This window comes from Pygocentrus nattereri, chromosome 18 (assembly GCF_015220715.1).
Source record: "Pygocentrus nattereri isolate fPygNat1 chromosome 18, fPygNat1.pri, whole genome shotgun sequence".
NCBI lineage: Eukaryota > Metazoa > Chordata > Actinopteri > Characiformes > Serrasalmidae > Pygocentrus > Pygocentrus nattereri.
This window is the reverse complement of record NC_051228.1, coordinates 12,079,863-12,151,951: the sequence shown is the minus strand read 5'-3', so window position 1 is coordinate 12,151,951 and position 72,089 is coordinate 12,079,863. Positions and strand designations below refer to the sequence as shown.

General features: G+C 40.3%; 6 protein-coding genes across 6 annotated transcripts; all 6 read left to right on the top strand.

Annotated features, from left to right (window-relative positions):
- The first annotated feature begins 10,833 nt into the window (after positions 1-10,833).
- On the top strand, positions 10,834-11,829 carry LOC108439221 (olfactory receptor 1571-like). Its single transcript, XM_017717490.2, has one exon. The coding sequence runs from the start codon at positions 10,837-10,839 to the stop codon at positions 11,827-11,829; it is 993 nt and encodes a 330-aa protein (XP_017572979.1). The 5' UTR covers positions 10,834-10,836.
- An 18,561-nt stretch (positions 11,830-30,390) lies between these two features.
- Positions 30,391-31,386, top strand: LOC108439222 (olfactory receptor 1F1-like). The gene has a single exon (XM_017717491.2). The coding sequence runs from the start codon at positions 30,394-30,396 to the stop codon at positions 31,384-31,386; it is 993 nt and encodes a 330-aa protein (XP_017572980.2). The 5' UTR covers positions 30,391-30,393.
- A 10,099-nt stretch (positions 31,387-41,485) lies between these two features.
- Positions 41,486-47,799, top strand: LOC108439223 (olfactory receptor 1571-like). Its single transcript, XM_017717492.2, has 2 exons — positions 41,486-41,492; positions 46,805-47,799. Exons 1-2 carry the CDS (start codon positions 41,486-41,488, stop codon positions 47,797-47,799), a joined length of 1,002 nt encoding a protein of 333 aa, XP_017572981.2.
- Positions 47,800-54,887: 7,088 nt separating this feature from the next.
- On the top strand, positions 54,888-55,883 carry LOC108439224 (olfactory receptor 1571-like). Its single transcript, XM_017717493.1, has one exon. The coding sequence runs from the start codon at positions 54,891-54,893 to the stop codon at positions 55,881-55,883; it is 993 nt and encodes a 330-aa protein (XP_017572982.1). The 5' UTR covers positions 54,888-54,890.
- A 4,307-nt stretch (positions 55,884-60,190) lies between these two features.
- LOC108439225 (olfactory receptor 1-like) lies at positions 60,191-61,192 on the top strand. Its single transcript, XM_017717494.1, has one exon. The coding sequence runs from the start codon at positions 60,191-60,193 to the stop codon at positions 61,190-61,192; it is 1,002 nt and encodes a 333-aa protein (XP_017572983.1).
- Positions 61,193-67,678: 6,486 nt separating this feature from the next.
- Positions 67,679-68,671, top strand: LOC108439226 (olfactory receptor 1-like). Its single transcript, XM_017717495.2, has one exon. The coding sequence runs from the start codon at positions 67,679-67,681 to the stop codon at positions 68,669-68,671; it is 993 nt and encodes a 330-aa protein (XP_017572984.2).
- The last annotated feature ends 3,418 nt before the right edge of the window (positions 68,672-72,089 follow it).

Genomic DNA, 72,089 nt, shown 5'->3' with positions numbered 1-72,089 from the left:
CATTTCTATAGATATTCATCTATATTATACAATAATATATTTATACAATACTACATCCTCATATATATATATATATATATATATATATATATATATATATATACATATATATATATATATGAGGATGTAGTATTGTATAAATTACAATACTAATACAAGTTAATAATCTTCATCTTCATATAATAAAGATTTGGCATTAAATGGCATCTATCCCTTTAAGAATCGGAGAACATGAGATAATCTGTGTTTATAGACATGCAAAGTGCCATTATAAAACAGTGGCCAACATAAAATATGATATACAAAAAAAAGTTATAAATAAAAATTGACATACATAATTAGCTTTAGTACATAATAGGCCTGGTGTGTATAGTGTGTATACATGGACAAAAGTTTTGGGACATACCCTTTTAATCATTGAATTCAGTTTCACGGCCACAGGTGTATAACATCAAGCACCTGTCCCTACAGTCTGTCTTTACATTTATCAAAAAGAATGGGTTGTTCTAAAACCTCACTGAATTTGAGTGTGGTACTGTAATAGAATGCCCCAACACTCTGCTGACTCAATAACTTCTGAGTTACAAACTTTTTCTGGCATTAACATCAGCACATGATGTTATGGAATAGGTTTTCTTCGGCGAAGCAGCTCCATGCAAGCCTTACATCACCAAGCACAATGCCAATTGTCAGATGGAGGGGTATAAATGAGGCTGGGTTTAGCAAATGCCAGGAGAACATTACCTGTCTGATTCCATTGTGCCAACTATAAATTTTGGTGGAGGATGCCATGGAGATGTTTTTCAGGTTGGCCTAGGCACCTTTAGTTCCAGCTAATGGAAATCTTAATGTCTGAACATGCCAAGACATTCTGGACAATTGTATGCTTCCAACATGAGGACACCTTTGGGAAGAAATAGAATGGAAATTGCAAGCCAGACCATCTCGTCCAATATCAGTGTCTGACCTCACAAATGCTGTTCTGGATGAATGTGCAAAAATTCTCATGGATACACTGCAAAATCTTGTAGAAAGTTTCCCAGACAAGTGGAAGCTGTTATAGCTGCATAGAGGGGACCAACTCCATAATAATGTCTATGGACTTAGAATGTCTTAAAAACTCCTTCTGTAGGTGTAATGTGTAAGTGTCCTAATACTTCTGTCCATGTACAACCCCAATTTCAATGAAGTTGGGACGTTGTGTAAAACATAAATAAAAACAGAATACGATTATTTGCAAATCCTTTCCAAACTATATTCAATTGAATACACTACAAAGACAAGATATTTAATGTTCAAACAGATAAACTTTGTTGTTTTTTGCAAATATTCACACATTTTGAAATTGATGCCTGCAACATGTTCCAAAGAAGTTGGGACAGGGGCAACAAAAGACTGGGAAAGTTGAGGAATGCTCAAAAAACAACTGTTTGGAACATTCCACAGGTGAACAGATTAATTGTAAACAGGTGAGTGTCATGATTGGGTATAAAGGGAGCGTCCCTGAAAGGCTCAGTCATTCACAAGCAAGGATGGGGCAAGATTCACCAGTTTGTGAACAATTGCGTGAGCAAAAAGTCCACCAGTTTAAGAACAATGTTTTTCAATGTGCAATTGCAAGGAATTTAGGGATTTCATCATCTACAGTCCATAATATCATCAAAAGATTCAGAGGCAGAAAACCAACATTGAATGCCTGTGACCTTCAATCCCTCAGGTGGCACTGCATTAAAAAGTGACATCATTCTGTAACGGATATTACCACATGGGCTCAGGAACACTTCAGAAAACCATTGTCAGTGAACACAGTTCATCGCTCCATCTACAAGTGCAAGTTACAACTCTGCCATGCAAAGCGAAAGCCATATATCAACAACACCCTCTGGGCCTGAGCTCATCTGAGATGGACTGACGCAAAGTGGAAAAGTGTCCTGTGGTCTGACGAGTCCACATTTCAAATTGTTTTGGAAATCATGGATGTCATGTCCTATGGGCCAAAGAGGAAAAGGACTGTCCGGATTGTTATCAGCGCAAAGTTCAAAAGCCAGCATCTCTGATGGTATGGGGGTGTGTTAGTGCCCATGGCATGGGTAACATGCACATCTGTGAAGGCACCATTAATGCTGAAAGGTACATACAGGTTTTGGAGCAACATATGCTCCCATCCAAGCAACGTCTTTTTCAGGGATGTCCCTGCGTATTTCAGCAAGACAATGCCAAGCCACATTCTGCACGTGTTACAACAGCATGACTTCGTAGTAAAAGAGTGTGGGTACTAGACCGGCCTTCCTGCAGTCCAGACCTGTGTCCCATTGAAAATGTGTGGCGCATTATGAAGCACAAAATACGACAACAGAGGTCCCGGACTGTTGAGCAATTGAAGTTGTACATCAAGCAAGAATGAGAAAGAATTCCACCTACAAAGCTTCAACAATTAGTGCCCTCATTTCCCAAACACTTATTGAGTGTTGTTTAAAGGAAAGGTGATGTAACACAGTGGTAAACATGCACCTGTCCCAACTTCTTTGGAACCTGTTGCAGACATCAAATTCAAAATGAGTGAATATTTGCAAAAAACAATAAAGTTTATCCGTTTGAACATTAAATATCTTGTCGTTGTAGTGTAGTCAATTAAATATAAGTTGAAAAGGATTTGCAAATCATCATATTCTGTTTTTATTTATGTTTTACACAATGTCCCAACTTCATTGGAATTGGGGTTGTAGTGTAGCACCAATTTAAAGGCGCTGCTCTTCCTATGCAAGGGCTGAATCTCAAACTCCCTGCTCCCTAGTACACAAAGTAGAAATTGAAATATTGGCTACTGCAACCCAACAGTGCATAATATAGATTTGGCCACATTTACACTTGACAAATACTGCACTTTATGGCTGCAGAAACTAGAATTTCAAAACTTGCATAGCACAATATTTAGGATGTATAGTGCTATTTGAGAATCCACCTGGGTTTGATGCTACTTCTGACTGAAACAGAGGAAGTGCTTGAAGTGTGTAAGCCATTTAAGTGACATTCTTTAGACTTTTATATTGCAGATTTACAATAAATCATATTGTAAGTATTTTTATACAAGCCTGTGATATAAATAGAGTCATTTAGTCACTTGGCTTCCTGACCAGCCAAGATCTTGTTAAGAAATAGGTTGTCAGCCCTCTCAGTTCGGACGAAAACAGTCATAGGTGTGCATATACATGTTGTGTATTTTACAACTGCTTTGAACGTAGCTCAGCCAGTTAGATTTTATGACTGGAACTATCTGCCTTGTAAAAATAAATAAATAATGCTTGTAGCTGCACAGCGAGCTTCCCGCTAACATGTGAAACAAATGTCAGAGGGTAAAAGAGAGCAAGTGTGAAAATGGTAAATATTGAATGAGCTGAATTAAATTTTTATTATGAATAAATGTTTTCTGTGTGATGATTTGAAGACTTTGAGAAGAATTTAACAAGCTAATAGAAAGCCATTTTGGTAACTCTGGATGCATTCTATGACTGGGCTTGTTAGGTTTAGTTAGGTAGCTAGCATTAGCTATGTTTTAACATAGTTAAATTTTAACATATTTTCATCATCATCATTTATATAGCACCTTTCCCAAGCTCAAGGACACTTTACAATCAATACATAATCAACAATACAGAACACACACACACACACACACAAACATTTGTGAAACAATGGGTCGCTCTAAGGAGATCAGTGAATTCCAGTATGGTACTGTGATGCCACCTGTGCAACAAGTCCAGTCATGAAATTTCCTCTGTACTAAATATTCCACAGTCAACTGTCAGTGGTATTATAACAAAGTAGAAGCGATTTAGAGTGACAGCAACTCAGCCACTGGTAGGCCATGTAAAATCACAGAGCGAGGTCAATGGATGCTGAGGTGCATAGTGGGCAGAGGTTCCCAACTTTCTGCAGAGTAAATCGCTACAGACCTCTAAACTTCATGTGGCCTCCAGATTAGCTCAAGAACAGTGTGTAGAGAGCTTCATGGAATGGGTGTCCATGGCCGAGCAGCTGCATCCAAGCTTTACATCACCAAGGGCAATGCAAGGTGTCGAATGCAGTGGTCTACAGCGCTGCCACTGGACTCTAGAGCAGTTCTCTGGAGTGATGAATCATGCTTCTCAGTCTGGCAATCCAATGGACGAGTGTGGATTTGGTGGTTGCCAGGAGAACGGCACTTGTCTGACTGCATTGTGGTGTCCAATCAACTCACTGCTGCTTTAGAGAAATCCAATATGTACGACAATTTCGAGTATGGGTTTCGTAAGTAGCACTCTACGGAGACCGCTCTCCTGAGGGTCTCTAATTATTTTTTAATGTCGGCTGATGCAGGTGATTGCTCAGTGTTAGTTTTACTCAACCTTAGCTCTGTGTTTAATACTGTTGACCATCAATAGGTTTCGCAACTGGGTGGGCATAGCTGGCCCAGCACTAGATTGGTTTAAATCGTATCTCACTGAGAGAAGCTATACTGTAACTATTGCAGATTTTGTATCTGAGTCAACTCCATTATCCTGTGGGGTTCAGTCTTGGGGCCATTGTTGTTTTCTTTGTATATGTTGCCTTTGGGACATATTATTGGACATATATGGGACTTGATTGTTGCTCCATAAAAGGTTAGCCCAATTAAACAAAATCTTGGGCTTCTTTCCCCTGTTGTCTACTCCAGCCTGCATAATCTGGGTGTAATTTTTGATCAGTCATTGTTGTTTGACACACATCTTAAACAACTGACAAGATCTTGTTTTTTCCACTTAAGGAATATTAGTAAATTGAGGTCTGTAGTTTCAAGGGCGGAGCTAGAGATGCTTATACATGCATTTATCTCATCTAGCATTGATTACTGTAATGTTCTTTTCTCTTCACTTAGTATGTCTGCTCATGACCGATTGCAGGTGATTTAGAATGCTGCAGCAAGGTTACTGACTAAGTCAGAAAGATCTCATATTACCCCTCTGTTAGTTTTGTTACACTCGCTTCCTGTTGAGTATAGGATTCAGTTTAAAATCCTTACACTTACAGAAAATTGCATGGTCATGCTCTTATATATGTCTCGTGACTCGTGACATATAAGACTCGTGGAGATCAAGCATTTGAGGTCATCACTCCTAAATTGTGGAATACACTGCCCCCTTTTTTAAGGTCAATTGATTCTGTGGAGTCTTTTGAAAACCAGCTAAAGACCTACCTTTTTAAGCAGGCATTTGGATAATGGTCAAGACAGCTAAGGCATTGCCATTCCTGTTTTTGTTTTAAATCTTTTGTACTGTGTCATGTTGTGTATTTTTTGTAAAACACTCTGTGGCTTTTGTCTGTGAAAAGGGCTGTATGAATAAATTTGACTTACTTTACTTAATATGTGGTGCCAAGTGTAAAGTTTGGTGGAGGAGTGATTATCCTGTGGGGTTGGTTTTCAGGAGTTGGACTCGGCCCCTTAGTTGCAGTGAATGGAACTTTTAATGCTTCAGCAGAGATTTTGGAAAATTTCATGCTCCCAACTCTGTGGGAACAGTTGGGGGTGGCCCCTTAATGATCCAACATGACTGCACAATAGTGCACAAAGCAAGGTCCATAAAGACATGGATGAGCAATGAGAGATTGACCTGCACAGTATCCTGACCTCAACCCGATGGAACACCTTTGGGATGAATTAGAGCCAGGCCTTCTTGTCCAACATCAGTGTCTTACTTCACAAATGGGCTTCTGTCAAAAATAAACACACTTTAAACCTTGTGGAAAGTCTTCCCAGAAAAGTTGAAGCTGTTATAGCTGCAAAGGGGAGCCAACATCATATTAAACCCTATGGATTAAGAAGAGGATGTCACTCAATTTCATATGTGTGTCAAAGCAGACGAGCGAATACTTTTGGCAATATAGTGTATATTTGTAAGTTATATAGCAATATCTAATCTGTTTTCTGTGTTGAGATAAACATAAGTTGTTGGTTTAGTAAAAAGTTTATATAGTGTTACATTATCACTGTTATTATTTAATAGAACAGTTATTAGGATTAAGTTGTTCTTGGTTCTTTTAACACAAATCATGTACTTGCACATACATTACATCTGTATAGTCAAAATCAGGTCTGCATACAGAATATGACAATATTAGAATAGGTTTGCCTATTGTATTTTACCGTATATCCCCACACTCAAGATGCACATCACTGACTGTCTGATGCACTCTGTTATGTTCTAATGTAAGGCACTTTGATTTCATTATTGAAGTTGTTACTGCAAAATAAAGCAGCATGTGGACTTTTGTGTATGTGTCTGCCAATATGGAAAAACACGTAACATAACAAAAATTGCACAGTATGCACAGCCTCAATGTTGGTATGCCATCCCAGCAATGGGCTAAAAATGTGGGCCAAAGATTTAAGGGGTTGATGTGGGCTGCCAGCATGGAGCTCTAACATGGGGCCCTGCATGTCCCATATAAAGACTTAGTGTGGATTTTCCTTATATGGGGGTTTAGTGTGGGCCTCACAAAGTGGAGCCCTAGTGAGTCATGAAACTGGGGGAACATGCAAGCCCCCATGTGGCAATGGTGGCAGTCCACATCAGGGCATAAATCGGGCTGCCTTTACTGGGACCCCAATTTGTTGTGAAACCAGTGACATGTGCGGGACTGTATGTTAGGGCTCATAATGACAAGATGGCGCCACGTACGGCTGCCCTGGCGTTTGGGTGCTCTTTGTTTTGTTTGTTTTTGTGCATTATTCGTGTGTCTTCGTGCTCCTACAGCCGCGAGGAGCTACTAAACATCAGAACAACAACCCCTACAGACATTTCATCAGTTTTTCTAGTGCCTGCTGCATTATTAGTGCACTTTATAAACAAAAAAGTGAGACACCGCCGAAGAGGGAAGCAAGCTGGTTTACTCGTGCGCCTTCGCACACGGGGGACGCGCACGCCCCTACCTGGGATTTTCCTCTCCAACGTCCGCTCACTCTCCAATAAAATGGACGAGATAGCGCTGCTGATGAGAAGAAACAGCGACTTTTCCTCCTCTAGTGTGTTGTGCTTCACCGAGACGTGGTTGAACACACAGACCCCGGACTGTGCGCTCCATCTTGAGGGATTCCAGCTCCTCCACGCGGACAGACAACGGGAACTTGCCGGAGGTAAAACGAAAGGTGGAGGAGTCTGTTTCTACATCAACAACGCCTGGTGCTCCGATGTGACAGTGATTTCCCAACACTGCTCTCCTTCTCTGGAATACATTTTCATTAACTGTAAACCGTTCTACGCCCCACGTGAGTTTTCTTCATTTATTCTGGTCGCTATTTACATTCCACCAAGTGCCGATGTGCATGAAGCTGAGCGTGCTCTGGCGGACCAGATTATGGACGTGGAGCGGTCTTTACCGGACTACCTTGTTATAATCCTCGGAGATTTTAACAAAGGGACACTTAGTCATGAACTACCGAAATACAAACAGTTTGTCACATGCCTGACCAGAGAGGGGAACACGTTGGATCACTGTTACACTACAGTGAGTGGTGCTTACCGTGCTGTGCCCCGTGTGGCTTTAGGACTCTCAGATCATGTCATGGTTCACCTGATCCCTGCGTACAGACAGAGACTAAAGCTCTCTAAACCTGTCGTGAGGACATATAAAAAGTGGACCAGTGAAGCTGTGGAGGAGCTACGCACGTGTTTGGACACCACAGACTGGGACATGTCCAAGGCTTCTACAGACAGTTTAGATGAATACACAGATACCGTGACGTCATATATACATTTCTGTGAAGACAGCATCATCCCATCACGCTCCAGAATCACTTTCAATAATGATAAACCCTGGTTCACACCAAAACTCAGACAGCTTCGCCAGCAGAAAGAGGTTGCTTTCAGAGAGGGAGACAGAGTCAGCTACAGAGGTGCAAAGTATGAATTTAGCAGGGAGGTGTTAGTACTTATCCAAGTACAATGCTCGTCTGAAGCAGCGGTTCTATGCTAACGACTCTGCCACTGTATGGAGGGGGCTGAAAGAGATCACCAACTATAGGCCCAGAGCACCTCATTGTTCAGAAGATTTCAAACTGGCTAACGACCTTAATGACTTCTATTCACGTTTTGAAGTCATTGACTCACACCCCCCATCCTCCACCCCTCACACCACAATACACTCAACCACTTTGGATTGCCCATCTGCCCCCTCTGCCCTCTCAGTCCAGGAGTAGGATATGAACAGGCTGTTTAAGAGGCTAAATCCACACAAGGCTTCAGGCCCTGACTCCGTGTCCTCTGCCACCTTGAGACACTGTGCTGATGAGCTGGCCCCAGTCGTCACGGGAATCTTCAACTCAAAAGTCCTCCATCATCGTCCCTGTCCCCAAGAAACCACGCGCCACAGGACTTAATGACTACAGGCCTGTGGCCCTGACGTCCGTAGTCATGAAGACCTTTGAACGTCTGGTTTTATCCCACCTCAAGTCCATCACCAACCCCCTTCTGGACCCCCTGCAGTTTGCCTACAGAGCCAACAGGTCTGTAGATGATGCCATAAACCTGGCCATCCACTTCATCCTGCAGCATCTGAACTCTCCAAGAACCTATGCTAGGATCCTGTTTGTGGAGCTCTCTCTGCTCCATATGCCCGACTCCACCTGCAGGTGGATCACAGACTTCCTCACGGACCGCAGTCAGCGAGTACGGCTGGGGAAGATTGTCTCGGACACGCGGACTTTAAGCACAGGATCTCCTCAGGGCTGTGTACTTTCCCCCCTGCTCTTCTCCCTGTACACCAACTGCTGCACCTCCATCCATGACTCTGTCAAACTGATTAAGTTTGCGGACGACACCACCCTCATTGGACTTATCTCAGACGGTGATGAGTCTGCCTACAGGAAAGAGGTGGACTGGCTGGTGACCTGGTGCAGCAACAGCAACTTGGTGCTCAATGCCCAGAAGACAGTGGAGATGTCTGTGGACTTCAGGAAAGCCACAAGCCCCCTGCCCCCCCTTATCCTTACCGACACCCCCATCACCACTGTGGACTGTTACCGGTTCCTTGGCACCACCATCACCCAGGACCTAAAGTGGGAGCTGAACATCAGCTCCCTCATCAAGAAGGCTCAGCTGAGGATCTACTTTCTGCGGCAGCTGAGGAAAGCCAAACTGCCGGCCCAGCTGATGGTACAGTTCTACACGGCCATCGTCGAGTCCATCCTCAGCTCCTCCATCACAGTGTGGTATACTGGGGCCACTGCCAGGGACAGACAAAGGCTGCAGTGCATTGTGTGCTCCGCTGAGAAGGTGATAGGCTGCAGCCTCCCATCTCTCCAAGACCTGTACATCTCCAGGACTGTGGGGAGAGCGGATCGTATCATAGCAGACCCTTCTCACCCCGCACACGGACTATTTGATCCACTCCCCTCGGGCAGGAGGCTTCGGTCCATTCGGACCAGAACCTCCCGCCACAGGAACAGTTTCTTCCCCTCTGCCATTGGACTCAAGAACAATATATAATCACTTCACTTACCTCTTTATAACCCTGCCTTGGTCACTTTACTTGAATTGCACTACTCCACCTGCACTGCTGTATATAGTACTGTTGTACATGCCTTTTGTATTTTTATTTTTATTCATTCTATCTATATATTTGCATAGAGTATTTATTTATGTGGACTTAATTTTGCATGCCTATTACTACTTGTTTTTATGTTGCACCTTCATGCCGAAGCAAATTTCTAGTCTGTGAATCCTGTTCATTGACAATGGCAATAAAACTTCTTCTGATTCTGATTCTGATATGGTGTAGGCTCGTGTATGGCTTAGTGTAGGCTGTCAGCATGGGGCCATGACATAGGCAGCTTGCAGCCACCCCGATTTTTAGCGAACCACTAATTTTAAGTGAGTGTTTTTGCAGAAAGGTATGAATGATTCTATGAGGTAAAATGAGCTAAGAACTACATACTGTTTTTATCAGTCTGAGTAATCATTAGACCTTCTCTATAGTTCGAGAAATCACTAAAAGTTCACCACTTTATCTGTCACCAAAAATATGATTGGTGATGTCATATAACTTATATAACTTCTTACATGAATTTATACTCAAAATTTAACAAATCAAGCATCTGATTTTGGGGGATATTGCCAGGTTTACTTTGTCACACTGTGTATGATTTATGATAACATTTGATCTCACTCTTTGCCAAATGATTGACATGAGCTTTGAGTCAACACCTATTTTGTGTGTCAAGATAAAGGCAACAATAATTTTACCATTACACTTCTACTAAACACTGGCAGATTAAACTGCATGAATAACATTGCAGGCATTCTGTCCTAATTTATTTTTTGTTATACACGTTTAATTTCCTATAGATTCCTTTTCTGCTTTTCAAAAATGTTCTGCATTAATGTATTCCAGTTGAGTATCCAACCTTATCCATAGAGATTAGTTTTTTTTTTTTTTTTTTTGGAGCTGTGGTTTTGAGGATGACGTAAACATAGTCAGTTATAAATGTATCTATCCTATCTGCTCTAAAAGGTTTTCGCCTGCTACAGAAGGTATTGTACCAAACAACTGTGGATCAGATTTTAGCACCTGTACTGTTGTTTAATATGTGATGATTAATTTTACAAAAATGTTATTTGCTATTGATTAATGTTATAAATTCTCTTAAGTACTTTTTATTTGCATTTATGTTTTGATTTGTTGTATTAAAAAATTTTGAAAGTTATATGATTATTATCTATAATTATTCTTTCTTACATTCAAATTGAGTTTATTTTTTGATCATTTGTATTGTGATAAACTGTTTGAAGTTTCTATTATTATTCTTTCTTACATTCCACAGACATGACATCTGTGGTGTCCCTTGAAAATGCAACACTCCTTCACCCCCCTCTATTTTATATCAATGGATTGTACAACATGCCGTATGCAAAGTATTACTATATGTTTTTATGCTTTATATATACTGTGACTATTTTAGGGAATTTTCTTATAATGGGTACGATATATCTGGCACATGCTCTACACACAGCAAAGTATATAGCTGTTTTCAACTTGGCCTTGTCTGATCTGTGTGGAAGCTCTTCTATTATTCCTAAATATGCAGACATGTTTCTGCTTGATAACCAGTATATATCTTACAAAGACTGTCTGACAAGCATGTTTTTTGTTTTTCTTTTTATGACCATGCAGTCATATACTCTGCTTGCTTTGGCCTTTGACAGAGTAATTGCTATATGTTTTCCTCTGAGGTATCATACTATTGTCACCAAAACCACAATGACTCTGATCATTGGTGCTATGTGGCTTTTCTCTGTATCTCTAATTACCATGCTTGTGGCTCTGATTACCAGACTGTCTTTCTGTAGGTCTATCACAATTGACAGCTATTTCTGTGATCATGGTCCCACCTACAGACTAGCCTGTAATGATACTCTTCCTAACATCATAATGGCCTATGTCTACGCTGCTGTAGTGCTTTTCATTCCATTGATGCTAATAGCTGTTTCATATGTTTGTATTGGTGTTGCTCTGTGTAAGATCTCACATGGTGCTGAGCGAATCAAAGCTATGAAAACCTGTACTTCCCACCTCACATTAGTGGCCATGTTTTATCTGCCAATCTTCAGTGTTTATATTACTGCTCGTGCAACATACATACATCCAAATGCTAGAATAATCAACTCTATCCTAACACAAACAATTCCACCCATGTTAAACCCCATCATATATACTCTGAAGACAGAGGAGGTATTGCAGTCTATTAAAGTACTCTACAAACGAGTCAAGGTGAACTTTGCCGTGGAAGAACCTGTGAAAAGCATTGCAACAAATTAAAATAATATAATAAATGTAGTCATTGAGAATTGTTTATTGTTTTCGTTTCTTTTTTGTTTTTGAGTTAAAAGGTTGAAATTCCTCCCTTCAGGCTTCCACTATTTTTTATTTTTAAAAAACACCTATGATTGTAGTTCAACATAAGTTAACAATGCAAACTAACAATTTTATATAAAGTAAGAACATTTATTTAGTTAGCATTCAGGTATATATTCTTCTAAGCCACTTCTCCTTCCGGGTCGCAGGGAGGTGGGGTGGGGTGGGGGTGTTGTTGGAGCCAATCCCAGCAGTCACTGGACAGATCACCAGACCATCATAGGGCAGACAGACAAACATACACAATCATTCACACACAGGGGCAATTTACCATGTCCAATTGGCCTGACCGCATGTCTTTGGACTGTGGAGGAAACCCATGCAGACACGGGGAGAGCATGCAATCTCGGCAAGAAACACACATTAAAAAAAAAGAAAGAACATCTCTCTTTTTTTCAGTTTAATATTTACTTCCACATTCTCTTTGAAAGACACCTTTTCAATCTTTTTAGGAAATTTCAAAGGAGATGGGCACGGTACGGAATGTGAGATTGTGTAGCAATAGCGAAGCAATGGCTTCAGCAAAGGTGTGAATGTTAAGTCCTTTATTATTGATGTAGTATGTAAATATTTTTAAAGTATCAAAATGAAGTGTCAGTGTCCAGTCCATATAGTTCACATATTAAAATAAAGCTGCATAAACAGCCCATTTTGATTTCATTATAATTGTAATGTCATGAAAACCAATGCATTTACATGTGTCTGCATTCAGTCTGCAGCATGTAAACGTTATACATACTAAAGTTAAAAGCAGTGTTTCAGCCCAGACTGCTTTTGAATGAGGTACAATACAGGGAAGCCCAGCAGTATAGATCATTTATGCATCGTCACTGTCCAAAGAAAAACAAGTCTCCAAGATAGTAATTTTACAGAAGAGGGCAAAAGCTTCCTTTACTTCCTTTACTTTAAGTTAATGGAAAGAAATTTTATTCTAAGCAATCATCGTGAAAAATTACAAACAATGTAAAGAACAACTGCTCAGCTCAAATGATGCAAAAAAGCGACAATATAAACCATATGGACAAAAGTATTGGGACAACTGTATATTCAAATCAAATCAAATGTATTTCTATAGTGCTTTTTACAACGGATGTTGTCACAAAGCAGCTTCACAGAATTCCAGAAAAGACAACTCAACTCAACTCAAATTTATTTGTAAAGCACTTTAAAAACAACAGAGGCTGCAACAAAGTGCTGAACACTGCAGGTATAAAACAGACATATAGAACAGTAAACCAATAAAACCATACCAATAAAATAATATAAGCTATAAACAGTGAGAAAGTAAATATAAATAAAACCATACACAAATAAGATGCAGGAATAAAATTATGTTAAATGAAAGGCCAAGGAATAAAAGTGGGTTTTGAGGCTGGTTTTAAAAGTGGACAAAGAAGAGGCCTGTCTAATAAAAACTGGCAGTTCATTCCATAATTTCCATAATGCTATTGAAAAGGCTTGATCCCCTCTGTGCTTAAGCCTAGACCTCGGTACCTCCAGGAGTAAAATGGAACCCAGTGGGAGCAGATAGAGAGAGAACAGTAGAGGTCATAAAACAGAGCCCTGTGGAACCCCATATGACAGGGGAACAGAGGAGGATTTTGAATTTGCCAGCTTCACACACAGGGTTCTATCTGACAAATATGACCTAAACCATTCCAAAGCCACCCCGCAAATGCCCACCAAATTCTGCAATCTGGATATTAAAATGTTGTGATCCACTGTGTCAAATGCTGCAGTGAGATCTAACAACAGAAGCATCACATGATCACCAGAGTCATTGGACAGGAGGATATCATTAAAAACCCTAATAAGTGCTGATTCTGTGCTATGACGGGTTTTAAAACCAGACTGAAAAACCTCCAGGATATTTTGTTCATCTAAATAGGATTTCAGCTGGGCATAGACCACTTTTTCCAATATTTTTTGAGATAAAAGGCAGCTTGGAAATGGGCCTGTAATTAGCCAGAACTATGGGATCAAGACCAGGCTTTTTAAGCAGGGGATGCACTACTGCATGTTTAAAACTTTTGGGAACAACACCAAGTGAGGAGGCACAGCATCATATGGTGATCCTGAAGCTTTATCTGGCCCACCACATCTTGCAGATTTGACAGAGTCACCAGCTCAAAGATTTCAAAAACAGCCAGGCTTGAGGCAGTATCAGATGGGTCAAAGGCAGGAGCTGTTATAAGAGCTCTGGCAGTGACAACCTTATCTATGAAAAAGTGCAAAAAGTGGTTACACGTTTCAGGGGAATCTTCCAAGCAGGGTGGCTGAGGGGCCCTTAGAACAGAGTCAATGGTCTTAAACAGTACATGTGGGTTATGCTGATATGTGAATATAATTTTGGCCAGATATTCCCTTTTAGCTTCTTTAATAATATTTTGATAAAAACAACAGCAATCTTTTAAAATTTGAAATGAAACCTGCAGTTTGTCCTGACAAAAATTTAACATGAATGTAAATACCCCCAGGTGAGCAAGCCAGGGGCGACAGTGGCAAGGAAAAACTCCCTCAGAGCTGAGGAAGAAATCTTGGGAGGATCCATCCCTCCTCTGGTCAAATTATAAATGATTATACTACTAATATTAATAATAGTAGAGTAGTATTAGTAGCAGTAAAAGCTAGGAGTCTATGAAAACTTCAGTGTAGGATGGGCAGCTAATCCAAGGCAGGTGGTGGTAGCTGGGTCATGGGCAGCTGGTCTGAAGCGAGTAGCAGGAGAGCTCGACAGTCAGTTGTCCTTCAGTGTCCGGCCGGACATATTACAGGAGCTACAGAACAATTTATGACATCCCATTCTAAGTCCATTGGAATTCATTTGGCATTGGTATCCCCTTTGCTGCTATCACAGCTTCCACTCTTCTAGGAAGCTTTCTACAAAATTTTTCGAGAGTGGGAATTTTTGCTCATTCATCCAGAAGAGCATGTGTGATGACAGACACTGATGTTTGAATGAGAGGGCCTGGCTGGCATTCTTCATTTTAGTTCAACGCAAAGGTGCTGGATGGGTTTGAGGCTCTATGCAGGCCAGTCAAATTCTTCCACACCAAACTCACCCAACTATGCCTTTATGGACCTTGCTTTGTGCACTGGGGCACATCAAGCATGCATATTTAACTATGTTTTATTGTGGGTTTTCAGATTTGTCATGCAAGTGAATCACATGAAAAGCAAATGTATATTAATTGACTCCAGGGGGATGCTAAACTATGACTTAATCATAAAATTAGCCTTGTTGATGGCACAGATCTATACAATACTCAAACATTAGAGTATAGTAATTATCTGGATATGCTTCATTATCTATTTATTTTAAAAATTAATCACATTGTTTTAATTCAGTGTATTGACCATATATCCCCAATCCTGTCATCATTACACTGGCTACCTGTTAAATTACTTAAATTAAAGATCCTTCTCTTAACGTAAAAGTAATTAACTGGCCTGGCCTGGCCGTGCAGTATCTTAGTGAATGAAATCAGTCATGTAAATCCACATGTACGACCCACTCACAAAATAATGGCTTGCTGACAGTTAATAGAATTAGAAAAAACATAGCAGGGGATCGAGCAATTTCCTACGTGGCCACAAAATTGTGGAATCTTCTCCCGCCCTCTGTTCAGGACTCACACATTCTCTACATTTAAACTCCAAACTCATCAGTTTGCACAAGCATTTTGCTAATACACTATTAACTCACTAATAAATTTATATAAAAGGGCCTGTCTTGTTAATCAATCTCTCTCTCTCTCTCTCTCTCTCTCTCTCTCACTATCCCTCTGTTTATTTGAGCCCCTGAGTGACTCCTGCCACAGTTGCCACATGGGAGCCTCTGTAGCTGAGGTTATTATTTTTATTATTTTTTTATTCGCTTTTTTTAATTTATTTTTTTCTGCTGTAATAATTTTGGGATTTGTAATGTGAACTTCACTAAAACTTCATTTCAGTTTTCTAATTAATGTCTTTGTGTAATGAAAAGTTAGTAGTTAAGTAATGAGACATTTCCTCTTACAGTTTTAGTTCCTCCTGCACGTTGTAGCTGGGGCCTCAATTACTGTGACACCCAGAGTAAGCACATGCGGCAGTTTTACCCGGGTTGTTAGAAGCATAGTGGATGCTTGTATGGGTAAGACGTGCTGAATAGCTCTCCTCCTAAATGTCTAACTAAACATATAAAAGCCATGAATTTCACTTAAAACTGCACATAGAACGTAAAGCTAGAGACCCAGAATGTGTTTAATGGTGTGATAAATTTATGATGAATTTGAACGGGACTTGTTTAACTCACGTTTGACTATCTACAGGGAGTGCGAGAGAGCTATTCTGGCTGCCTGAGCTTACTACTGCCCCATGCTACTTTTGTACAGGTATGTTCATGCCTTATGTGTTTGTAAAGTGGATTTAAATGAAATATGAGATCTGTCGGGATCTAAAATGTTGGTTAAGATACTATACGATCACAAGGCGTTTTTTTTTACTGTATTTATGCCGTTCCTTTTGTCCATGTTTCCCAAGCGCCATCTGGTGGCACTGTTGTGTACAGCATTTATGCCTAAATTAAGCAGCAGAGTTCAGTAGCTTAAGTGATTCTCTACAATACTTGAAGCATTGTAACTTGAAATCAATTATAGACTGTTTAAATTTTAGTTAATCTTCAGTTGTTGTATATGTTTACATTTTAATTTTTACGCATGTTTTGTGAACATGAGAGAAGCATAGTGGATGCTTGTATGGGGAGTGCGAGAGAGCTATTCTGGCTGCCTGAGCTTACTACTGCCCCCCCTCTACTTTTGTACAGAAATAAACCTTCAGATCTCCACTTCCTGGGTGTGCGTTCCTGGTCTCAACCACTGTTTCAAGTCTGCTACACCTCCACAGCTGCTAGAGTCACCAGAGCTCCATCTTTGTGGGCTGATCTGTACCGTTTTGACCACCATGGAGTTTAATGTTGTACAAAGTTTTGCAAACCTCACCTGCATGAACAGACCCTCCTGATGATGCTGCTGCTGCTGCACAAACTCAAACTATCTAATTAACCATTGCTCCACCCGTTTTTCCTGTTTTGTTTGCTAATATTTTATACTAATGCTGTTTGCTATTCGGTGTCGACCAGAGGAGGATGGGTTCCCCTTTTGAGACTTGGTTCATCTTGTTTATTAAATAGTGATGATGTGAAGGTGATGAAGGAAGTTCTCCGCTGAGAACATCTTACTTGCATATAACAAGGTTTATTACAAAGAAAAACAGCATCAAGATCAAACATGCAGGACTGCTTGAGAGAAGAGTCTCGCCAATTGTTCCTCTGAGTTCTTGCTTAAAACTCTCTGCTATACATAGGTCGGTCGTTTACCACAAAAGGGAACTTCTGGACTATGTAAGATAATTTTATCTGTTTGGAATTCAGAGAAACAGGATGGAAGGGGCCCCTTCCTCAAACATATACATATCAAACATATAGTGACATAACATATATGTAGCCCCAGAAAGGAAAATACTATATGTGGAGGCCAGATACTTCATATTTCTCCCTTTCGAGACTACACAGAGTCTCAAAAAATAAAAGAATAACACAGACATATTTGCAGTTATAACAAAATAACAGTTCCTCCTACATGTGCTTCCTCCAGCATAACCTTATCAATACAGCAATTTTATGAAGTGCAAGAGTGAAAAACTGTCAGGCAGCTATCTTTCCTGAAATGTCCATCAAACAATCTAGACAGGAAAAATTCTCTCACGGCCCCTCTGCCTTAAGCGACCACATATAGTACTCCAGACCAAATTAAAAAGGAGGAACAATTTATATGGGAACATGACTTGAACATGAACATGAAGAAAAAAAACATCTGAGGTCCCAATGTACTTACCCCATAACAGAAAACATCATTCTCCAAACAATTAAAACAGAAAGTAGAGAAAAGAAGAAAGTGTTATAGTTTTAAGTACTACTCATGCTGTAAAAACTCAAAAACTAAGTCATACTATTATGTCTTACTAGGATTATCACTACGCTATAAACGTCCTCTATCAATATCACAAATTGCAATATGATAAAACAAAATCCAATACTATGCAAATGTATATATGAGAAGACATAAGAATGTATCACACTGTAGCTCCTCAGCAACGTCGACTCTCAATATAGTGTTGATGATATTGAATCCAGGCATTTTATCACAGTGTCCTTGTTCAGAGTCCTCCAGTCCATTCTTATTGTCCATGTTTGAGTGTCTGAATCCCTTCAGCACATTGGGGTCCCTGAACATTCAACCACCCTTACAGTGGTCTTCTCTCACTATTGTTTTAAAAGGAAAGAAAAGAAACCACCAACCAGTATCTTTTGCAAAAACAACACATGCAAATTAAGTGTAGATTAACGCTTTATAATTAAATGTGAAATTCACCGTTCATACTTTCACATTATTTCAAGTCATACATCACTTTTTCCATTTCCCCCCTTTAATTATAATACTCTATAGTAAGAGATTACTAAATAACCAAATAATTACAGAGATAAATGTATATAATAAAACTATAATAAGATATAAGAAATGGATATTTCTGCACCAGTTCACCTTCTATCCAATTTAGACCTATGTACTGGTATAAGAGGTCAAAATTAATGAAGTTTTAAAGCTGTTTAACTCTGTGAATTTGTTCTAGAACACTATTAGCATTTTCTGATCTGCAATACCTGAAATAGCCAATAGGGGAGCAGTAAGGGGATCAACCAACTCTCTTCCTCTTAGAATAGAATAGAATAGAATAGAATTCAACTTTATTGTCATTGCGTATGTCACAGGTACAAAGCAACGAAATGCAGTTTGCATCCATCCAGAAGTGCTTAGCAGCAATATAAATATATATCTTACAATGTACAGTAATTATAGTATATACAGGTTAAAAAAAATATGAGGGGGTATGAACATGAAGGAGGTTATACAGGTTATAAACAAGAATGTACAGGTTATAAATATGAGGGATATAAGTACTATGAACAGGTTATAAATATGAGGGGGTATAAAGTACTATGAACAGGTTATAAATATGAAGGGGGATAAGTATGTACTTATGAACAGGTAGAGTATTTACACAGTATATACAGTAATGGGCAGTATATACAGCAGATGTAAGTGCCGGTAAGTGGTGTTGAGTGGTGTGTAAGTCTGTGTGTACAGTCCATTGTTATTTAGATGTCAGGAGGCAGAGTTCAGGAGTGTGACAGCTGTTGGGAAGAAGCTATTCCGGTACCTGGTGGTCTTAGTCCGGAGGCTCCTGTAGCGCCTCCCAGAGGGCAGGGGGGTGAAGAGTCTGTGTGCTGGGTGACTGGGATCTTTGATGATTTTCCCAGCCCTCTTCAGACACCGCTTCCTGTAGATGTCCTCTATGGCAGGAAGTGGTGCACCGATGATGCGCTGGGCAGTTTTCACCACTCTTTGCAGCGCCTTCCGGTCTGAGGCAGAGCAGCACCCGTACCATACTGTGATGCAGTTGGTCAGGATGCTCTCAATGGTGCAGCGATAGAAGTTCACCAGGATGTCTGAGGACAGGTGATTCATCCTCAGCCTCCTCAGAAAGAAGAGGCGCTGGTGAGCCTTCTTTACCAGCTTGGAGCAGCTGGTCGTCCAGGTGAGATCCTTGGAGATGTGGACACCAAGGAACTTGAAGCTGTTCACACGCTCCACTGCCGTCCCCTTGATGTGGATGGGTGGATGTGGGTCAGCATTCCTTCTGAAGTCCACAATGAGCTCCTTAGTTTTCTCAGCGTTGAGCAGAAGGTTGTTAGTGTCGCACCACTCAGCCAGACGATCCACCTCCTCCCTATAGGCTGTCTCATCGTTGTTTTTGATGAGGCCAAGCACCGTGATGTCATCCGCAAACTTAATGATGGTATTGGAACCATCGACAGGCTTGCAGTCATGGGTGAAGAGGGAGTAGAGGAAGGGACTCATCACACAGCCTTGTGGTACACCGGTGTTTATGGTGATGGTGGATGAGCAGTGGTTGTCCCACCGGACATGTTGGGGTCGGTTGGTCAGGAAGTCCAGTAACCAGTTGCACATGAGGGAACTAATACCCAAGTCTGTGAGTTTTGTGATGAGTTTTGAGGGGATGACTGTGTTGAATGCTGAACTGAAGTCTACGAACAGCATCCTGATGGAGGTATTTTTATTGTCCAGGTGTGAGAGGACAGAGTGCAATGCTATGGAGACGGCATCTTCTGTGCTCCTGTTCTGGCGGTATGCAAATTGGTGGGCGTCCAGGGAGGGGGGGAGACAGGATTTGAGCTGTGCTAGGACCAACCGCTCAAAGCACTTTGTGATGATGGGGGTGAGGGCTACCGGGCGGTAGTCATTCAGTCGTGATGGTTTGGAGTTTTTGGGTATCGGAACGATGGAGGTGGTTTTGAAGCAGCTTGGTACCACAGCACGGGCCAAGGACAGGTTGAATATGTCCGTCAGCACTCCTGCCAGCTCACCAGAACATGTTCTGAGAACACGTCCAGGGATGCCATCAGGACCCGCAGCCTTGTGGGCTTTAATCCTGCCCAGCGCCACTCCTACGTCGGTGGGAGAAAGAGTCAGTGGTTGGTGGTCTGCAGACACATCTGCAGACACATCTGCCTTCACTAATTAAATGCATTTGTGCGTAGAGAGCTTGTGTTGGCGAACCTTCTGCTCACACAACCTCTTTTTAAAGTGAGAATACTGTTTAAAAGTTGTTTTAAGTTCATTTATTTATTCAATCTAGTTTTGTATTTGATGTTGCATTTCATAAAGCAATTAGTCCTTTTTTTAAACAGTTGTTTAAAAATAATTAATGGTGCTCTATGTACATAGCAGCCATTTTATCTGAAAGAACAAGATGAAGCTGTGCTCTGTTCATGTTGTAAGCACTGGTGGTGTGAGTTAACAATTTATTTGTTTAAAATAGCAAAAGAAAAGTGTGATATCTAGCTAAGCTGTGAAGGATGCATTTTGAAGATTTATGTGCTATATTCTAATGTGCATGTTGCTGAATACATAGCACCAAAAAAGTAATAATATAAATACTTTAATTAGCATTCTTTTATGCTTTGAGACTGGATTACGCTGAATTTGAATGGTTTTGTAATGCAGTGTGTACAGAAACCAGGCAAACGACATTTGTACTTGTTTAATTCTTTAAACAAGTACAATGATAGACGGCACCAAGACCAAGGCTGCACTAATTTTTACAAAATCAATTTCACTGTCTTTTCCATAAACTCTTTCCCATTACCAGAGGATATCTGATCTGGAAGTCCCCACCTGCTTATGACCTCTCTATACAAAAACTTGGCAACAGACTAAGTGTCCTTCTGCTTGGTTGGACAAGCCTCAGGCCATCACTCAATTTATCTCCCACACAATAACAGGACCCACCAGTCCAATTTTCCAGGTCCGCCTCACTCAGTGGGAAAGCTTGCAAATCTGATCTAAGTCTCAAGTATTTCTCTGCTTCTTGAACACAATCATGTGGTTCACCATTCTCTGGAGTTGGCAAATTCTCAGCTGGATTCACGGTAACACAAATTGCTATGGTGACATCTTCCTGCTTCAAGAGCCTATAATAGTCTCTAAGCCTAGGCATAGTCAATATGTATTTACCATAATTCAAGAGACTTCTGAGACTATGATGGGTAAGAATTGTTACCGGACAATCCATTGTGACAGACGATGCCTTATCACACATTAAATAAACTTCCCCCCAGTGCTCTATAGCACAGTGGTAGCCCCAGCTCTACTTCTGAATAAGCAGTAGAATAGTAAAAAATAGATTGAGGATTTATTCCTGTACCTGTTGGCTGACAAAGAACTGCACATATTTACCCCAAGTATAGGTGGAAAAATTCTTAGAGTAATCAAGAAGCACTAGCGCTGGAGCCTCTTGTTATCCACCAGTTATATTTGATTAAGTTGTCTGAGGGTCTCTTGGTCCTGTTCTTTCTGATCATGTTCCTTTTTTCTGTATAGCTCCACTTGATGGGCTATATGATCCATATACACACCCTTTACCATGCTTATATATATATCTCAGTGGCGATTTCTCAGCTCAGCTTCCCCTAAAATGTCAAACATTAAATGGTCAAATATGTACAGTTGTGTTAACATTTCATTAACTACAAATGCGGTAGAACACGTTAATCTCGAAGACAAGTTCGTTCAGAATCAGCTACTTATCATGTAACTTTAAAAATTATACTGATGATAATGATATGGAGATATTACACTAACAACAACAATCAACAAACAGTATATTATATATTTACAGACATAGGGAGAGAAAGACAGATGTTGACAGGCTTTCTGGATGCACCACAGTGCTGCTGCCTCAGTGCTTCTCTGTGAATTAACATATTAAAAGTTGACTTATTGTCCTGCTAATTGCTAGCAAGAAGGAGGGGTGATGTCCTGAGGATCCTGAAATCTCAGTCATGCTAGTGTTAGGTGTTTGTTTATGGGAATTTTGACCATTCTTCCAGAAGTGCATTTGTGAGGTCACTGACGCTGATGTTGGACGAGAAGGCCTAGCTTGCAGAATCTGCTCTAATTCATGTTCACATTCTATAGGGTTGATGTCAGGACTCTGTACAGGCCAGTCAAGTTCTCACTCATCCATGTCTTTATGGACCTCGCTTTGTTCACTGATGCTCAGTCATGTTGGAACAGAAAGGGGCTATCCCCGAACTGTTCCCACAATGTTGGGTGCATGAAATTGTCCAAAATCTCTTGGTCTCTTGAAGCATTAATAGGTCCTTTTACTGGAACTAAGGGGCCAAGCCCAACTCCTGAAAAGCAACCCCACACCATAATCCCCCTCCACCCAATTTTAAACTTGGCACAATACAGTCAGACAAGTACCATTCTCCTGGCAACCGCTAAACCCAGACTCCTCCATCGGATTGCCAGACAATCATGATTTGTCACTCTATAGTACACGTCTGCAGTGCTCTAGAGTCCAGTGGTGGTGTGCTTTACACCACTGCATTCAGTGCTTTGTGTTGTGCTTGGTGATGTAAGGCTTAGATGCAGCTGCACGGCCATGGAAACTCGCTCCATGAAGCTCTCTATGCACGGCTCTTGAGCTAATCTGAAGGCCACGTGAAGTTTAGAGGTCTGTAGCAATTGACTGCAGAAAGTTGGTGTCCTCTGCACACTATGCACCTCAACATCCGTTGACCCTTCTCTGTCATTTTACCGTGGCCTACCACTTCGTAGCTGAGTTGCTGTCGTTCCCAATCGCTTCCACTTTGTTATAATACCACTGACAGTTGACTGTGGAATGTTTAGTAGTGAGGAAATTTCACGACTGGACTGGACAGGTGGCATCCTATCATAGTACCATGCTGGAATTCACTGAGCTCCTAAGAGTGACCCATTCTGTCATGCATGCAGACAGTCCTCCAGAGGAAATGAACTGCCCAGATTCCTCAGCAAAGTAATGTGACTACAGATATTTTTTCACCATACTATCAGTGGTCAACATCACCTGAGTATTAATGTGACTCAGCTAAGAGTGTATCACACGACTCTTTTAGTTTAGTGTAAAAGGCCAGGCTTTAGACTAGATCAGTGCCAAGTATTGCTTTTCCTTGTGAGTGTTTTTTGGATAGACCTGTATCATGTGTATGATTTCCTGTCTCTTCTCTTTTGACTCTGGTTTTTGGATTTGCCCCTTTTGTACTGTTGCCTGGTTGGTTGACTTCATGGTTCTGACTCATCGCCTCTTTTCTGGGTTTTGCACTGCCTTGCCCCTCTCTGTTATCATCGCCTTACTTATTTTGCTGATTCTCTTGGATTTGACCCATGCCAGTATATTGATGATTCTTTGCATTACCGATTCCCCAAGTAAACATTCACTTTTGGTTTCTAACCGCAAATGTCTGCTTTCTGATCTCACCAATTCTTTCACAAATGTTTTTAGAAGCAGGCTGCATATGTAGGTACTTGGTTTTATACACCTGGGGCAATGGAAGTGATTGGAACACCTGAATTCAATGATTTGGATGGGTGAGTGAATACTTTTGGAAATGTAGTAACTGGAGGGCAGTTGGCTGGTATGATACTGGTGTCCCTAAAGCCCACTTCACACCAAACGTGGTAACTGCACTGCATGACACACAGCGAAGTGCCGCATGCAATACGCTCCTATATTATTTAATGAAGACTTTCACATTGGCCACATGTCTCATAATGCACACACGAAGGGCAAATTTCTTTACTATTTAGAAACAGTAAAGAAATGCAATGTATGTGCCATAATATACAATCTATGGTAATAAACAAATAAATCAACAAGTCTACTTTTAACTCTTCAACAAGTTGCCTTAAATGCCTTGAGTATGTTAATGTTGTGAACTCACATTTATTTCCTCCTCCTCATATAGAGATACATCATGACAAAAAGAAAGCCAGCAACAGTCACGGCACATAGTCAAAATTTTATTGTTGATCTCTTTGTTATCTACTGTTTATATGAGTAATAAACAGATAACGCAGACATTTGTATTATATGGAAACAACACATAGCAACCGCCCTTGCTTCTTTGCATTGCATCTAATGTGAAATGGATGTATGGGCTAGGCTGATCCCTTCATCTAATTCCCAACAGATGGGAGCTATTTGAATGGACGGTGGGAAGGATGAGTTCAGGTTCACAGACAGGCTTTGGAATTACGGGTACTGGGACAAAATTAAACGTTAAACTGAAAGCGTGAAACAAAGAGTGACCCATAAGCTTCACAGGAATTAAGGCATTTAGCTGACTGTAAATCTTCTAGGTTTTTGTGATCTGTATGGACAAGAAAGGGATGCTTTGCTCCTTCCAACCAGTGTCGCTATTCTTCTAATGTAAGCTTAACTGCTAGTTTTCTCTGTCTCCTTTACTATAATTACATTCTGCAGTTGAGAACTTGTGTGGAAATAAATGCTACAGAATAAAGTTTAGGGAGATTCCCTCTATGCTGAGACAGAACTGTACCAACTCATTCTGATGCATCTATTTCTATGACAAAAGGCAACAATGGATCTGGGTGTCTCACAATGAGGGCAGTACTAAAAGCCTGGAAAAGTGTGGAAAAGGCTTCCCCTGCCTTGGGACTCTGAACTTTTTTGGGCAATGAGGGAGCAGTGATGGAAATGAAGTTCTGAATGCACCTACAATAAGTTAGCAAAACCTTCAAATCTTTGTAGTTCCTTCACTGATGTGGGGACAGGCTAGTTAACCACAGCCTCTACCTTGTAGTCATGACAACTCCAAAGACACTAATTACTTGATTACACTAATTCCCAGGAAAGAGACAGTTTGAAACAGAATCAAGCTTTATTAGCCAGGTATGCGTACACATACAAGAAATTTTGTGTCTTCTTGGATAGAGAATCAGCTTGTTTAAGTGGAAACAAACTACACAACAAACCACAGTTTGCAAAAGTCCAATCGACAAGCACATAAAAACCAGCATCAACAGTTAGTTAGTTCTGGGTTGCTAACTGCTCAAAACAACTGCAACTCGCATGAAAATAGAGAAAAAAATAGTCTTCCTCTAAAGCTCTAGTTCAAAAGAAATTTAAAATGCTACAGCTCAGCTAAGCTCTTTTTATTTTCACTTTTCTCGCTGCTGTCTCCTCTCATTTTTCCTGTGGTCTTCCTCTCTCATGTACTCCTCCTCCTCTCTTTCTAGTCCATCCTCCTAACCCATCAAACTAGGGAAAGCTGTAATTGACATTCTGAATACCCAATCAGATGCTTCAACTATCCTAATTATTCTAAAAGCAGGGTAGGTTGTCTCTCATGCATGATTGTGCAAGTCTTTCTAACAGTTCTTAAAGTGATAGTACCTAAGTAGAATAATTCAAACATTAGAGTACTAATGAATCAGTTAGTACCCCAGGCTAAAAAGGGATAAGTAAAGTAACAGATAAGGTGGGTAATAAGGCAAGTAAGTTGGGTGCTGTAAGAAATGGTTGTCTGAGATGGTAGTTACAAAGGATGGAATGTTGCATGTTACTATATTTTATACTGTTATAGAGAGTGATGGCTTGTCGGAAGAAGCATCTCTGTTGTCTGGATGTCTTGATCCTCATTTGGCTGAAGCATCAGCCTGAGGGAAGAAGGTGGAACATGTAGTGGCCAGGGTATGACTTTCTTTGCACGCTTCCTGGTTCTGGAAGCATGCAGTTCCAGGAGTTTGGGCAGCTTAACACCAATTGTCTGCAGACCTGATGATGCCCTGCAGTCTGTGAAGATCGTGCTTGCTGGCTGAGCTACCTCACACTGTGATGGACGTGGTGATGACACACTCCATGATGGCTATGTAGATCCGCACCATCAGCTCTGGGGGCAGACTGAACTTAGCTTACACATGAAGTACATCCTCTGCTGGGTTCTCTTGATGATGGAGCTGATGTTGCTATCCCACTTCAGGTCCTGAATCAGGGAAATATCATCAATATTCTCTTACAAACTTCCCAATCATGTCACGTAGGATGTCATTTATGAAAGACTGAAAAAGAGAGAGATGGGCATTAGAGAAGAGAGGGGCATTAGAGAGCCATAACAAGGTACCTCTAGACTTCATCTTTTCTGAGTCAATCAAACTGTAGGCAATGCAGAGGTCTAGTTTGGTGAAGAACTGAGCTCCCCTGAAGTGCTCAAGGGTGACAGGAATGAGCGGTAGTGAATATGCAAGTTTCTTGGTAACAGCACTGACATCACTATAATCTATACATGGTCTTAGCCCACTGTCTTTGTTTTTAATGAAGAAAAAGCCCAATGCTGAGGGAGATGTAGCGGAGTAAAGAAAGCCTTAAACTAGTGCCTCATTGATATACTCCATCATAGTTTTCTCTTCCTCCAGAGTTAGGGGGTTATGGCATGCGCCAGCCCCCCAGGCCCTGATCATGATGGCCGTGAGAGCCGGCAGGAAGGCGAAGGCGGGGCCTGAACATCCAGAGGTGACGAACCTTGGTCAGGATGCCGGGGATAGACTGTGGAGGGGGTGGAGCCCAAAGCCTGAGCTCCCCCAATGGACAAAAGTGACTTGAGTCACAGGAGTAATGGCGGGAAGAGGAGGATGACAATGGTGCCGGCAAGGAGCGAGTCCTGAGCTCTGCTGCCTGAGCCCCGTGCCCGGTTACGCAGCGGGGCAACTTCCCTACACCTCATGTTCAACCCAGGTGGCCAAGTTGCCAGCTGGGGGTGGTAACGAGGAGGTGGAGCGGTGAGCTCTCATTCCCTCTTGGCTCGGGCGAGAGAGAGGGACAAGCAGCAACAGAAGATCCTGAAAAGCTCCTGTGAAGGAAGATAGATAAGGATTTGTCATTCGCATCACATGTTACATGAGGTGGAACAAAACATTGTACTCATGGTCCCAGTTAACTCTCAAAAGTAACAAACAATAAATAGAAGGTGCAATAAAAGGTGTAAATAACAGCAGCATGAAACCCAGCAGCATGAGTACAAGGTAGAAGGTGTACATCTTAATACTGGTAATGTATAAGTGATATGTATAAAGTGATGTATTAGGGGTGATATAGTGGGGGCACTGATTCAGTACAGCAGCAGAGATAAATAAGTGGACACAAAGTGCCATTGCAGTGATGTCTAATTGCAATTTAAGAGTCTTACGGCTTCAGGGAAGAAGCTGTTCTTCAGTCTGGTTGTTTTACTCTTAGAAGTCACTGAAAAGTGGGTAGTGTTGGTTTTGGTTGTTGTTTGCATGGATGAAATTAATGATATGGCTGCTGCAGCTCTGAATCCTGCCTCCAGTGTCCTCCTTGAGCCTGGGGTAGCACATGCGGTGCTACAGTCTGGATTTTGGAAAGGTAGACCCCTCAGTAAGGGCTATTGTGCAGTCATAGGTGTGATATGGTGGTAGCATTGACCTTGCTAAAGACATCTGACAGATCTAAGTACACTTCTGGGATCTGAAAGGCATTAACATCATCAGGTCTTTCTATGGAGGTGGAAGTGATGGTATGTAATGCTAGACAGTTCTATCTACAGTAGTTGGACCAGGCTATGATTTCTTTGTTGAACCAGTAGATTTGTGGATTATGTTTCTCTGACAATGGAAGACCTAGTGCGATGGAAAACTCAGATGATGTGTAGAGAGCTGGTCTGCAGTTCGACAGGGTGAATAACTTGAATGATAGGTTCCAATACAACCTGTTCCCCATCTAGCACTGACACTAAAAGAGGAGTTTGTAGAGGTTCAACAGGGATTTCTAGCTTGGACACTACCTTTAGCGTGCATGAAATTTCACTCAAGGCTGGTAAAACAAGAAAAGGATTCTGGCAGTCAGGGAATGAGGAGTGGCTAAGTAAGCTTTTTTCTAACCTAATTACAGTTTTTTGTAGCTAATAGCTGTAGCTGCTACGGTTTTATGGAATGTAGTTAATAGCTGTAGCGCCTACAAATTTTTCTTTAGCTATAGCAAAAACTTTCACTACAATTTTACTACAAGCTTCAGACAATCGGCACAAAGTCTGAACCATAGAACGCGTTTGTTGACTGGGCTGGTGGCGGCTGTGTAAAACTGACTGAGCTGTGGACAGTTCAAGCAAATAGTCACATGCTGTCCCCACACACTGATCACCCTTTACTATAGTAAGCCTAGCTAATGGGTCAGCAACTGAAATGTTAAGAAAAGCCATTTTGTTCTTTAAACAAAAATATAGCAGTAGTATGGAGTCAATGCTCAGTGCTAGTGGAGTTGATGATAGTACAGTCCCGGTAATTCTACATTACTGTTGTAGGGTACAGTCCACCTGGCACTAACATGAGGGAGTCTCAGAATGAAGTATGTGGGGCCATCAGTAACTCAGCATCTTTATTTTACACTGGGGACTTTATTAATGAAAATCTAAAGTCAGTGTTGCCTAAATTCCGCCAACATGCTGATTTTGTGACTCATGGAGTAAACACAATGGACCTTTGCTTATACCAACATCCATGGCACATACATTGCATCTCCCTGTCCCCACCTCAGCTGCTCATACCATATCTCTTACATTCAGTCCAGCAAACAAACCTCTGCTCAAGTGTGCTAAAAGTGCTGAATGCAGCCTTTGTGTCAGATGAAAAAGCAAAAGCCAAACTGTCCCAAGCAATACGCTAAAAATGTTGGCCAAAAATCTAAGGGGTTGCTGTGGGCTGTGAGCATTGAGGTTTAACATGGCCCATATAAGGGCTAAGTGTGGACCTCCAGATAAGGGCAATGCTCAGTCAGACATGTCATATAAGGGCTTAGTATGGGCTTTACTGTGGGCCCTAGTGAGCCTAATAAAACTGGGAGTATGTGCATGGTGGCAGCCTATACTAAACACTTCCCAAAGGGAACCTATTGAAGGCTTAGTGTTATGAAGGCTTAGTGTGAGCTTTCTGAAGTGGGGCCCCAGTGAGATGTGACACCAGGGGCACATACAGGCCCCCGTGTTAAGGCCCCTATGATCACAGCCCACATGAGGGCTTAAAGTAGGCTGCCTGAAGCAGGCCACCAATTTGTTGTGAAACCAGGGCCATGTATGATAGGGGTCACATGAGGCCTTAGTGTGGGCTGCCTTTTTTTTCCTTTTTTTGATATTCCCATTCCTTGGCCACAACCCCTGGCCCCACAGTGGACCCAAATAATTGTATTTGCAGTGAGGTAAGATGATTCTGTGAGGTAAAATGTGCTAAGAATTACAGACCTTTTTCAATTTTGAGGAATCATTAGACCTTCTCTGAAAACCTAGAAAGCACTAAAGGTTCACCACATTATCTGTCACCAAAAATATGATTGGTGATGGCATGTAACTTACATACTTTCCTGGATGACTTTTTATACACACAAGTTCACAATCCAAACATTTGATTTTATTGACATTGCCAGGTTTACTTTAAAATTGTAGATTTGTAACACTTTATATGAGATCATTTGATCTCACCCCTTGCCAAATGATTGATGTGAGCATTGATCTTTAGGTCATGAATCAAATTTTGGACAAACTTCTACTAACACTGGACTAGACTTTCTCCCTGATTTATTATTCAGTATACACATTTAATTTCCTATAGATTTGTTTTGTGCATTTTTAATTTACTGCATTAATATATTCCAGTTTAGGATACAGCCTTTTCTATAGAGATTTGTGTTTACATGAGGATGACGTAAACATAGGTCAGTTATAAATGTGACTGATCTCTCCTGAAATTCTGCTCTAAAAGGTTTTGGCCTGCTACAGAAGGTATTGTATCAAACTGTTGTGAATCGGATTTTAACACCCTGTATTGTTCTTTCATATGTGATGATACATTTTACAAAAATTATTTGCTATTGATTTATTTCCTATGTAAAAAAAATCTTTTAAATCATTTTTGAGTTTATGGTTTGATTATTTGTAGTGTGAAAAAAACTGTTAGAAGGTTCTATTATTATTCTTTCCTACATTCAACAGACATGACATCTTTGGTATCCCTTGAAAATGCAACACTTATTCACCCCCCTCTATTTTACATCAGTGGATTGTACAACATGCCATATGCAAAGTATTACTATATGTTTTTATGCTTTATATATACTGTGACTATTTTAGGGAATTTTCTTATAATGGGTACGATATATCTGGCACATGCTCTACACACAGCAAAGTATATAGTTGTTTTCAACTTGGCCTTGTCTGATCTGTGTGGAAGCTCTTCTATTATTCCTAAGTATGCAGACATGTTTCTGCTTGAGAACCAGTATATATCTTACAAAGACTGTCTGACAAGCATGTTTTTTGTTTTTCTTTTTATGACCATGCAGTCCTTTACTCTGCTTACTTTGGCCTTTGACAGAGTAATTGCTATATGTTTTCCTCTGAGGTATCATGCTATTGTCACCAAAACCACAATGACTCTGATCATTGGTGCTATGTGGCTTTTCTCTGTATCTTTAATTACCATCCTTGTGGCTCTGATTACCAGACTGTCTTTCTGTAGGTCTATCACAATTGACAGCTATTTCTGTGATCATGGTCCCACCTACAGACTAGCCTGTAATGATAATTTTCCTAATATCATAATGGCCTATGTCTATGTTGCTGTTGTGCTTTTTATTCCATTGATGCTAATAGCTCTCTCATATGTTTGTATTGGTGTTGCTCTGTGTAAGATTTCACATGGTGCTGAGCGAATCAAAGCTATGAAAACCTGCACTTCCCACCTCATATTAGTGGGCATGTTTTATCTACCAGTGACCACTGTTTATTTTACTGCTCGTACAACATCTGTACATCCAAATACTAGAATAATCAACTCAGTCCTAACACAAACAATTCCACCCATGTTAAACCCCATCATATATACTTTAAAGACAGAGGAGGTATTGCAGTCTATTAAAGTACTCTACAAACGGGTCAAGGTGAACTTTGCAATGGAAGATCCTGTGAAAAGTATAGCAATTAATTAATATAATATAATATAATAAATGTGGTTTGGTTTACTGTCATAAAAGGGAGAATTGTTTATTGTTTTTTTACTTCTTGTTTTGGAGTTAAAAGGCTGAAATTCCTCCCTTCAGGCTTCCATTAAAATATTTTAATATTATTAAAACATGCATATGATTGTAGTTAACAAAAGTTAACAATGCAAGTAATTATGAAGTAAGAACATTTTATTTGGTTAGCATTTAGGCATACATTTGAATTAAAACTTCATTTAAAAATGTATATACACCACATGAATATTTTAAAAATGTTCCAAAATTTGTTTTGAACTACCATGGTTATTCTTAATGTTTACATTTATGTAGCCATTGTCTTCAACTATAAAAACAGATGAAACATAAACAAAAAAGATGCAGTTGCCAAGGTAAGAAATACATAAACAATTGAAAATCTAAATCTTTTCAATGTAATATTTACTTCCACATACTGTTTGAAAGACACCTGTTAAGACTGAGCTTTAAAGAGCAAGGGAGCTCAGTAATGGCCTCAGCAGAGTACAGCATGTGTCACTTCTATAATTCATTTCATAAAAAGCTTTTGATTAACAAATTACCATTACTAAGGTAATCCTAATTTTTCAAATGGAAAAAAATGTAATGCTTATTAAAACATTAATTTTTTTTATTAAAAGAAAAAGGTTGATGTAGTATGTAAACATTGTTAAAGTATCAGTATGTAGTGTCAGTGTCTAGTCCATGTAGTCCATATACAAAAATAAAGGTTTTGATTTCAACAGCTTGTTTTGATTTCATCATTATTGTAATGTCATTTAACCAATAATTAATGCATTTATATATTTCTGCATTCAGCCTATTACACATAAGCCATGTAGACACTTAAGTTAAAAAGAGTGTTTCTGCACAAACTGCTTTTTGAAGGTGGTACAATACAGGACAGCCTCAGTATAGACTATTAACATATACAACATTTGTATTTGTTTAATTCTTTATTTCATTAATTAAATGCACGTTGTGAAGAGAGCTTGTGCTGATGAACCTTCTGCTCACACAGCTTCTTTTTTAGGGCATTTACACTGGCAGATTTTAACAATGTGATTTTTTCAGAACACCATTCATTTTTTCACAAATCCCTTGGCTTTGCGGATGATAGACGGCACCAAGACCAAGGCTGCACTAATTTTTACAAAATCAATTTCACTGTCTTTTCCATAAACTCTTTCCCATTACCAGAGGATATCTGATCTGGAAGTCCCTACCTGCTTATGACCTCTCTATACAAAAACTTGGCAACAGACTAAGTGTCCTTCTGCTTGGTTGGACAAGCCTCAGGCCATCACTCAATTTATCTCCCACACAATAACAGGACCCACCAGTCCAATTTTCCAGGTCCGCCTCACTCAGTGGGAAAGCTTGCAAATCTGATCTAAGTTTTAAGTATTTCTCTGCTTCTTGAACACAATCATGTGGTTCACCATCCTCTGGAGTTGGCAAATTCTCAGCTGGATTCACTGTAACACACATTGCTATGGTGACATCTTCCTGCTTCAAGAGCCTATAATAGTCTCTAAGCCTAGGCATAGTGGTAGCCCCAGCTCTACTTCTGAATAAGCAGTATAATACTAAAAAATAGATTGAGGATTTATTCCTTTACCTGTTGGCTGACAAAGAACTGCACATATTTACCCCAAGTATAGGTGGAAAAATTATTAGAGTAATATAGAAGCGCTAGCACTGGAGCCTCTTGTTATCTAACCAGTTGTATTTGATTAAGTTGTCTGAGGGTCTCTTGGTCTTGTTCTTTCTGATCATGTTCCTTTTTTCTATATAGCTCCACTTGATGGGCTATATGATCCATATACACACCCTTTGCCATGCTTCCAAGACCAACCACCTCTGCCAGTTTGCTCCTTACTGGTAGGGGCAGCCCCTTCTGTATTTTGGCTCGCAAAAATTGACTGCTCCATTTGATTTAAGTCCAGGTCATTTCCTGTGACATTTCTCCACACTTGATGGGCTCTCGATACATAGGCCCTCGGGTTTTCTTCCTGTCCCAGTGGCTCAATTAAAACAGAACCAGGATGTATATTTGTGAGAAATATATCTCTCTGCTCTCCAAAATCGACATCTATTTGCAGAAAACAGCTCTGGATCATTTACAGCAGTCCCCACATATTGATTAACACTAGCATGACTGAGATTTCAGGATGCTCAGGACATCACCCCTCCTTCTTGCCAGCAATTAGCAGGACCATAAGTCAACATTTATTATGTTAATTCACAGAGAAGCACTGAGGCAGCAGCTCTGTGGTACATCCAGAAAGCCTACTAGAACTACTAGAAACATCTCTCTTTCTCTCCCTATCTCTGTAAATATCTAAATATATAATATACTGATTGTTGTTGTTAGTGTAATATCTCCATATCATTATCATCAGTATATTTGATTTTCTACAGTAAATATTAAATTAAAAATAAAAATGTTTTGCACCACATGTATTTGTTTGATCATTATTTATATATATATATATATCTCAGTGGCGATTTCTCAGCTCAGCTTCCCCTAAAATGTCAAACATTAAATGTATAGTTGTGTTAACATTTCATTAACTACAAATGCGGTAGAACACGTTAATCTCGAAGACAATTTCTGATTTTTTTTGCAGCATCGCAGCAGTTTCTATGTAGAAACATTAAAGAAACGCAATGTATCTGCCATAATATACAATCTATGGTAATAAACAAATAAATCAAGTCTACTTTTAACTCTTCAACAAGTTGCCTTAAATGCCTTGAGTATGTTAATGTTGTGAACACACATTTATTTCCTCCTACTCATATAGAGATACATCATGACCCAATGAGAAAGCCAGCAACAGTCATGGCACATAGTCAAAATTTTATTGTTGATCTCTTTGTTATCTACTGTTTATATGAGTAATAAACAGATAACGCAGACATTTGTATCATATGGAAACACAACACATAGCAACCGCCCTTGCTTCTTTGCATTGCATCTAGTGTGAAATGGATGTATGGGCTAGGCTGATCCCTTCATCTAAGTCCCAACAGATGGGAGCTATTTGAATGGACAGTGGGAAGGATGAGTTCAGGTTCACAGACAGACACAGACAGGCTTTGGAATTACGGGTACTGGGACAAAATTAAATGTTAAACCGAAAGTGTGAAACAAATAGTGACCAATAAGCTTCACAGGAATTAAGGCATTTAGCTGACTGTAAATCTTCTACCCTTCCTGGATCGGGGCCTTGTCGTGGCGGAAGGGCTTGTGTGGTCTAGGGATCTTCAGAGCTAAGTCGTCGGGAGCAATACGCTCCTGGTAGGGTCTTCCAGGGCGAAAAGGTCTGGAGTGAAGACCCAGACTAACACGATCCAAAGTTTATTCTCCATGCATATTGTACATAAAAAATCGTGCACCCTGCCCGGGAAAGGGTCACCGGGACCTACCCCTGGAGCCAGGCCTGGGGGTAGTGTTCCATGGCGAGCACCTGGTGGCAGACCAGCCCACGTAATCCGGCTGGGCTCAGCCCGAAGAGGCAACGTGGGGAGGCCATGTGGGTCCACCACCCGCAAGGTCCAGGATGGGGGAGCGATGCAGTGCCATATTGGCAGTGGGAGATTGCGGGGAGGCCCTAGTTGGCCTAGGCCCCTGCAGCAGAAACTAGCTCTTGGTACATGGAATGAAACCTCACTGGGGGGGAAGGAGCTGGAACTTGTGCAGGAGGTTGAGAGGTACCAACTAGATATAGTTGGGCTGACCTCCACCCACCGTGTCGGCTCTGGAACCAAACTCCAGGATAGGGGTTGGTCTCTCTCCTACTCAGGGGTTGAACAGGGTGAGAGGCGCCGGGCGGGTGTGGGGATACTCACAAGTCCCCGGCTGGTGACCAGGCAGTTGGAGTTTGTCCCGGTGGACGAGAGGGTCACCTCAATGCGAATTAAAATCGCAGAAAGGAAAACTTTGACTGTTGTCTGTGCGTATGCACCAAACAACAGGTCAGAGTATTCGGCCTTCTTGGAGAGAGTGGCGGGGTTCTGGAAAGGGTCCCGCCTACAGACTCCATAGTCCTACTGGGAGACTTCAATGCTCACGTTGGCAATGACTGGGAGACCTGGAGACGCGTGATTGGGAAGAACGGCCTGCCTGATCTAAACCCGAAGGGTGAGTTGTTATTGGACTTCTGTGCCAGGCGTGGATTGTTCATAACGAACACCAAGTTCGAACACAAGGATGTTCATAAGTGTTCATGGTATCAGAGCTCCTTGGGTCAAAGGTCAATGGTGCTTTGTTGTCGTTTAATCTGACTTGGGACCATATGTTCTGGACACTAGGGTGAAGAGAGGTGCTGAGCTGTCAACTGATCACCATCTGGTGGTGAGTTGGATCAGATGGCAGGGAAGACTGATGGTGAGACCCGGTAGGCCCAAGGCACAACTTTCAGAGGCCCCTGTTCGGAATGATTTCAACTCCCACCTCCGGGAGAGCTTTTCTCACGTCCCGGAGGAGGTAGGGGACATGGAGTCTGAATGGACCCTGTTCAAAATCTCCATTGTGGAAGCTGCCAGGCGTAGCTGTGGCCAAAAGCTCGTGGGTGCCTGTCGGGGCGGTAACCCAAGAACCTCCTGGTGGACACCGGTGGTGAGGGAGGCCGTCAAGCTGAAGAAAGAGGCCTTTAGGGACTGGTTGGCCCGAAGGACTCCCGATTCAGCAGATAGGTACCGACAGGCAAAAAAAGGTGGCAGCTGCAACGGTGGCAGAAGCAAAATCCAGGGCATGAGAGGAATTTGGTGAGCCCTTGGAAAAAGACTTTTGTTCGGCCTCAAAGAGGTTCTGGACAACTATCCGGCGACTCAGGAGGGGTCAGGGTGGCTGCCCCCAAGCTGTATTCGGCAAGGGTGGAGAAACTCTGACTTCGAATGAGGATATTGTCGGTCGGTGGAAGGAGCACTTTGAGGAACTTCTTAATCTGGGAGACATGCCTCCCTCACGGGAGGCTTCTGGGGTGTCAAATTCCATTTCCCTGGTGGAGGTCACTGAGGTAGTTGGTAAGCTCCTCATTGGTAAGGCACCGGGGGTGGATGAGATTCGTCCAGAAATGTTTAAGGCTCTGGATATTGTGGGGCTGTCATGGCTAACACGCCTTTGCAATATTGCATGGACCTCGGGAACAGTACCCTTGGACTGGCAGACTGGGGTGGTGGTCCCAATTTTTAAAAAGGGGGACCGGAGGGTGTGTGCCAATTATCGGGGTATCACACTGCTCAGCCTCCCTGGGAAAGTCTATGCAAAGGTGCTGGAAAGGAGACTCCGACCGATAGTTGAACCTCAGTTTGTGGAGGAACAATGTGGATTCCGTCCTGGCCATGGAACAATGGATCAGCTTTTCACCCTCTCACAGATTGTTGAGGGGGCATGGTAGTTTGCCAACCCAGTCTACATGTGTTTTGTGGACTTGGAGAAGGCTTATGACCGTGTTCCTCGAGATATCTTGTGGGAGGTCCTCCGGGAGTATGGGGTGCCAGGGCTACTACTCCGGGTCCATCCAATCTCTGTACTACAGGAATGAGAGCTGTGTCCATATACTTGGCATTAAGTCAGACTCTTTCAGGGTTAGCGTTGGACTTCGCCAGGGTTGTGCTCTGTCTCCACTCTTGTTCTTGATATTCATGGACAGAGTGTCAGGGCATAGCCGGGGTCAGGAGGGCATGTGTGGAGGCCAGAGGGTGGCGTCTCTGCTATTTGCATGTGATGTTGTTCTTTTGGCGGAATCACATGGATGCCTCCAATGCTCGCTGGAGCGGTTTGCAGCTGAGTGTGAAGCGGTTGGTATGCGGATCAGCACCTCCAAGTCTGAGTCCATGGTCTTGGCCTGGAAAAGGATGGCATGCCCACTCCAGGTAAGGGGAAAGGACCTGCCCCAGGTGGAGGAGTTTAAGTATCTTGGGGTCTTGTTCACGAGTGACGGGAAGAGGGATCGTGAGATTGGCTGTAGGCTGGGACAGGTGGCAGCAGTAATGCGGTCACTGTACCAGATTGTAGTGGTGAAGAGGGAGTTGAGCCAAAAGGCGAAGCTCTCTGTTTACTGGTCGATCTACATCCCAACCCTCACCTATGGTCATGAGCTGTGGGTAATGACCGAAAGAATGAGATCGCGAATACAAGCGGCGGAAATGAGCTTTCTTCGTCGGGTGGCGGACTACACGCTATGTGATAGGGTGAAGAGCTCGGTCATCCAGGAGGAGCTCAGAGTAGAGCTGCTACTCCTCCGCATTGAGAGGAGCCAGCTGAGGTGGTTCGGGCATCTGAATCGGATGCCCCCTGGTCGCCTCCCGGTGGGGGTGTTCCAGGCACGGTCTACCGGGACAAGACCCCGGGGTCGCCCTAGGACCCGCTGGCGGGATTATGTCTCCAAGTTGGTCTGGGAGAGGCTTGGGGTCCCCGGGAATGAGCTGGAGGAAGTTGCGGGGGACAGGGTTATCTGGTATTCTCTGCTCTCCCAACTGCTACCCTGTTTGTAGCGGGCAACGATGATGGATGGATAAATCTTCTAGGTTTTTGTGATCTGTCAAGAAAGGGATGCTTTGCTCCTTCCAACCAGTGTCACTATTCTTCTAATGTCAGCTTAACTGCTAGTTGTTCTCTGTCTCCTTTACTATAATTACATTCTGCAGTTGAGAGCTTGTGTGGAAATAAATGCTACAGAATGAAGTTTAGGGAGATTCCCTCTATGCTGAGACAGAACGACACCAACTCTACATTCTGATGCATCTATTTCTATGACAAAAGGCAACAATGGATCTGGGTGTCTCAGAATGGGGGCAGTACTAAAAGCCATTTTAAGTGTGGAAAAGGCTTCCTCTGCCTTGGGACTCTGAACTTTTTTGGGCAATGAGGGAGCCTCTACCTTGTAGTCATGACAACTCCAGAGGCACTAATTACTTCTTCTTCTTCTTTCGGCTGCTCCCTTTAGGGGTCGCCACAGCGGATCATCTGCCTCCATCTTGCCCTATCCATTGCCTCCTCTACTTTCACACCAACCATCTCCATGTCCACCCTAACTACATCCATAAACCTTCTCTGAGGTCTACCTCTTCTCCTTCTACCCGGCAGCTCCATCTCCAACATTCTTTGCCCAATATATCCACTATTCCTCCTCAACACATGTCCAAACCATCTCAACCTGGCCTCTCTGACTTTATCTCCAAACTGCTCCACCTTCACTGTCCCTCTGATCTGCTCATTTCTAATCTTGTCCAGCCTTGTCACTCCCAACGAAAATCTCAGCTTCTTCATCTCCGCCACCTCCAGCTCAGCCTCCTGTCTTTTAGACAAAGCCACAGTCTCCAAACCATACATCATAGCAGGACGCACTACTGTCTTGTAAACCTTCCCTTTCACTCTTGCTGCTATCCTTCTGTCACACATCAGCCCTGACACCCGTCTCCACCCACTCCATCCTGCCTGCACCCTCTTCTTCACCTCTTTTCTACACTGTCCATTGCTCTGGATGGTTGAACCAAGATATTTGAAGTCATCCACCTTTATGACCTCTACTCCTTGCATCTTCACCTTTCTACCTGCCTCCCTCTCATTCACACACATGTATTCCGTCTTGTATCTACCGACCTTCATTCCTCTCCTCTCCAGTGCAAACCTCCACCTCTCCAGATTCTCTTCCACCTGCTCTCTACTCTCACCACAGATTACAATGTCATCTGCAAACATCATGGTCCATGGAGCCTCCTGCCTGACCTCATCTGTCAACCTGTCCATCACCATTGCAAACAAGAAGGGGCTCAAAGCTGATCCCTGATGTAACCCTACCTTCACCTTGAAACCATTTGTCACTCCAACGGCACACCTCACCACTGTTTCACTATCCTCATACATGTCCTGCACCACCCTAACATACTTTTCAGCTACACCTGACTTCGTCATACAGTACCACAGTTCCTGTCTTGGCACCCTATCATATGCCTTCTCTAGATCCACAAAGACACAATGTAGCTCCTTCTGACCTTATCTGTACTTGTCTACCAACACTCTCAATGCAAAAATTGCATCTGTGGTATTCTTTCTGGGCATGAAACCAAACTGCTGCTTACTGATCTGAACCTCTTGCCTTAGCCTTGCTTCAACAACTCTTTCCCATACCTTCAAGGTGTGCCTCATCAACTTTATACCTCTGTAGTTACTGCAGCTCTGCACATCACCCTTGTTCTTAAAAATGGGGACCAGTACACTGCTTCTCCACTCATCAGGCATCCTCTCACTCTCCAGGATTTTGTTAAACAACCTGGTTAAAAAGTCCACTGCCTTCTCTCCTAAACATCTCCATACCTCCACAGGTATGTCATCTGGACCAACTGCCTTTCCATTCTTCATCCTTTTTAAAGCTGCCCTCACTTCCACCTTACTAATTTTCTGCACTACCTGATCCACTATCTCTCCCCCCTCTTCTTTCCTCTGACCAGACGAAACACCCAACACATTCTTGCCAGTTTCTCTCACCACCTTAGCTGTAGTTTCCCAGTCCTCAGGTAGCTCCTCACTGCCCCCAAGGGCCTGTTGCAATTTTTCCCTGAACTGCCTGCAACCATCCTTCTCCTTCAGCTTCCACCATCTAATCTTTGGCTCTGTCTTCACTCTCTTCCTCTTCTTTGTTTCCAATCTCATTCTACAGACAACCACCCTATGCTGCCTTGCTACACTTTCCCCTGGCACCACTTTACAATCTCCAATCTCCTTTAGGTGGCATCTCCTGCTAAGGATATAATCCACCTGTGTGCACCTCCCTCCATGATTGTATGTCACCCTGTGTCCTTCCCTCTTCTGAAAATACGTGTTCACCACAGCCATTTACATTCTCTTTGCAAAATCTACAACCATCTGACCTTCCGCATTTCTGTCTTTCATACCATACATACCCAGCACCTTTTCATCCCCTCTGTTCCCTTCACCAACATGTCCATTGAAGTCTGCACCAATCACTAATCTCTCCTCTCTAGGGACACCATCTACCACTTCATTAATCTTACTGCAAAATTCCTCTTTCTCTTCTAACTGACAACCAACCTGTGGTGCATATGACCTGACCACATTCAAAATCACACCATCAACCTCCAACTTCAGGCTCATGATCCTGTCTGACACTTTCTTTACATCCAGAACACTTTTCCCAAGCTGTTCCTTTAGGATTATCCCTACTCCATTTCTCTTCCTCTCTACACCATGATAGAACAGTTTGAATCCACCTCCAATGTTCCTGGCCTTGCTTCCTTTCCATTTGGTCTCCTGAACACACAGAATATCCTTCTCTCCATCATGTATGCAAGCTCTCTGCCTTTACCAGTCATTGTCTCTATGTTCAGAGTCCCTACTGTAACCTCCACACTCCTGCCTTCCCTTCTCTCTCGCTGCCTTCTAACCCGCCTTCCTCCTCTCCTCTTTGATGGTCTTCGACCTACAGTAGTCCAATTTCCACCGGCACCCTGCTGGTCAACAGCACCGGAGGCGGTCGTTGTTAACCCGGGCCTCGACCGATCCGGTATGGCAATAATATTTGTGATCCGCATGATAGTTTTGGCACAAGTTTTATGCCGGATGCCCTTCCTGACGTAACCTTGGGACCGGCACCAGAAGAACACAAAGTACACCCCTAATGGCTGGTTTGAGACACTAATTACTTGATTACACTAATTCCCAGGAAAGAGACAGTTTGAATCAGAATCAAGCTTTATTGGCCAGGTATGCTTACACATACAAGGAATTTGCTTTTGGTTACAGTAGCCCACAGTGTATCTGACAGACACTTTATAGACCGTAAAAAAAAAAATAGAATAAATAAATGACCATTACACATATACACACAGTCATACCTGTATTGGGCAGTCACCCAACATTCAGATTCAGATTCAGATTCAGATTCCTTTATTGATCCCAGGGGGAAATTGCAGTTGTTACAGTTGCAGCCATTTATGTAAAAAATAAACACTTTACTAATAATTTAAGACAATATATAGAATTTACAGTATGTACACCAGATTTAAGTACTCTACACACACAATTGTTGTTATTGCACATATGAACAGTTTTTTGAATCACACACTGAGGGAGGAGTTATGGAGTTTGATGGCCACAGGTAAGAATGACTTCCTGTGGCGCTCTGTGGTGCATTTTGGTATGATGAGTCTTGAGCTGAATGAGCTCTTGTGTCTCATCACCGTATCGTAGAGTGGGTGGGAGCCATTGTTCATAATGGCCCGCAGTTTAGACAGCATCCTCCTCTCCGACACTGCCGTCAGCGAGTCCAGCTCCACACCCACAACATCACCGGCCTTGCGGATCAATTTGTTGCATCTGCCACCCTCAGCCTGCTTCCCCAGCATGCAACAGCATAGAGGATAGCACTCGCCACCACAGACTCATAGAAGATCCTGAGCATAGTCCGGCAGATGTTGAAGGACCTCAGGCGCCTCAGAAAATAGAGACGACTTTGGCCCTTCCTGTAGAGGGCGTCAGTGTTCTTAGCCCAGTCCAGTTTATTGTCAATATACACACCCAGATATTTGTAATCCTCCACAGTGTCCACACTGACCCCGCTGATGGACACAGGGGTCACCGATGCCTTGTCCCTCCTCAGGTCCACCACCAGTTCCTTTGTCTTTGTCACATTGAGCTGCAGGTGGTTCCGCTCGCACCATGCGACAAAGTCCTTCACCGTTGCCCTGTACTCATCCTCTTCACCCTTGCTGATACATCCAACTATTGCAGAGTCATCAGAAAACTTCTGAAGGTGGCAAGTCTCTGTGCAGTAGCTGAAGTCCGTGGTGTAGAGGGTAAAGAGGAAGGGAGAGAGGACAGTACCTTGTGGGACTCCAGTGTTGCTGACTACTCTGTCCGACACACAGTGCTGCAGCCGTACATACTGTGGTCTGCCGGTCAGATAGTCAACAATCCAGGACACAAGGGGGGCATCTACCTGCATCACTGTGAGCTTATCGCCCAGAAGAGCGGGCCAGACGGTGTTAAATTTCCTGGAGAAGTCAAAAAACATGACCCTCACAGAGCTGGCTGGCTTATCCAGGTGAGCATAAACTCTGTTGAGCAGGTAGATGATGGCGTCTCCAACTCCCAGGCAGGGCTGATAGGCAAACTGGAGGGGATCTAGAAAAGGCTGGACTATGGGTCGGAGCTGATCCAAGACGAGCCTCTCCATGGTCTTCATGACATGAGACGTCAGTGCCACTGGCCTGTAGTCCTTGGCGTCACTGGGTCGTGGCGTCTTTGGGACAGGAACAATGCAAGATGTCTTCCACATCATGGGGACCCTCTGGAGACTCAGGCTCAAGTTGAAGACACATTGAAGTACTCCACAAAGTTGGGTAGCACAGGCTTTAAGCACCCTGGGTGGAACCCCATCAGGGCCTGCAGCCTTGTTTGTGTAGAGTCTCTTCAGTTGTCTTCTCACCTGGTCAGCAGTGAGACACACTGCAGAGGAGGTGGGTGGGGGAGGGATGGAGGTGTGAGATGGGCTATCACACGAGGGGGGCAGGCTATCAGGAGGGGGAGGGGGATATGAGTGGTATGGTCTGCTGAGGACTGGCAGCAGAGGAGTCAGGCTGGGGGGGGACAGAGCCTGCTGTGTCAAATCTGTTAAAGAACAGATTTAGCTTGTTGGCCCTGTCCACACTGACCTCTACTCCTCTGTTGTTGTTGGACCTGAAGCTGGTGATGGTCCTCATCCCATTCCAGACGTCCCTCATGTCGCTCCCTCATGAGCTTCCTCCTGTACTTGTTCTTCGCCTCCTTGATAGCTGTCCTCAGTTCCCTCTGGATCGTTCTCACCTCCACCCTATCTCCAGCTCTGAATGCCCTCTTCTTCTTGTTGAGGAGAGCCTTAATGTCCTTTGTTACCCACGGCTTGTTGTTTGGGTAACATTTAACAGTCCTGGTTGGTACAGTGGAGTCCACACAGAAGTTAATGTAGTCCGTGATGCACTCTGTGAGCCCGTCGACGTTCTCTCCGTGCGGCTCACAGAGTGCAGACCAATCAGTAGCCTCGAAGCAATCCTGCAGTGCCTCGTAAGTCTCCACAGACCATCTACTCACTATCTGCTTGGTCACAGGCTGACTCTTCACCAGCGGCACATAACAGGAGCTGAGGTGAACCAAGTTGTGGTCTGACCTACCCAGCAGAGGAAGGGGGGAGCAGCTGTATGCGTCCTTAACATTAGCATACAGCAGGTCCAGTGTTCTTTCCTCTCTGGTGGGACAGTCCACATACTGCGTGAAGTGTGGTAGTGCCTTGGCCATAGCGACATGGTTAAAGTCACGTGATATGGCGATAAAGGCACTCGGGTGTTGCGTCTGGAGACGTGCTGTTGTTGAATAAATGACGTCACTTGCCGACGTCGGGTTGGCAGAGGGGGGAATGTAGATAGTCACGATGATGGCATGCGAATACTTGCGTGGTAAATAATATGGCCTGAGTCCGACAGCCAACAGCTCAATGATAATTTGTGCAAAATATATGAAATATATTAAAGTGCCGATTGCAATTAACGGATGTATGGTGGCAAAAAGGTGTAGCACACTAAAAAAGATGTTGTGGGCCTGTGCGATGCTTGAGTCAGTGTGACTAAACAACTAGCCCCTTCTTTAAGTTAAAAAAAAAAAAAGTTCAATGGCTGCGGAAGGAGGAAGCTTTCAAGGAGTACTGGTGAGGAGTAAAGTCACTTTCTAGCTGCTGTGGGATCTTTCTGACCTTGCTTCTTGGATAGAGAATCAGCTTGTTTAAGTGGAAACAAACTACACAACAAACCACAGTTTGCAAAAGTCCAATCCACGAGCACATAAAAACCAGCATCAACAGTTAGTTAGTTCTGGGTCGTTAAGTGCTCAAAACAACTGCAACTCGCATGAAAATAGAGAAGAAAATAGTTTTCCTCTAAAGCTCTAGTTCAAAAGAAATTTAAAATGCTACAGCTCAGCTAAGCTCTTTTTATTTTCATTTTTCTCGCTGCTGTCACCTCTCATTTTTCCTGTGGTCTTCCTCTCTCATGTACTCCTCCTCCTCTCTTTCTAGTCCATCCTCCTAACCCATCAAACTAGGGAAATCTGTAATTGACATTCTGAATACCCAATCAGATGTTTCAACTATCCTAATTATTCTAAAAGCAGGGTAGGTTGTCTCTCATGCATGATTGTGCAAGTCTTTCTAACAGTTCTTAAAGTGATAGTACCTAAGTAGAATAATTCAAACATTAGAGTACTAATGAATCAGTTAGTACCCCAGGCTAAAAAGGGATAAGTAAAGTAACAGATAAGGTGGGTAATAAGGCAAGTAAGTTGGGTGCTGTAAGAAATGGTTGTCTGAGATGGTAGTTACAGAGGATGGAATGTTGCATGTTACTATATTTTATACTGTTATGGAGAGTGATGGCTTGTCGGGAAGAAGCTTCTCTGTTGTCTGGATGTCTTGATCCTCATTTGGCTGAAGCACCAGCCTGAGGGAAGAACCTGGAATATGTGGTGGCCAGGGTATGACGAGTAAGTGGAGATTTCTTCTTTTCTTTTTCCTCACACTGATCACCCTTTACTATAGTAAGCCTAGCTAATGGGTCGGCAACTGAAATGTTAAGAAAAGTCATTTTGTCCTTTAAACAAAAATATAGTAATAGTACGGAGTTAATGCTCAGTGCTAGTGGAGTTGATGATAGTACAGTCCCGGTAATTCTACATTACTGTTGTAGGGTACAGTCCACCTGGCACTAACGTGAGGGAGTCTCAGAATGAAGTCTGTGGGGCCATCAGTAACTCAGCATCTTTATGTTACACTGGAGACTTTATTAATGAAAATCTAAAGTCAGTGTTGCCTAAATTCCGCCAACATGCTGATTTTGTGACTCTTGGAGTAAACACAATGGACCTTTGCTTATACCAACATCCATGGCACATACATTGCATCTCCCTGTCCCCACCTCAGCTGCTCATACCACATCTCTTATTCATTCCAGCAAACAAACCTCTGCAAGTGTGCTAAAAATGCTGAATGCAGCCTTTGTGTCAGATGACAAAGCAAAAGCCAAACTGTCCCAAGCAATAGGCATTGAGCATTGAGGTTTAACATGGCCCATATAAGGGATAAGTGTGGACCTCCAGATAAGGGCCCTGGTCAGTCAGACATGTCATATAAGGGCTTAGTATGGGCTTTACTGTGGGCCCTAGTGAGCCTAATAAAACTGGGAGTATGTGCATGGTGGCAGCCCATACTAAACACTTCCCAAAGGGAACCTATTGAATGCTTAGTGTTATGAAGGCTTAGTGTGAGCTTCCTGAAGTGGGGCCCCAGTGAGATGTGACACCAGGGGCACATACAGGCCCCCGTGTTAAGGCCCCTATGATCACAGCCCACATGAGGGCTTAAAGTAGGCTGCCTGAAGCGGGCCACTAAATTTCTTGTGAAACTAGGGGTCACATGAGGCCTTAGTGTGGGCTGCCTTTTTTTTTTTTTTTTTTTCCTTTTTTTGATATTCCCAGGCCAACATTCCTTGGCCACAACCCCTTGCCAAGGAAGTGACCCCACAGTGGACCCAAATAATTGTATTTGCAGTGAGGTAAGATGATTCTGTGAGGTAAAATGTGCTAAGAATTACAGACCTTTTTCAATTTTGAGGAATCATTAGACCTTCTCTGAAAACCTAGAAAGCATAAAGGTTCACCACATTATCTGTCACCAAAAATATGATGATGACATGTAACTTACATACTTTCCTGGATGACTCTTTATACACACAATTTCACAATCCAAACATTTGATTTTATTGACATTGCCAGGTTTACTTTAAAATTGTAGATTTGTAACACTTTATATGAAATCATTTGATCTCACCCCTTGCCAAATGATTGATGTGAGCATTGATCTTTAGGTCATGAATCAAATTTTAGACAAACTTCTACTAACACTGAACTAGACTTTCTCCCTGATTTATTATTCAGTATACACATTTAATTTCCTATAGATTTGTTTTGTGCATTTTTAATTTACTGCATTAATGTATTCCAGTTTAGGATACAGCCTTTTCTATAGAGATTTGTGTTTACATGAGGATGACGTAAACATAAGTCAGTTATAAATGTGACTGATCTCTCCTGAAATTCTGCTCTAAAAGGTTTTGGCCTGCTACAGAAGGTATTGTATCAAACTGTTGTGAATCGGTTTTTAACATCCTGTATTGTTCTTTCATTTGTGATGATTCATTTTACAAAAATTATTTGCTATTGATTTATTTCCTATGTAAAAAAATCTTTTAAATCATTTTTGAGTTTATGGTTTGATTATTTGTAGTGTGAAAAAAACTGTTAGAAGGTTCTATTATTATTCTTTCCTACATTCAACAGACATGACATCTGTGGTGTCCCTTGAAAATACAACACTTATTCACCCCCCTCTATTTTACATCAGTGGATTGTACAACATGCCATATGCAAAGTATTACTATATGTTTTTATGCTTTATATATACTGTGACTATTTTAGGGAATTTTCTTATAATGGGTACGATATATCTGGCACATGCTCTACACACAGCAAAGTATATAGTTGTTTTCAACTTGGCCTTGTCTGATCTGTTTGGAAGCTCTTCTATTATTCCTAAGTATGCAGACATGTTTCTGCTTGAGAACCAGTACATATCTTACAAAGACTGTCTGACAAGCATGTTTTTTGTTTTTCTTTTTATGACTATGCAGTCATATACTCTGCTTATTTTGGCCTTTGACAGAGTAATTGCTATATGTTTTCCTCTGAGGTATCACGCGATTGTCACCAAAACCACAATGACTCTGATAATTGGTGCTATGTGGCTTTTCTCTGTATCTCTAATTACCATCCTTGTGGCTCTGATTACCAGACTGTCTTTCTGTAGGTCTATCACAATTGACAGCTATCTCTGTGATCATGGTCCCACCTACTTACTAGCCTGTAATGATAATTTTCCTAATATCATAATGGCCTATGTCTATGTTGCTGTTGTGCTTTTTATTCCATTGATGCTAATAGCTCTCTCATATGTTTGTATTGGTGTTGCTCTGTGTAAGATTTCACATGGTGCTGAGCGAATCAAAGCTATGAAAACCTGCACTTCCCACCTCACATTAGTGGGCATGTTTTATCTGCCAGTGACCACTGTTTATTTTACTGCTCGTACAACATCTGTACATCCAAATACTAGAATAATCAACTCAGTCCTAACACAAACAATTCCACCTATGTTAAACCCCATCATATATACTTTAAAGACAGAGGAGGTATTGCAGTCTATGAAAGTACTCTACCAACGGGTCAAGGTGAACTTTGCAATGAAAGATCCTGTGAAAAGTATAGCAATTAATTAATATAATATAATATAATATAATAAATGTGGTTTGGTTTACTGTCATAAAAGAGAGAATTGTTTATTGTTTTTTTACTTCTTGTTTTGGAGTTAAAAGGCTGAAATTCCTCCCTTCAGGCTTCCATTAAAATATTTTAATATTATTAAAACATGCATATGATTGTAGTTAACAAAAGTTAACAATGCAAGTAAGTATGAAGTAAGAAAATTTTATTTGTTTAGTATTTAGGCATACATTTGAATTAAAACTTCATTTAAAAATGTATATACACCACTTGAATATTTTAAAAATGTTCCAAAATTTGTTTTGAACTACCATGGTTATTCTTAATGTTTACATTTATGTAGCCATTGTCTTCAACTATAAAAACAGATGAAACATAAACAAAAAAGATGCAGTTGCCAAGGTAAGAAATACATAAACAATTGAAAATCTAAATCTTTTCAATGTAATATTTACTTCCACATACTGTTTGAAAGACACCTGTTAAGACTGAGCTTTAAAGAGCAAGGGAGCTCAGTAATGGCCTCAGCAGAGTACAGCATGTGTCATGTTCTATAATTCACTTCATAAAAAGCTTTTGATTACCAAATTACCATCACTAAGGTAATCCTAATTTTTCAAATGGAAAAAAATGTAATGCTTATTAAAACATTAGGGTTTTTAATTTTTTTTATTAAAAGAAAAAGGTTGATGTAATATGTAAACATTGTTAAAGTATGAGTATGTAGTGTCAGTGTCTAGTCCATGTAGTCCATATACAAAAATAAAGGGTGTTTTGATTTCAACAGCTTGTTTTGATTTCATCATTATTGTAATGTCATTTAACCAATAATTAATGCATTTATATGTTTCTGCATTCAGCCTATAACACATAAGCCATGTAGACACATAAGTTAAAAAGAGTGTTTCTGCACAAACTGCTTTTGAAGGAGGTACAATACATGACAGCCTCAGTATAGACTATTAAAATATACTCTATATGGACAAAAGTATTGAGATACCTACATTTACTTACATTAGGACACTTACAGGAGCTTTTATGACTTCCCCCCCTTGCAGCCATCAGAGATTACACACTTCTTGGAAGGCTTTCTACAAGATTTTTCAGTGTGTCTGTGGGAGTATTTGCCCATTCATCCAGAAGAGCATTTGTATAAGATCAGACCTCTTGATGTTGGACAAGAGGACCTTCCAGGCCAGTCAAGTTCTTCCACACTAAAATCACTCAGCCATACCTTTATGGACCTTGTTTTATGCACTGGAGCACAGTCATGCTGGAACAGAAAATGGCTTTTCCACAGGATTTTAATAATTTATCACTGCAGCAATAATCAGTAGTAAATAAGTAACTACATGCACATAACAAAAATGTCAAATATAAAGTTATAATTCCCAAGTCCACAATATGACTGCGTGCTAGACTCAGACTGCTCATCGTTAGGATTGAAAGAATTTCTCTTGGCCTGTCCTGTGAGCTGGCCTGTGTGGTCATACTAGATAACAAAGATGAAATAAACTAGAGCCCAACACTGCCACATCCATTCAGGTGTCACCAAACCCTGTGCCCTATATCTCTCCTGCCTGCAGTCTATTATGCAATTTGCATTAAATTAGAGACATGCCGTCCTAGCTGACAGGCTAGCTAGTTCAGTTAGTCAGCTAACCTACAGCATCATCTCAATATGGATAAGCAGAAAAGAGTGGAGCTGGAAAGAAGAGAATTTGTACTCAAAATAATTGTCAGCAAGTGAGCAACAAGTTATTCAAGAGAAAAGCTACCTGTACTGACATGAGCACTAATGCAGCTATATAGCTTTCATTCCTTCAGGAAAACAATAATGCAGTCTCTGCTGTGGAATTTCAGACTTTCACTGGCTAATTGTGTGTAACTGTTTGTAGTCATGTGTAACTTAAAGGTTCAGGACAGAATTCGGTCGCTCGCAGACTACCCAAGTGAAATGGGTTTATTAACAAAGGGAGGATCCAAAATCAAGGTCAGCTGGTCCACAGTCAAAATATGAACACAGTAACCAAGTGGGAAGTCCAAAAAGCAATGTACAAAATCCAGAAACAAGGTCAAACCATAAAATGCAGTAATACTGAAAGGGCAAGGCTAAAGGCAAGGTTGAAAAGGCAATGGACAAATGGAATGGTTGGTAATGCTCTGAGAACAAAGCCGGGGCTTTAATGTGTCTGTAAAGGTTTAAAGGTGTCTAATCAGTATTCAGATGAGACAGACCAGTGTAGAGTCATGTGAGGGAAATCAGAGACCACATGATCCAGGGTGGGGTACTGGGAGTCCAGAGGTTGGGAGGCAGGGGCAACAGGAATGGAGGGAAGCATGAGAATACCTACCTATGAAGAGTAAGGTGTGGCTCTGGAAATAGGATGCCCATGTTGACCCGCACCCACACGCCTGGAGGTATTGGACGACGGAACTCCTGAGCTGTCGCGGTGCTGGGAAAGGAATGTGGGAGCGACCACTTAAATGGGTATGGGGAAAGGACAGAATAGGAACTGGAAAGTGGCTTCTTGGGACGGCCTCTAAGATGCAGAGCTGGCTTATTGGGATGGACACTGTGGAACCCACCTGGGCAAACACCCTACACTATACCAATTAGAGTCCTTGGGCAAGACTCCTAACACCACCTTGGCCTGCCTGTGTATAATGATCAAATTGTAAGTCGCTCTGGATAAGAGCATCAGCCAAATGCCGTAAACGTAAATCAAGAGCAAATAACATTTTTTGTAAAATTAATCCTCACATATGAAATAAGAGTACAGGGTGTTAAAAATGATCCACAATGGTTTAATAGAATACCTTCTGTAGCAGGCCAAAACCTTTTAGAGCAGAATTTCAGGAGAGATTACACTCATTAGACACATAAACTGACTCATGTTTGTGTCATCCTCAAAATCGTACTGCCAAAAAACCTCAAATCTCTGTAGAAAAGGTTGGATACCAAACTGGAATACATTAATGCAGTAAATAACAAAAATGCACAAAAGCAATCTATAAAAAAATTAAACATGTATACCAAATAATACATCAGGACAGAATCTCTGCAATTCATGCAGTTTAGTCCACCAGTGTTTAGTAGAAAATAGCTACATAAAATGCTGCCTGCCAGGCACTCCGACATGTAAATGGAGCACAGATTTATCTTTGATCTCCATTTCTCTTAAGCCATTCGAAGAAAAAAAGTCCAAATGGTACAAATGGTTTTAACTCAAGGTTAAAATTACTGCATCCTTCATCCTGACACACACAATAGGTGTTTGTGTCAAAATTTGATCCATGACCTAAAGATCAAAGCTCACATCAATTGCCTAGCAAGGTGTGAGATCAAATGTTATCCTAAATCATACATAGTGTGACAAATCAACTGTTTGAAAGTAAACCTATCATAATTACTAAAAAATCATGCCTTTGAATTGTGACATTGTGAGTATAAACAGGTTTCGAAATCTTTCATGTTGCAGCTGCTGAATGAAATTCACCTGGAAGAAGGCTACGGTAATATGCGATCACTCTTTGTCCTGCTCTTTCTGTTTTTGCCTTTTTCTTGGTTTACTACTGCTGTGTGTTTCATGTGCCTTTGTTTTCTTTTGACATGTGCTTTTGTTGTCATGTTGGCTCCTCCCGTGTCCTGCTCTTTCTTCACCTGTTCTTTGTCTCTTAGAGATCATTGATCTCAGGTGTTTCTCATTTTTTGTTAGTATTTATACCCTTTTGTTTGATCAGTCCATTTGTCCTGCATTGTGTCTATATACCCTGTTGCTGTTTCTCTCATTGTTGATTTTGTTTCTTGTTTAGTTCTGTTTACTTTGTTAACAGTCTTGTCATGAACTTATTTATTTCACTCACCTCTGCTACTGTGACTTTGACTCTGAATTGTGTTTAAATAAAAGCCAGAGAGTGGGGCTGGAGGGGTGAGAACTGTCCATCAAAATCATCTACTACTTACTGGATGTCTGTTGAGAATGCCAGTGGACACTTAGTCACCAGGTCCTTCCCAAAGAAGAGTGGCATGGCTACAGCAGCAAGAGATGGAAGGCTTGTCAGTTCAGAACCTAAGACAAGTTGGGGGATCCAGAATGGGTAGGCTGAGTTTATCCCCACTGAATCAGAGGCCAGAGCTGGGAATATTTATTTCTGGGTTTTCATTTACCTGCTGTGCCCCAGGATGCTAGGAAAAGGGATCCCACACAATCTGTTAAGCAGCTAATATAAATTTTATTTTATGCATTCTGATTTGATTTATGAGCTTTTATTCTGAAATTTAACTGTCAACATTCACATCACACTTTTGTGACTATGGTAAGTACAGAAATACAAAACAAGCACTTTTCATCGTTGAGGGAGAACCTCAGTCTGTAGCGCTGGTCCCAATGTGTTTTCCCCCAAAATAAGCTTGGCAAGTCCAGCTGTTTTCGGTCATTCAGCGCAGTTTGCTACCTGTAACCACTTCTCTTCCTCATCCCCCCAGACAGCACCTCTCAACTGCTGTAAAGTTATGTTCCTGAGGACAGAAAAAAAACCCTGAGTATTAATGCTACTAAACAGTGAACAGCCTGTATTTTAAACTGGACTCTCTCGTTTTGAAGAACCAGCACGTTTACACATTCAGACCACTAACTAAGCTCACTAACGTTGGTTTGATCAAGCGAAAGAGTGACAAATGCAGCCTGTCAATTGACTGGATTTGATGCACAGGTGGCATCCTATCACGGTACCATGCTGAAATTTACTGAGCTCCTGAGAGTGACCTGTTCGTTCACAAATGTTTGTAGAAGCAGTCTGCATGCCTAGGTGCTTGGTTTTATACACCTGTGGCAATGAAAGTGATTGGAACTCCTGAAGTCAATGATTTGGATGGCTGGTTGAATACTTTTGGCAATATAGTGTATACACATACATACATACATACATATCTATATAATGGTGTATATATGTGTCCCTGCCCTGAAACCCCCTCTGACATCACACTAAACATGAAGTGTCTGTGGAGTGTCAAACTAACAGTGATGTATACTGATTTTCCTACAGTGGGTAAAATACTACTCATGGCATTAGTAGTTTAAAATCTTACATTTTAAACTTGTAATCTGCTCTGCTTTGTATGTTACAGTAAGACCTCCAGCAAATACTTCAACTTGAAGCTTCACTCTTAATACTGCAAGAAGTTTTAGTATAATATGCTTAACATAGAGCTGACAAATTCAGCTTACAATTTCATTTACATTTACATTTACAGCATTTAGCAGATGCTCTTATCCAGAGCAACTTACAAGGAGTGCTTTGTCTATCTAGAGAAAGTATCTTTGCTAGTTACCAATAGGTTAGAGAGAAAGACAGTCCTGAGCTCAGGTACTGCTAGAAAAAAAAAGTCACTGATAGAAAAGGAGCAGAGTTGAAAACTGAACTCTGTGCAATACAATACAATACAATACAGTAAACTACAATACACAGTGCAATAAAAAAATATAATATATAAGTGCAGCACAATATATTGCAATCAATACTTAATTCAATGCTCATTTAAGTGCTGTGTAAAGAGATGTGTCTTCAGTCTGCATTTGAAAACAGCAAGAGACTGCTGTTTGGACAGCCAGTGGGAGTTCAATGCACCACCTGGGTGCCAGCACGGAGAACATTCTCTACGCTTGTCTTCTACGCACCTTGAAGGATGGCAGATCAAGCCAAGCAGTACTTGATGATCGAAGGGCTTGTGGTACAGTTCGAGATTTCACCATTGCCATCAAGTTGGTAGGGGCTGGTCCATTTTTGGCTTTGTAGGCAAGCATTAGGGTTTTGAATCTTATGTGTGCAGCTACAGGAAGCCAGTGAAGGGAGCACAGAAGTGGGGTGACGTGGCTGAACTTGGGGAGATTGAAGATGAGCCGTCTTTAAGTTTTATGGACACTACTCATAATGCATTATGTTAATGACTATAAAATGTAATGCAATTTTTATAAACATTACATTATAAACATATATTAATATAGTAAAAGCTTGCTGAGCACTGTGAAAATTTCAGGGTGAGTGCACAAGCACATTCAGAACACAACACAGATAGGTAAGCACTTGATGATTGGTGTCATCACAGTAACAGTTACAGTCACCTGAAGTGTATTCCTATTCATGTGTTTTCTCAATTAGTATAATGGTTCTACACTCACCACACTTAAAATGATGGTTCTTCAAGGGTTCTTTAGCAAAGAAAATGGTTCTATATAGAACCATGCACACTCAAAGAATATTTTGCATGATTATAGGATTGTTTGCATTGTTAAATAGTTCTGCAGATTGATGGAGAATAGTCCTATAAATAACATTTTTAAAAAGGGTTCTATACAGCTTGTAACAATAGAAGAACCTTTTTGGTGCTATATAGAACCCTTTTCATAAAGGTTCTATATAAAACCATCTACAATACATTCTCCATCAATCTGAAGAACCCTTTCACAAAGTGAAAGTGTTCATGGTTCTTTATTGATCAATTTTCTTTATGAAAGAACACTTGAGAAAACATCTGATTTTGTTGACATTCCAGGATTCTTCAATCTTCATTTTGGAAATGAAAACACTACTGGAATAGTTAGTATCAGTCAGTGCCATCATAACCCTGCATTCTTTCCTGACTTATCATTTATTATACCAATTTAATTAATAAGGGAATCCTTTACTGCTTTTTGTAATTCACTGCAAAGGTAATCCAGATTAGCATACTATCTTGTCCACAGAGATTTGTGTTTTTTGGAAGTGCTCTTTTAAAGATGACGTAAACATAAGTCAGTTATAAATGTTTGATCTCTCTTGAAATTCTGCTCCAAAAGGTTTTGTCCCACTGCAGAAGGTATTGAGAGAAACCATTGTAGATGAGGTTTTAATATCCTGCACTCTTCTTACACAGGTGTTAATTAGTTAAACAGAAATTGTCATTCGCTATTGATTCATTTTGTATTTTAAAAGTTCTCTTACTCATTTTTATTTACTTTTATGTTGTGATGATTTTTTTTGATTAACTGTTTGAAGGGTCTGTAACTATTTTGTCTTACATTTTATTTAAGACCAGTCTACTGAAATGACTTCCGTGGTTTCCTTTGTGAATGCCACCTTCGTTCGCCCTCCAACTTTTTACATCAGTGGATTGTACAACATGGCATATGCGAAGTATTACTATATGTTTTTGTGCTTTGTGTACGCTGTGACTGTTTTAGGAAATTCTTTTATAATAGGCACTATATATCTGGCACGCACGCTGCATACAGCAAAGTATATAGCTGTCTTTAACTTGGCCTTGTCTGATCTGTGTGGAAGCTCTGCTCTTATTCCAAAGTATGCAGACATGTTTTTGCATGAGAACCAGTACATATCTTATGAAGACTGTCTGACAAGCATGTTTTTTGTTTTTCTTTGTATTACCCTACAGTCCTATACTCTGCTTGCTTTGTGTTTTGACAGAGTAATTGCTATATGTTTTCCTTTGAGGTATCATGCTATTGTCACCAAAACCACAATGACTCTGATCATTGGTGTTGTATGGCTTTTTTCTATATCTTTTGTCATCGTTCGTATAGCTCTGATTACCAGACTGTCCTTCTGTAGATCTACCACAGTTGACAGCTATTTCTGTGATCATGGTCCAATCTTCAGACTGGCCTGTAATGATAATTCTCCTAATTACATGGTGTCTTATTTCAATATTGCTATTGTGCTTTGCCTTCCAATGATACTAATAGCTTTCTCATATGTTTGTATTGGTGTTGCACTGCTTAAGATCTCACATGGTGCTGAGCGATTTAAAGCTATGAAAACCTGCACTTCTCACCTCATATTAGTGGCTATATTTTATCTCCCAATATTTAGTGTTTATATCACTGCTCTTACAGCATACATTCATCCAAATACTAGGATAATTAACTCAGTCTTAGCACAAACAATTCCACCCATGTTAAACCCCATCATATATACTTTGAAGACAGAGGAGGTATTGCAGTCTATTAAAGTACTCTACAAACGAACCAAGGTGAACTTTGCAATGGAAGATCCTGTGAAAAGCACTATGAAGAATTAAAATGATATAAGTATAAAAGTATAGTTTGGCTTTCTGGTATAAAGTAGAGAATCATTCATTGTTGTTTTCATTCAGTTAAAAGACTTAAATTCCTTCCTTTCCATTATCCTGCCCTTTTAATTATTATTGAACTCTTCAATGAATGTCTGCTTAAATAATTATAAAACAAACAAAAAACCTACCAGTATGTAGCCATTATTTTCATCACTACAAACAGTTAAAACAAACATAGAGCATTTGCCAAGGCAGGAAATACATAAAAAATGAATCACTAAGATAATGCTAATTGCTGTATGTCTATATGTCAGGGAATTTTATGGTGTGTTATCCAGTGATGGTGTATATTCACATTTTATGTAATCCTTCTACCTTAATCACAGATATGCAATTTGATGAAAATATTTCAAGATGGTTTATTTGATAAGTATTTGATGTTATATGTAAACATTGTGAAAGTTAAAAAATGTAGCATATGCAGTCTACATATTGAAATAAAGCTGCACAAAGTATTTTGTGATCTCATGAAAACCCATGTATTTACATATATGTGCCTGTTCAGCCTACAGCAGGTTAGGCTTTCACACTTACACTGTTATAAGCAATGTTTCACCCCAGACTGCTTTTTGAGTGAGTGCAGCCAATTAGAAAACAAACAATTTACATACATCAGACTTAAAGGGACAACAACAAAAATATCCCTTTTAATTGTGACAGAGAGGTTGGAAAATGTAAAAATCATGGATAAAATAACTGACTGTTTTTAGTAAATAAAATCACACAAATGTAAGTGTACATCTGGGGAAAAGATAAAACAGACAAAAAATTTAGCATATGGGCCCTTAAAAGCTTTTATCTGTATCATGTATCTGATGGGCAAGAACACCTACGTAAGAATGTTGTTCATTGATTTTACTTAAGCATTTAACAGTTATCCCCTCAAGATTTGTCTCCAAGCTCAAGACCCTAAGAATCAGTCACGCAGTCAGCAGCTGGATTCTGAATTTTCTCCCTGGCTGACCTCAGTTTAATAGAATGGGCAGCCACACTTCTCCCACCCTCTTTCTCAGCACAGGGTTTCCACAAGTCTGTGTCTTATCCCCAATGCTCTATAACATGTACAATACCCTGTATTCTGTGCATCGGCAAGTACAATCCAACACTATTGTCAAATTCACTGACAATTTGGTGATAATTGGCCTCATCACTAAACAAAGGAAGTAAAACCTCTCAAAGAGTGGTGCATAGACAATAATTTCTGAGAAACCTGAAAAATGTATTTGTTTTTTGAAGAATTTTTAATTTGATGCCAACAACATATTCCAAAAATGTTGGAACGGTACAACAAAAGTGTTAATTTGTGCTAAAAACAACACCTGTTGGTTGATTGTCAACAACTCAGTAACAAGGTTGGATAAAAAAGCATCCAAGAGAAGCTGTCTTGAGTCTTTCAGAAGTAAAGATGTGGAGGGGTTCACCACTCTGTGAAAGACTGCACAATAATGCAACAACTGAAAAATGTTTCTTGACATAAAATAGCAAAGAACTTTTGCTTTTCATTATCTATGGTATATAATATTCAGAGAAATCTCAGTATGCAAAGGACAAGGTCAAAAAACAGTATTTGCTTGCCATGATCTTTGGGCCTTCAGGCAGGATTGCATTAAAATCAGATATGATTCTGTAGTGGAAATCACTGCATGGGCTCATGAACACTTCTGAAAACCACTGTCTGTGAAAACAGTTTGTTGCTGCATCCATAAATGCAGTTAAGTTAAAACTCTAAAACGCAAATACTTTCTCTGGGCCTGAGATTATTTAAAACTGACATAGGCAAAGTGGAAAAGTGTCCTGTTTTAAATTATTTTTAAAAATCATAGACACTGTGTCCTTCAGGCTACCACTCAGCTTATAATTAGTGCAAAATCCAGTATTCATGATGATATAGGGGTGCATTAGTGCATATGTCATGGGTGATGTGCACATCTGTGAAGGCACCATTAATGCTAAACAATATATACATGTTTTGTCAGGTGACTTTTTTTTTGTGGGAAGGCATTGTTTATTTCAGCAAGACAATGTCAAACCATGTTCTGTACATATTACAATAGCATGGCTCCATAAAGAGTCCAGGTGCTAAAGTGGCCTGTCTGCAATCCATATCTGTCACTCACTGAAACATTTGCTGCATTATGAAATGAAGTATGACAAAGGACACTTCGAACTGTTGAGAGGTTGAAATCCTGTATCAAACAAGAATGGGCAAACATTTCACTTTCAAAACTACAGCAGTTTGTCTCCTTAGTTCCCAAACACTTAGAGTGTTGTTAAAAGAAGAGGTGATGAAACACGGTGGTAAACATGCCCCAGTCCCAACTTTTTCGGAATGTGTTGTTGGCATCAAATTCAAAATGGGCATATATTTTTCTGAAACCAGTAAAATATCTCAGTTTCAACATTTGTCATGTTGTTTTTTTAGTATTTTCCTTTAAAAATATAGTTTACATGATTTTTCTATCATTGCCATTATGGTGGGAATGGTCCAAGCCCTAGAACCAAAAATGTAAGCCCTTATGAAACATGCTCAAAAGGAGGAAGTACTTGTGGGAAATCACACACAAGTCCAACCCCACACAACTCTAAGATACGTTTAATATGCTACAGCTTGGGCAGGAAGGACGAATGGTAACAGAGTGACAAAGGCAGGGTATTAACAACATACATCTGTGCTACATCCCTAGGCCAACCAGTAAAACACCCGAACATGCAATGAACACAAATACTGTTATACAAGTAAAAATTTGTATTATTCATCCTAGTCCTGTGGTCATTATAGGTATTTTAACCTTTGATGAAGGACCAGAGCGGATGTGCTCAACCATGGTCCTGTTGTGCTATAGTTCTATAATAATATCTGGTCATTAGTGGTCCTATGATGGTCCCTTTTCATCCAATTATGTTTCATAACAGATGAATGCAGGCACAATTTAGGTGTGCACAATGTACAGGCATAAAAAGCACTGCACTATAACAGACAGGGAAACATTTCCACTTAAATGCCAAGATAATCTCTGATATGTAAACATTAACAAAGTCCTCTAAAAAGGTCAGTTTGACACTCCCACCTACAGTCTTGGACAAAATTTATTTCATTTGACATTCATGGTTTGACTCCTCTGTATCCATAAGGGACTAGATGAGACCTATTGAAGGCCATTTTTCTGGTGATAAATCTGCCTGCACAGTAATTATGAAATGTCCATGTCTATGTTGGCCATGGTAAAATGGATGTGCATACTACATTGCAGCGTCCTGTGTTTTCTTACCACTGTATAAGGGGAACATCATACTACATTCAGAATAGAATTCAGTGTGGTAAGCACATACCACATACAATTAATTTATGTCATCAAAAAACAAAAACATCGGACTATTTTTTTAGTTCTGAGAAATCATTTGGTCTTCTTTGCAGGCCTAGACACTGAAGGTTCACCATTATATCTGTCAATAAATTTTATTGCTGATGGCCTATAACCTAAAGAATATAACATCCTGGTTGAGTGATAATACTCATGATGGAAACATCTGATTTTTATTAAAATTCCAAGGTTCACTTGGTTCACAATCTCCCACTACAAATGATTTATGATAAACTTTGATCTAACCTCATAATGACTGCTATGATATTTGACCTTCACTTTGTCAGAAACTATTGTGTATGTCAGGATTAAAGCAATAGTGACCTTTTCTTATTCGAAAAGAAATCTTTATTTAAATGATAACAAATAACCTAAAAAAACAGATCTTCTCCATTTGAATTTTTTTTTCTCCTACAGGATTATAGGGAATAGAAAAACTAAAGATACATCTATGATGACTTGCACAATTTTCATTCATCAGAAAATCCATTATTGCCTCTTTTAATTTACTTCAAATGTATTCCAGTTGAGTATACAACCTTGTCTCTAGAGATTTGTGTTGTGGAGGCGCTCTTTTTAAGATGATGTCAACACAGGTCAGCTATATATATATTTGATCTCTCTTGAAATTCTGGTCCAAAAGATTTTGTCCTGCTGCAGAAGGTATTGTATAAAAAATGTGGATGTTTTTAACATCCTGTATTCTTGTTTCATATAATTATTAATTACAGAAATTGTTGTTTGCTATTAATTAATTTTGCATGTTACAAATTCTCTTTATCATTTTTATTTGCATTAATGTTTTAAGACTCGTAAAGTTGTAAACTTTGTGAAGAGTCCATTCTTTCTAACCATTCTTTCTTATATTTTATTTAAGACCATTCTCCTGACATGATTACTGTGGTGTCTTTTGAGAATGCTACTTTCGTTCGCCCCCCTACGTTTTACATCAGTGGATTGCACAACGTGCCACATGCAAAGTATTACTATATGTTTTTGTGTTTTGTGTATGCTGTTACTATTTTAGGGAATTCGTTTATAATGGGTACTATATACCTGGCACGTAGTCTACACACAGCTAAGTATATAGCTGTCTTCAACTTGGCCTTTTCTGATCTGTGTGGAAGCTCAGCTCTTATTCCTAAGTATGCGGATATGTTTCTTTCTGAAAACCAGTACATACCTTATGAAGACTGTATGACAAGCATGTTTTTTGTTTTTCTTTTTATGAATATGCAGTCCTTTACGTTACTTAGTCTGTCTTTTGACAGAGTAATTGCTATATGTTTTCCTCTGAGGTATCATACTATTGTCACCAAAACCACAATGATTCTAATCACTGGTCTCATTTGGCTTGTCTCTGTATTTCTTGTTACCATCCGGGTAGTTCTGACTACCAGACTGTCCTTCTGTAGATCTACCACAGTTGACAGCTATTTCTGTGATTATTTCCCCATCTTCACACTAGCCTGTAATGATAATTCACCTAATTACATGTTGGCCTATGTTAATGTTGCAGTTATGCTTTGCCTTCCATTGATGCTAATAGCTATCTCATATGTTTGTATTGGTGTTGCTCTGTGTAAGATCTCACATGGTGCTGATAGAATCAAGGCTATGAAAACCTGCACTTCCCACCTCATATTAGTGGCCATGTTTTATCTACCAATCATTAGTGTTTATATTACTGCTGATACAACATACATACATCCAAATAATAGAATAATCAACTCAGTCCTAACACAAGCAATTCCACCCATGTTAAACCCTATCATATATACACTGAAGACAGAAGAGGTATTGCAGTCTATTAAAGTACTCTACAAACGTTTTAGGGTGAACTTTGCAATGGAAGATCCTGTGAAAACTGTGAGAACAATTAAAGTGATATAATAACTGTAATTTGGCTCACTGGCGTAATATACCAACTACAAAGTCAACAGGTAGAAATAAAATGTTTGCTGAGGGAAAACAAAAATGTCTTACAATGGTGCACTTCAAGGTCTGGGATATATTAGACAAAAAGCAAACACTTTGTAGTCATCTTGTTGGTTGTGGAAGATATATGCAGGTGTGAAGACCTAGCAACTTTAACAAGGGCCAAGTCGTTATGGCCATACAGCCAGGAATTACACCGTGAGATTTTAGAAATCTTGTTATTTAGTGACATTTTAGAATCGCCCATAATGTATGGACAAAGTCTGTGATTTACATGCTAATGTTATATGAAAACACTGACATGATGCACTGGGGGTGTTCACACCGCACATGAAACACAGCCCCCAAAGATGGGTAGGACTGAATTTTCAATGACTCCATACAAAGTGCACCACATAGGACTTAAAACAGTGGCTCCTGCATCCAAACAGTCCATCATATATCTCATAAAAATATATTCGGGATTTTGTCATGTGTGCACAAGTCCATGCTAGGCAAATAGTAGTAACTACTTTGGTATAGAAACCAGAAATTACACAGTGTGCTGCATGGTGTGCTGCCATTTGAAATTCAGCCACTGACAAACCCTGCTACAACACTGAAACAAAGGCAAAAGACAATTTTACAAAGGCAATTAAAAACTATTAACTTATTGATGTTTACTGATGTATGAGCAATTGTTGTGATTCTTTGTAATCACCCAACTACTCAATCGAACATGCTCATTTGGGCAGACACTGCATGGCAAATGACTGCCAGTAAAGCTGAAATCCGACCCGATCATGAAATTCAGTTGGTTCAGACCAAATTGAAGTTAAATTTGGGCTAAAATCACATGATATATACCTGGCTTTAAGCTTATGGGGAGCTGCCGGTCAGCTGCAGTCCAAGGTGGAACGTGTCACAAACCAGCAACAGTGTTGGGCACCCATGTTCAAGTTAAGTGAACCTATAAACTTTACACCCAGCCTACAGGTAAATACATACTTAAGAGTTTAGTTGTTATTTTTTAGAAGGGATGAAATGGATTCAACTAAACTTTTTAAAAATAATTTTATGTGTTTCAGACAAAACATTTTAAAAGGTGAGCACACTGAATAGACAGACTTAGGTCCTTATCTATAAGGTTGTACTCGTGGCAGTAAAGTTTTAGATAAGTGATATGTGAATATTAAAGAAGCCTATAAGGCAAAAGTTAGGCCTCTTGTGTCTAATTCGATCACTATATAATTTATCTTTTAGCGTCCTATAAGCCTATTTTTAAATGCTGTCTCATGTGAAAACCATCCGTGATTGCAATAATGATGCCACTGAGACTATGAATAGATGTTTTATGTTCTGCAGACTGGGACACTTTTCACAAGCAGAATGCACACAATGCTGTGGTTGTCAGAATACATACATGCATTTCTGCATTGGCAATGAGGTTCCCAAAAAAAAGACTTCATCCATACCCAGTTGGTGGAATAATTACAGATCTCCGTGAAGACCACTGTCTTAACTAATGTAGGAGATTACATAAATGTAAGTTTTAAGATCTATTGAATGAAACTGCTGATTTGGATAAGTTTAACTCGGTTAATACCACACTTGCTCAACTGAAATGTCGATTCGATTTACAAGCTAAACTCGATCTTATTACCACAACTGAGGCTGAACAGATGCTGTTGTGGGCACACAGTAATTATTATGAGTACGGTGATAAAGCATCTAGGCTTTAGCACAACAATTAAAAAGACAGAATACCTCTTGATCCATTTTACAAATCAAGAACTCTATGGGTGCACTGTGTTCAGATCCTCTCTATTAGTGCTACTTTCAAGTCCTTTTATTCTAGTCTCTATCATTCAGAGTTGTCAGATGTATGACAACTCTGAATGATAGAGACTAGAATAAAAGGACTTGAAAGTAGCATTAATAGAGAGGATCTGAACATCTGATAACACTGAGATGCTCTCGCATTTTGAGGATCTTGTGTTTACCTCTGTAAATCCTACAGCTATAAATGATCTTGATTCCCCCTTAAGTATCGAGGAGATCTCAGTCACTGTCAGAGCTATGCAAGCTCCTGGTCCTGATGGCTTTCCAGTGGAATTTTTGATCCCACTTTATATTGAGTGTCTCTAATAACTGTATACACATCAATAGCATCTTTAACAATGATGATTTACTCAGTGTTACAGATGGATTACAGCAGTGCAGCCTATATTATATACACACATACATACATATATATATATATATATATATATATTTACAGCAATGTATAATTTGCCTTTTGTAATTACACCAGCATATCTTTTTGATACACTAGAGATCAGAAGTTTTTTTGTTTACATATTGCATTTGGTTTACATAATTACTGTGGAATAACTGTGTTGTAACAAGGTAATCACATTAATTGCCACTCTATAATTACCATGCTGTAATTGCACTGTACCTATATAACAACTGAAGTTGCTACACATGGGTAATTACATAAGGTGTACCACTGTAATCCATCTGTAACAGTGACTAAAACGTAGTAGTTACACTGTTGTTGCATATGTTGTTCACATATAACTACACAGTTATTATGTACACTTAATATAAAGTGTGACCAAACATTTATTGACAAGTTATCTCCCCTTCATTTAGCAATTTAGAATGAGTCCCTGGAATCCAGGTTATTACCTTCAGCTCTTGCCGAAGCAACTATATTCATCCTTTTGAACAAGGATAAGGACTACTTCTTGTGCCTCTTATAGGCCTATATCCTTTCTAAATGTAGATGTGAAAATTCTGGCTAAAGCATTGGTGTTGCAGCTGGAGAAAATTCTCTCTGGTATAATTCACCAGACCAAAACAGCTTTATTGGGGGTGTCACCTCCCTTTTAATGTCCGCACTCTTTTAAAAAAATATTCACAAAACATTCTTCCTCCACTCCTAAAGTTGTCATTTCATTAGATGTGGATAACACTTTCCACCGAGTTGAGGGAGATTATCGTTTTGCGATTTTACATATAGTTAAGCCCAGAAATATTTGGACAGTGACCCAAGTTTTGGTATTTTAGCTGTTTATCAAAATAAGTTCAAGATACAGATGTATAATGAACATGAGCTTAATGTGGAGACTGTGTACTTTAATTTGAGGGTATTCACATCCCAATTGGAGGAAGGGTTTAGGAATTATGGCTCTTTAATATGTAGCTACCTCTTTTCAAGGGTCCAAAGGTAATTGGACCAATTTGGACAAATTGGACAATTATCTCAAAAGCTATTTCATGGGCTGCATGGGCTATTCGCTCATTACTCCACCATCAATTAGACAAGTAAAAGGGCTGGAGGTGATTACAGGTGTGGTATTTGCATTTTGAAGCTGTTGGTGTGAATGCACAACATGCGGTCAAAGTAGCTCTCAATGGAATTGAAGCAGACCATAATTAGGCTGAAAAAAAAGAAGAAATCCATCAGAGAGACAGTGGGAATGTTAGGAGTGGCCAAATCAACAGTTTGGTACATTCTGGGGAAAAAAGAGCACACTGTTGAGCTTGGGAACTCAAAAAGGCATGGACATCCATAGAAGACAACAGTGGTGGATGATGGCAGAATCCTTTCTATGGTGAAGAAAAACCCTTCACAACATTCACCCAAGCTAAGAAAACTCTCCAGGAAGTAGGTGTATCAGTATCTAAGTCTACTATAAAGAGAAGACTTCATGAGAGCAAATACAGAGGGTTCACCACAAGGTGTAAACCATTAATCAGCCTCAAAAATAGAAAGGCCAGATTAGACTTTGTCAAAAAACTTATAAAGAAGCCTGGAACGTCTAGAACAGCATTCTTTAGATGAAACTAAGATCAACCTATAGCAGAATGATGGGAAGAAGATAGTATGAAGAAGGCTTGGAATGGCTCATGATCCAAAGTACACCACACCATCTGTAAAACATGGTGGAGGCAGTGTGATGGCATGGGCATGCATGGCTTCCAATGGCACTGGGTCACTAGTGTTTACTGATAATGTGACAGAAGACAAAAGCAGCCGGATGAATTCTGATGTGTACAGGGATATACTTTCTGCTCATATTCGGGTCGTATAGCCGGCAGTAAGTCGGATTGGTTTCCAGTCAAGGTTGGACTCCGCCATTCTGTTTATAACTTTTATGGACAGAGTTTCTCGGAACAGCCAAGTGGCAGAGGGTGTACAGTATGGTGGCCTCAGGATTTCACGTCTGCTTTTTGTGGATGATGTGGTCCTGTTGGTGTCATCAGGCCGGGACTGCCAGCTTTCTCTGGACCAGTTTGTAGCCGAGTGTGAAGCAGCTGGGATGAAAATCAGCACCTCTAAATCTGAATCATCTCAGTCAGAAAAGGGTGGAAATCTCTGTCCAGGTCAGGAGTGAATTCTTGCCCCAAGTGGAGGAGTTTAAATATCTCAGGATTTGGTTCATGAGTGAAGGAGGGATGGAGCGAGAGGTTGACAGGTGGATTGGTGCAGTGTCTGCAGTAATGCGGACCCTATACCGGTCCGTCATGGTGAAGAGAAAGCTGAGCCAGAAGGCGAAGCTGTCAATTTACCAGTCAATCTACATTCCGACTCTCACCTATGGTCACAAGCTTTGGGTAGTGACCGAAAGAACGAGATTGGAGATGCAAGCAGCAAATGAGCTTTCTCTACAGGGTTGCCGGCCTCTCCCTTAGAGATAGGTTGAGAAGCTCACTGATTCGGGAGAGAATCAATGTAGAGCCACTGCTACTCGACATTGAGAGAAGCCAGTTGAGTTGGTTCGGGCATCTGGTAAGGTTGGCCTCTGGATGCCTCCCTAGGGAGGTATTTCAGACATGTCCGATGGGGAGGAGACCCCAGGGGAAGACCCAGGCACATTGGAAGGATTGTATCTCTCAACTGTCTTGGGAACGCCTTGGTATTCCTCTGGAAGAGCTGGAGGAGGTGGCAGGGGAGAGGGAGGCCTGGGCCTTAGGCTGCTTCCCCCCCTAAGACCCAGACTCAGATAAGCAGATGACGATGGATGGATGGATGGATGGATGTAAAGTTAATTTGTCCAATTACTTTTGAGCCCCTGAAATGAGGAGGCTTTGTAGAAAAATGGTTGCAATTCCTAAACATTTTATAGGATATTTTTGTGCAACCCCTTGAATTAAACCTAAAAGTCTAAAGTTCTATTGCATCTCAGTTGTTTCATTTCAAATCCAATATGGTGGCATGCAGAGCCCAAATCATGAAGATTATATCACTGTGCAAATATTTCTGGGCCTAACTGTATATTTGGATTCAGAGACAAATTTATCTTTAGGATAAAATTGTTATACACTTCCCCCATGCTAGTGTATACACTAATCATATACATTCTGACAAATTTTCTTTGGCTCGTGGGACTAGGGATGTCCTTTTCCCTGTTACTGTTATTCCTATCGAACTGAAACTATCATTGTATGCAGACGACTTATTGTTATATGTAACTGACCAAATGAGTTCACTTCCTTCGAAGTGAATTTACAAAAAAAGGGAGTGTTTTCCAGTGAACTCACTTGCATTGTTTTTAAACCAATCTACTATCCTATCTAAATTTGCTCAAACAGAGTTTAAATACGTAGGAATTCAATGTGCCCCACACCCTACCTTTTCTATTTCATACCAGTGTTTCTCCATTAATCAACAAACATAAACTGGATTTTCAGAGGTGGAGATCTCTGCCTTCATTGATAGAATTAATATAGAATCTTAGAATTAATATAATAAAAATAAATGTTATGCCCAGATTTTTTTTTCTGACTATTCCTCTATTTTTGCCAAAAAAAATTAAATGCTTGAACAAGGAGTGAGTAAATCAATACATATATATATATATATATATATATATATATATATATATATATATATATATATATATATATATATATATATAATCAATACAAAACTGGAAGTTTCTACTTTTTTAATGTTTGTCTTAAGAGCATTTTCATGACACAGGAAACATATCACAGATTGCTTTTTTTTGGAAAGCAGGCAGGGTAATCAAAAATTTAATGTATATAGGACCAGACAAATCTTGGATTTGCTGCAAAAATGTTCCACTTTAGCATACAGCCTTGCTTATAGAGATTTGTGTTTCTTTTTCTTTTTTTTTTTTTTTTTGGAGGTGTGCTTTGGAGCATGACGTAAATGTAGGTCAGTTATAAATGTGTTTGATCTCTCTTGAACATTGCCTTCGAAAGGTTTTGTCCTGCTGAGGAAGGTATTGCATCAAACCACTGTAGATCAGTTTTTAACATCTGTACTCATTTCAGTTTCATATCAAATGTCATTGATTTATTTTGTATAATACATTTCTCTTAATCATTTTTATATTCATTTATGGTGTGAGGATTTGTAGTGTGATGAACTTTTTGAAGGCCCTATAACTATCCTTCTTTTTCATTGAAAACCACTGTCTTGACATGACTACCACGGTGCCCCTCGAGAATGCTACATTCATTCGCCCCCATGCATTTTACATCAGTGGATTGCACAATATGCCACATTCAAAGTATTACTATATGTTTTTGTGTTTTGTATACATTGTGACTATTTTAGGGAATTCTTTTATCATGGGTACAATATATCTGGCACGCACTCTGCACACAGCAAAGTATATAGCTGTCTTTAACTTGGCCTTGTCTGATATGTGTGGAAGCTCTGCTCTTATTCCTAAGTACGCAGACCTGTTTCTGCCTGAGAACCAATACATACCTTATGAAGACTGTCTGGCAAGCATGTTTTTTGTGTTTCTCTTCATGAGCCTGCAGTCTTTTACTTTGCTTGCTTTGTGCTTTGACAGAGTAATTGCTATATGTTTTCCTCTGAGGTATCATACTATTGTCACCAAAACCACAATGACTCTGATCATCGGTTTTTTGTGGCTTTTCGCTGTATTTATCATTACCATACTTGTATCTCTGATTACCAGATTGTCATTCTGTGAATCTACAACAGTCGGCAGTTATTTCTGTGACCATGGCCCTGTCATCAAACTATCCTGTAATGATAATACTCCTAATTATATGATGGCCGATACCTATATTGTTTTAGTTCTTTGCATTCCATTGGGACTAATAGCTATCTCATATGTATGTATTGGTATTGCATTACTTAAGATCTCACATGGTGCTGATCGAAAGAAAGCAATGAAAACCTGCACTTCCCATCTAATTTTAGTAGGCATGTTTTATGTACCAGTCTTTAGCATTTATATGTTGACTCTTACAACAACTGTACAAACAAATACTAGAATATTCAACTCAGTCTTAGCACAAGCGATGCCACCTATGTTAAACCCAATCATATATACTCTCAAGACCGAGGAAGTATTGCAGTCTATTAAAGTACTCTACAAACGAATCAAGGTGAACTTTGCAATAGAAGGTCATGTGAAAAGCATTGCAAAGAATTAAAATGATATAACATTGTTATTTGGACTTACTGACATAATGCAGATAGTTGTTCACTGTTTTCTGTTTTTCTGACATTTTTTACTAAACAACATTTTTAATTGTTCTTAAAGGAAGCCCATGATTGTAAGCTGATGTACTGAAAGTTAATGTTTTTGTGTTAAGTTAGAAAATTACATATCTCTCTCTGTCTCTCTCTCTCTATATATATATTTTTATTTATATTATGTTCTGATAATAAATATATTAATATTTTAATTAATAATGGGCATTTGCTGTATTCACTCTGCAATTTCCAAAGGATATTATTAAAAAAAACTGACAGTGGTACATCGTGATAATGATCAAGATCGATCTAAACAGAAAAATATATCACATTTATATTATATTATATTGTATATTATATTTTATAGATATATATTATATTATAATATATTATATTGATATCAAATATAACAATGTTGCCCAAGTCGCATTTGACATATATCAGTCCTCAAGGCACAATAACAAAAATGACATTATTAAGAAAGGTTGGAAAATATAAATGAATTATGACTGTTTTCATGAAATAAAATTGCACAAATGCAATCAATGTATCTCAAGGCAAATGATAAAGTGCAAGAAAGATGTAGGATATGGGTTTTTGTATCTGAAAATTAGTAGAGCTATTAGCAATATTAAAATGGTCAGCTTACTCTAATGTAGAGAGACTTATGTCCAGTTATCTTACAGAGAGTTGTTAACAAAAAGAGATTTTAATCGGTTACTAACACACATATTCAGTTTTAGTAATATGTGGTGTTACATTACTGTTTTACACTGTCCTGTCCATCACAGATGACTGCATGTGAAAAATCAGCTGTGATGGTGAAAGTATGAGTGGGAGTGTTTATTTAACTAGAACTGGACATTTGGTCAACTTTTTTTTAAATTAAATTAAATTAAGTGGTCCTTATTACTCCTAAATACATGTGTCCCCTTTAACTCTTTTGAGCATTGGGTGGGGAAAATAGTTTTAAAGATTTTAAGCTGCAGAGGGTTACTTATGTGATCTTAGGATCTTGCAACATCTGAGTTAAATCTATATTTTCTAGATAGTCGATGAATGGACCCCAAATAAAACAATGAATATTTACCATTGACGGCATTATGTAAATAAGTAAGTGCAAAGTTGTAGATAATTCACCTAACCATTTATCTATACCTGGAGCACTTGTTCTTTTCCATGATAAAGCAATAACTCTTTTAGCTAATAATATACCAATTTCTAAAAACTGTTGATGTCTTTGTCTGATTTTGTAATTCATTGGATATAAACCCAGTATGAAGAACTTTAAGTCCAATGGTATCTGTATATACATGATGTCTTGGATACAATCTCTCACTGCTTCCCAGCACTGTCTTAAATGACACACTACCACAGACAGTGAAAGAGTGTCCCTTTTTCTTTACCATACTTGGTACACACATCAGGTATAACACTATTGTTTGTATTAAGCCTTTCTGGAGTTATATATGTACGTAGCAGCCAATTATGTTGTATTAATTTAAGACATGAGTTAATTGTCAATGAGCTTTATTACATGCCTTCTCCCAATCCTTTAATCTAATCCTTGAATTAAAAATTAATCCTTAATAATCCTCTTCATGCCTCCAATCTCTCTATCGATGATTCTAAGGATTCACCCATTAAAAGGTTATATATTTTGGAATGGATGCCCCTCCCCAAACAATTCTTAAACATTACTTTTTCTATTTGGGACAAAACAGGAATAGAAAATGACTGATTTTGTTGTGTTTTAATAAAATTTCTCAATTGTACATATTTGAAAAAATGGTTTAATGATTTACTATATTTATCAGCTATTTCTTCAAATGACATAAGCAATTTACTGCTGGGATTATATAGATCTGCTATTGCTTATATTCCTTTTTCAGCCCAAATTTTAAACCCCCCATCAGACCTCCCTGATGGAAATGATTCATTGCCCCATTTTGGACTAAACAAATAAAGAGAGGCAATTATTTTTTAATTTGATGTCATACAACAATCATATTTCTAATTATGGGATTCTTAGTGCTTTTTTAAAAAGATTTTTACCAGAAGCTGAGTAAAGGTAAATGGGAAGGGGTAGACCCAAGAGTTGACCTTCCATCTCTCTCCACTAGGGAGCATCTTTTATCTGTAAAGTAGAACATCAATCCCCTTAGCTGTGCTACCCAATAGTACCAAAGGATATTGGGGCACCTAAGCCCCCCTCTATCATAGGGTAAGTACATCATTGACATGTACAACCTCTGTTGTTCCATAAAAAAATGAATAAAAAGGGTCTTTAAGTAATAAAAACAAATTACTTGGTGGTGGTAGTGGCAGATTTTGAAACAAATACAACAGTTTAGGCAGTATATTCATTTTAAGAACACTAATTTTCTCCATTAGAGACATTGGTATAGGTGCCCATCTGTCTAGTGAATTTGAAAATTCCCATAACAAAGGTTTGTAGTTATTTTCTACAATATTCTTAAGATTTGGTATAAATTGAATGCCTAAATATGTGAAACAGTCCACAATGTTGAATTGGAGTGTCACCTCGGGTGGATTTTTTCTTTTTGCATGAATTAATAGCATTATAGAAGTTTTAGAGTTATTTATCTTATAACCCGACATCTTCCTGAATGTATTAATCAGATCAACTCTATTTAAGTTGCCCGATGAACTCTTCAGCTTCTCCAGGACTGTTGAAGATGTGTGGCCATCCCTCGTATGTCACCAATAGTCTTTCAGGAGGAATCATTTCAAATTATAGCCTCAGTGACTAGAGCCGTCACCTCGTCAAACTCCTTTCGCCTCCTGTGCACACCAGCTGCTATGTCTTGGTAAAATCGCACCGGTTGGTACTTATAGAGGCTCTGCACTTTCATCTTGGCTGTTGTCACCACTGTTTCTTTATCCTTATAATTTAGAAACTTCATTATTATTGTTCTTGAGGAATTGGTGGTCTCCATTCTTGGACCGACTCTGTGAGCCCTCTCTACTGTGAATTTTGTGCTTGAGGGTGCCAACCCTAAAACCTCTGGTTTCTAGAAAGCTCTCTAGAAAGCCACAGGCATCAGTGCCCTCTGCTCCCTTGGGTAAACCAACAACCTTAAGCTGGATCTCCTGCTCTTGCCTCACATTTCCTCACATTTTCAGTGGCCGCTAATATGCCATCAAACCTGGCGGAAAACTCCAATTTCATCTTGTGCTGCCAGTATAGTGTCACAAATTGCATGTGAGCCATATGTAACAGCAGGGTTATCTGTCCCTGGTGCTGCGCCTTCAGATGCCTTGCTAGCATTAGCCATTTGCTTGGTCTCCATAGCTTCGATGTTAGCTACAGAGTTAGAATTGTTGGTTGGCATTGTGAAGTTCAGCAACTTA

Excerpts from the sequence above, each read along its gene's own strand:
- LOC108439221 (XM_017717490.2), top strand. The coding sequence starts at position 10,837 with ATGACATCTGTGGTGTCCCTTGAAAATGCAACACTCCTTCACCCCCCT.
- LOC108439222 (XM_017717491.2), top strand. The coding sequence starts at position 30,394 with ATGACATCTTTGGTATCCCTTGAAAATGCAACACTTATTCACCCCCCT.
- LOC108439224 (XM_017717493.1), top strand. The coding sequence starts at position 54,891 with ATGACTTCCGTGGTTTCCTTTGTGAATGCCACCTTCGTTCGCCCTCCA.
- LOC108439225 (XM_017717494.1), top strand. The coding sequence starts at position 60,191 with ATGATTACTGTGGTGTCTTTTGAGAATGCTACTTTCGTTCGCCCCCCT.
- LOC108439226 (XM_017717495.2), top strand. The coding sequence starts at position 67,679 with ATGACTACCACGGTGCCCCTCGAGAATGCTACATTCATTCGCCCCCAT.